The following is a 57,083-nucleotide window of genomic DNA, read 5'->3' as shown; positions in this document are numbered from 1 at the left end:
CATATATGAGCCTGACAGATTTCCAAATTAGACTGCCTAGGCTTTAAGCTCCCAAAAGATGCACTCGAGACCTCATGACATAGGATTTAAATTGTAAGGACCATTGTCTGCCTTAAGGCTTAGAAACCAAAGGGAACTTGGGAAGGGCTTCCAGGCATACACGTCTCCTAGCCTCTCCACATGGCCTTTGGTCTTTGCCTGTTTGTTTGGATAACTCCCCCAAAAGCATACCCCTCTTGAGTTTTTTTTCTTGCTTTGCACCCTCTTACTTGTTTCCACATAGATGTTTTGCTCTGCCTTGGTTTCCCTACTGCAGGGCAGTTTTTGACGGCATTCACATGATGTCATCCTCAATCAAAGTGTCTTTTGACGCCATGTGGATGTGAAGATGCACATTTTTGCAGCTCCTGCCTGCATTGCCACCATTTTCTTACCTCAGCCGCCATGGCTACCCTTCTTCCCCCACTGGAGGGCTTTTTCAAGCTTTTAAAAAAATAATCAGTAATTGACAGATTGCTGTAGCTTGATAACGTTATAACAATGTGGGAACTCATCGATTGTGACAATAGATTGTAATAGTGCTACAGTGCCATTGTGATCTAGCAATTCCTGATCTTTCTCTTAAAAGCCCTCTAGTGGGTGAGGATATGCCTGCAGGGTGCTAAGGCAAGAAAAGATCAGGGAAAACTGCTCTGTAGACTCTAGTTATAGTAACCATTTGCGAAATAAAACAGTAAAGCTATCTCTCTGGGTTCATCCAGAGAGAGCATAGTTCCATAACTTGCTAGGAGCTTTCTGTGAATTTGCACATGCACACTCCATTTTGGTGATGCCATTATTGCTAATTAATTGAGGGCAGTGGAGTGGGGTACCCAGTGACTCCCACAGTCTGTTGCAATGATTAAACAGAATGTATCAGCGACTGAATGATTCAGCCTTGAGGGCTTTCTGGTGATACTGATTCCCCTCAGTTATTTACATGCAATTCATTTTTGCTTCTCCTGTTCCTGGCACCTAGAATTGTCTTGTGTTTTCGGGCATGACACCTGTACTTCTAAAGCTGTAGGGTAGACATTTAACTGGTGATGCTTTTCCCAGTAAGACGTGGAGTGGGCTTAACCTGTTGGACCTCTACCTGTCTTGCAGCAGTTTTAAAGGTATTTGGACCCCACCAGGGGGAAAGGAGCCAATGGCCTTAACTCTCTATGGTTATTCGGTCTGTGGCCAAGTACCCTGAATCATACAGAAATTAATGTGAGAATTGTCTCTTCTTGAACTAAAGCAAATACTTTAAAATATTTAACTGGGAAACATTTTCTCAGCTTCACTGTTCAAGTTTTGAGTGTGAAAGCTTATCTCAATTTTAAAGTGGTTTGTACTTATTGGCGTCACTGAATTGATTTTTGCTCTGACCTGGATGGCCCAGGCTAGCCTGGTCTTGTTAGATGTTAGAAGCTAAACAGGGTTGGCTCTGGTTAGTATTTGGATGGGAGACCACCAAGGAAGTCCAGGGTTGCTACACAGAGGGAGGCAATGGCAAACTACCTCTGAACATCTCTTGCCCATTGGGAATGCCATAGGTCGGCTGCAATGTTATGGTACCTTCCTCTACCACCAGATTGATTTGGGCAGGTGTCCAATCAAAAAACATCAAAAGCTTTTAGCTGTCTAACCCTAAATATCATTGCAACTTTCCTATCAAATATAAATATGTCACATTGCAAGCCAGTTATCAAGAACTGCAAAATTCCATTAGATATCTGATGTCCCTGTTGGATAGCCATGATTAAAATCATATATCATCATTTGTAAGATACCAATGTTATTAATTTGCAGAAATATTCAAGAGTCTCTGGAAAATATTCTGCATGAAAATTTGTCAGGGACATTTTTTAGAATGTTGGAAACAAATTTACTTTGGCTCCAGTTGTAAAAATCTGTAATGGCTTTTGAAAGGGTCATACTGGGAACAAACTGTGACTTGGGTTTGGCAGTGGTGCTAGGCTTGTACACACCAGGCCCAGTAAAAATGTCTAAACACCTTTTCTTTTCAAATGTTTAACCTCCCTCTCTTTTCCTTTCTTCTCAGGGTACATCCTATGCAGAGCAGAGTCTTCATGTCAATGGCAACCATTCCTCTCCATCTCAAGCAGGTTGGCCCTAATCACACACCTTTATCTCTTCACTCCAGAGCTGGAGAACCCGGGGCAACTCTGGACCTCAGTTTGGATGACTTTATCCCTTCACACCTCCAAAAATCTCTGAACAACAGCATGAGCCCAATATCCCCTAGGGCGACATCTACTCCGCAGACTGTGCGGGTCCCCACACATCGCAGAGTGAGTGGTCCCCAGTGACCTTAACATGCTCAGAAATATTGTGTGTGTGTGTGTGAGAGAGAGAGAGAGAGAGGGAGAGAGAGACTGACAACAAAAGTAAAATGGCAGGGATAGGGTTGCCAACTTCCAGATGGGGTCTGGAGATCTCCCGGAATTACAACTGATCTCTCGGCTTCAGACATCTGTTCCCCTGGAGGGGATGGCTGCTTTGGAGGGTGGAGTCTATGCCATTATATGCCACTGTGGCCCCTCTCCTTCCCAAACTCCCTCCCCAGGTTCCACCCTCAAATCTCCAGGAATTTCCCAAACCAGAGTTGGCAATCCTAGGCAAGGGGAAACCGTGTTTGTTTATTCATGTGTCCTGTTCACCTATAAAATAAGTGGCTATGCAGCAGTCTACTTTTCATGTGGAAAGGATCGTGAGAGAGGTAACTGATGGTAACACTTCCCCCTTCCTACTATACCTCAATGGAAACTGACACATTTTTCTTCCAGCCCAGCTCCCATATTGGAAGTGAGTAGGCTTAGGAAGAAAAGTTCTTCAAATAATGTAGAGCAACAAAATAAAGGGAGAGGATTTTGCCTCCCTTGATTCTACTTCCCTTTTCATTTAAAAATAAACCCCCCTCACCTTTCTATATGAATGGGGGCAAACTCATCTAGTAGCCTGGCCCTAGCTGACTTGCACTCTGTAGTGTAGTGGTTAAAAGTGGCGGACTCTAATATGGAGGACCAGGTTTGATTCCCCACTCCTCCACATGAAACCTGCTGGGTGACCTTGGGCCAGTCACAGTTCTCTCAGAACTCCTTCAGCCCCACCTATCTCACAAGGTGCCTGTGGTGGTGGGGGGGAGGGAAGGCAATTGTAAGCCGCTTTGAGACTCCTTACAGTAAAGAAAAGCATGGTATAAAAACCAACTCTTCTTCTTCTTCATCATCATCATCATCACCAGATAATCATCATTATCTGGTTCCTGAACTGGGCAATGGGACTTTAGTCCTCTTCTTTTCCTGATGACTCAGACTAGCCTCTGTTGAGGTAGATCAATGATCCCCAGCGTAGCACCTGTTCATCCCATGGTGCCCATGGATGAGTTTCCTGGTGCCTATTTGTTTATTTGACAAGGCATCTCTTCCCCAAATCAAAGAGTTGGAAATGCTTCAAAAGAAACCAGGAAGCATCGCCTTTGTGTCTACAGGGAGCACCCATTCAAAAACAGCTGTCTCCATTGTAGGAGAATACTTGGCTTGCAACCTTACAATATTTTGTCACTGGTCCCAGCACCCTGGTGTAACCTACTCCCCATTCTCAAAATTCCAAAAGTGCCCCCTGGCTCAACAAAATTGGAGATCGCTAAAGTAGACAATATCCTACAAAAGCTCATGCTCTGTAACTGAAACATTATTTAGTTTTAAAGCTGCTGCTCTATTTTCTTAACACAAGAAACTGAAATCTCAGGTAGCAAAGCAATGAGATAACCAAGGACCAAAGTCTTTCCAAGGAAGAGACTGCAGAGGCGACTGGAAAACAATTACCATACCATATGAAAACAAATAGAAATGTAATAGCATTTTTCAAACACTAGAATAGCCTGTACAAAATAAACATATTGTTTATGTCTTATACAAACATAATACATCTTATGAGATCGGTCATATCAGCTTAAGATCTCTTGCTTCTCTGTAAGAACTGTTGCTCACATACACGTCATAGAAGGAAGGGCAGTGTAGTCAAAATGAGGGGAAACATCTGTGCTTTTTGGAGAAAACATTTAATAAAAATGTATGTATAGATTCATCCCAGTGAGTGTAGCATTTCATGCATCTGAATAAGTAGGTTAGGCTACAGCTCTTGAAAGCTTCTGCCACAATATATTTGTTAGCCTTTAAAGGGCCTCAAGATCTTCGTTATTTTGGCTGCCACAGACTGATATGGCTACCCCTCTGAAATTTGTTGTTGGCTTGATAGAAGAAAACCGCTCTAGCAAGGAATGGGTTGATGTATCTGAGTCTTTTTAAAAATACATAAGCTGAAATAATAGTTTCATCCTGTCCTCCATAAAATGTATACGTTATCTGAATCAACTTATTCGGAGGTATTGCTTAAACAGTCTTGCATACTAGACTGTAACTATAGGGTTAAATCTTTTTTTCCCTTTTCTTTCCTTTTCAAGCAGCAACACCTGTGTTTTTCTTTATCTGATAATTTATAGGAAAACATGACTTTTGACCTGGCTGCCCAGGTTATATGGTTTTCTTCTGAAACACCTCTCAGGTGACTTTATCAAACAACGTGTAAGAGTGTTTAAGCAGTTCTGCTAAAGAAACTAGTTCAGGTAGATTTTCTCTGTCTCTAAGATTTTTTAAAAAAATATGCAATATAAAAATAGCTTTTTAGAGATTATAGTAGTCCATAATCTGTGTTCTATCATGCATTTTTACTATCTATATAATTCTGAACCTGGCCTTGGTCCATGGATCAAACAATCTGTACAACATTTCTACAAATCTAGGAGATCTCCCAGGTTTTAAAACAGAGTTAAGGAGGGGATTAAAGAAAACAGTATTAAAATGGAAAGATCCCGTGGAGATTACCTCGGGTGATCTTGGCAGCCATTTAGGAGCACCAGACTATAGGCCATTTATGCAGGGGCTGTTTCCCTTGCGGTCACCTTCCGACTGCTTTGAGGTTTCCTTTTGATTATGCATGTCTTTCCCTACCGTCGGAGGTCGCCTCGTTCTCCCCACACATTTCCGCGCATTTTGCCCGTGTTTTCCGGATGCTGTTTTAGGCAGGATCTGGAAAACGTGGGCAAAATGCACAGGGAGCGTGAGGCAACCTCTGACGGTTAAAAAAGCCATGCATAATCAAAAGAAAGCCCTGAAGCAGTCGGCGGGGGTGACCACGGGGAAACAGCCCTGCATAAATGGCCATAGTTTGGCTATTCCATCCTTTCTCCTCACACACTCCAGTTCGTCCCCTTTCACAGAAAATCACAGTTTGTGATACTGCTTGCCCTCCAGATCAGAACTGGGAATTGCAGTGATGGAAAGGCAAACAATGATTTGGTGTGAAACAGACCCCTGGTAAGGATGGGGGATCCCCCACCACCAGTGCTTGTTTTTCACTGCTTCTCCAAGCAGCGGCATGAGAAAAATAAAACAATGGCTGTAGGGATGCCATCATTTCTGGAGAATTCGTAAGCGGCTTATCTGCCTTTAACTTGGCTCACGTAACATTTCAATACAATAAAAACAGAATTCATCAGGCCCCATTCCAGATTTAGGTTGCTGTTTTTCCCTAAAACTGTGATCAGATGAAAACAGTTTATTATTTGTTGGCAAGCTATCACAACCATAAATTAGAAAAGTTAAGAATGTGTAGGCTAAAGCATAAAGATGAACTAATTTGATATATTTATATCAGTTTGACTGCAGCTAAGTAAAACATGAATTATTTCCAAATAAATATTTTATTTTAGCTGTTTAGATACAAATCAGCAAGAGAAACCAAAGTTTTAACCCAAATTTTATTGCTTAGTAATGTAAGGGACAAAAAATAGTGGGGGAAATTGTCTAATGTGCCAAGATGAGGGCAAGTTTATCTTATCCATATACGGTATGTGCCACTGAACCTTCTAAATGTAATATTTAAATTGAGGGGCCCCTCATTTTATTAAAAGTTGTTCTGACTCTAAGTATAGAGTTAATCTCAATACACTTTAGTTTTTAAACTGTTGTATACTGAAAAGAAGGGAACAGCAGCACAATGCTAATGGGTTGTGTTGTATACATTCCCTGAAGGTGCCTGTCATTCGTCACTGCGGCTCTAACACCCTGAATTTTGAGTTCCACGACACAAGCCCTCGAACTGTGAACAATGGGATGTCTCAGCCGTGGAAAACAGCCCAATGGAAGTCTGGTAACTCCAACTAAACTTATGAGGGGGGGGGATAAAAGATGCTTTTTGGCAAGGAGATCGAACACATTGTGGCCTTTTGCCTTCTTATCATCCTGTTGTCCATTTGCTTGAGTCTCTCAGTCTAATAGAAAGCAGCTCCAAAATCCCCCAAGCTTAGCTGCCTCTGTGCTCTCATTAGCACAAAAGGTGACAGGTGGCTAGAGAATTTGCGCAACTGCAGGATGAGGGGAAAGTCAGGGCCATTTTTGTCAGCAAACCATATGAATCCCACACCCGTATGACTTCTGTGCAAACTTCTGTTTGTCCCTGTCACCCCATGACGCCTTCAGAGTTCAAGTGGGACAGGATTCCTGATTGCCCATACTGATGAGGGGTGCAAAGAGAATTGGAGCTGATGCTGGCCTTATTTAGACATGAAGTATCCTTAGAAGAATTCAGAGGGGTTATCTATAGCTTTTGTTCTGTCCAGAGTCCATTATTTCCTGCTCTGAATTAATGTACCTAGAATATCCTGCTATATTATTATCTGAGGACTTGTAAGAACATAAAAATTATGTTGTTGAATCAAGCCAAAGAATTCTGACCTAGCTCAATATTTCTTTCAAGAAACAACCTACCACATGCCTCTGGGAAACTTACAACCATGGCATGCTGCTGGCCAAGAAAACAACATGGTTTCCTTACCCCTAGCACAGCTGGCTCCTTGCTGTAAATGCATTCATTCATTTCATTTATTAGACTTCTAAACCACCCTTCCAAAGCTCAGGGTAGTTTACAACCACTTTAAACCTGGGGTCCCCAACCTTTTTGAGCCTGCAGGCATATTTTGAATTCTGACACGGCACGGTGGGCACAGCAACAAAATGGCTGCCGCAAAATGGCTGTCGCAGGAAGCACCGCCAGCCACAAAATTATTGCCACAGCTTAACTTCAGTAACACATTGCAGATCCTTGTGCTCTGGTGGCAGCTGCTGCCAAAGCAACATTAAAAAAAAAAAATCTGCACAGCCAATCAAATCTCCAATAGGCATTCAGGAGCCTTGCTGGGCACAAGCCCTACCTGGCCCTGCCCACTTCCTAAAAACACTTGGCAGGTGCCATAAAAGGTGTCAGCTGGCACCACATTGGGGACCCCTGCTGTAAACCATTGGTATTCCTTTGCAGCAAGCAACTGGTACCAAACCTGGCCTGCTAAAGAAATTAGACCGCTGAAATCTCAAGCAGCAGTACCTGTTCCCCACCTGGCAAATTCCACCATGAGCCCAGTTATCAATGGTGCCGCACAACCCAGCTGGTCAGCCACCTGGACGAAGGACGGCAGGAGAAAGGAAAAACACTGGGTGAAGTATGATGGGATTGGACCAGTGGATGAGTCCGGGATGCCCATTGCCTCACGTTCGGTGAGTCCACAGATTGAATAGATGTAAACCGCATGCGAGAATCTTGGCTCTTTGGCTTTCTCTCCTCCATTCTGTGCCTGTGGCCAAACTGATGGGCTGGGAATTTCTTGGTTCTTCTCTCCAACTCTGCACAGCTGGACCAGGTCTGCAGTTGGATGCAAACCTCTTAAGTTTATCCAAAAAGTTGTATTAATGGAGAATGATGTGGGTGCATGACCTGAAATGGACAATGTGCCCAGTGGCCTACATAAGAATTATTTATACAAAACCATATGCCATGCACATTTTGGTTGTTGTTTTTTTGTGCTAAACGAAGAGTATGAAAGCAGTCCCACAAATAAGAAAATACACTGGTCTGGAGCAAATGTAATGCTGGCTTGCTATACAAATAGTATGTTGCAAACGAGAAGCCAGCACTGAAACTGCATGTTCCCTTGCCCTCCTTCATCCTCTCCCCAATACAAATCCCCCCTCCCGTTCCTTGTCAGCCTTACCTATGAATTAGCTGTACATTTTCACTGATCCTAGCGATGGATGCTGCAAACTAGGATTTCCATCCAAAGGAGGTTTTGAACACTCATCCAGATGTAAGATGAGGAAGCGGGGGGGGGGGGGAGAATTTTCCCTAGAGATGGGGAGGAGGCAGTGAGTGGAAAGGGGCATGCCTTCTGGAGGGTTGGGTTCCAATCAGGCAGGTTGGCTATTTAATGTACAGAGAAATTCCTGATGGGTAGGGTTGCCATCTCCAGGTTGGGGAATACTGGTTGGGGGTAGATCCAAAGGACGGTGGGGTTTGGGTAGGGGAGGGATCTCAGTTGGATATAATGCCTTAGAATCCACCTTCCAAAGCAACCATTTTCTCCAGGTGAACTGATCTCTGTTGCCTGGAGACCAGTTGTAATAGCGGGAGATCTCCAGCCACCACCTAGAGATTGGCAACCCTACTGATGGGCCACTGCCCTGGAGGGCTACTTGCAACCAGGCCCAGCTTTTCCAGAACTGACCTGGTCATGGGGGGTCCATGCTACAGTAATATCGAGGCTAAGTGTTGGAATGCCATCTACATGGGTTTGCCCTTGATGACTTGGAAACTCCAGTGGATACAGAACACTGCAGCTCATTTACTAGACCAAGTATGCACATGATACCTATGCTGCAGTCATTCAATTAGTTACCAATTAGTTTCCGGATTCAGTTCAAGGTGCTGGTTGTTACCTTCAGAGTCCTTCACGGCCTAGGACCCTCACGTCTGCAGGACTGCCTCCCTCAGTATGCACCACTGAGATAGCTTCACTTATCTGAGCAAAGCCTTCTGAAAATGCCGCTCTGAAAAGGGGGTAAGATCAACAATTTTCCCCAAACTGTAGCACTCTCTTTCGTGGCCCCCACCTGAGAGAATGGCCTGCCTGATGAGGTCAAGGAGGTCCCCACGCATTTGCCATCCGGCAGAATGCGTAAAACAGAATTATTCAGAGGGTGTTTTTATAAAGGGAATAGGTAAATAATTTTAATATCTTTAGAAATTATGTATTGTTGTGTTGTTGGAATTTTTGTGGATTGCCTTTATTATATTGTTCTGTGATTTTGTAATCTACTTTTATTGCATTGTTTGTAGTATGTATTACGCTGGCTTTTATTGCATTGTTTTCTAATTCTGTAATCCACCCTGAAGGAGCCTCGTGGTGCAGAGTGGTAAGCTGCAGTACTGCAGTCCAAGCTCTGCTCACGACCTGAGTTCGATCCCGACGGAAGTTGGATTCAGGTAGTCGGCTCAAGGTTGACTCAGCCTTCCATCCTTCCAAGGTCGGTAAAATGAGTACCCAGCTTGCTGGGGGTAAAGGGAAGATGACTGGGGAAGGCATTGGCAAACCACCCCGTAAACAAAGTCTGCCTAGTAAACGTTGGCTTGCACAGGGGACCTTTGCCTTTAATCCACCCTGAATCTCAATAAGAAAGGTGGACTATAAACAAAGCAAATAAATAAGAAGCAGAACTGCTATAGCTGGTGTATGTATAACTGAATGCACAACCTTCTCACGCTAGAAGAAGTCTGTGTTTCTTCCAGTAATAGTCATACTTTCCACTTAGCATTGAAGTGGCAAAGACTGCAGAATTCTTTAGGGATGAGGCAGACTGTCCAGCCAGTCACTGTTGTCCCGACCTCATAGACTTCTTCCTTTAACTTTTCTTCTAGTGATTTCGTATGTTTGGTTTCTCTTACAGAGTGTGGACAGCCCCCGAGACTGGTACCGCAGCATGTTCCAGCAGATCCATAGCAAACTCCCCAGTAAGGAAATGTTACAGTAGCAAATTATTCTAGCCGCTGTGAGGAATAAACCAGTAACACTGGAAGATGTAGTTGTGAATTTCCTGCATTGTGCAGGGGGTTGGACTAGATGACCCTGTTGGTCCCTTCCAATTCTGTGATTCTATGGGCGAAAACGCATGGTCGCTTTAGCCTCCTTTATTCCCTGTTTCAGCCAGGATTCAGCCAGGATCGAATGCACATTCAGCAAAACACACTTGTTCGATCCTGGCTGAATCCTGGCTGAAACAGAGAATAAAGGAGAATAAAGCGATCATGCGTTTTCTCCCATGTTGGCTGCATCTGCCTCAGTAACACATATACTCTGCTGGATGCAGTTATTGAGCACCCTCTAGTGGTAAATATGTGATTGAATTATTTTCCAGGCTGTAGCTTTGCAGTCTGTTAGCTAGCTCAATGCCCTGACCTGGATGGCCCAGGCTAGCCTGATCTTGTCAGATCTTGGAAGCTAAGCAGCGTGAGCCCTGATTTGTATTTGGATGGGATACCACCAACGAAGTCCAGGGTCTCCACTCAAGGGCAGGCAATGGCAAAACCACCTCTGAACATCTCTTGCCTTGAAAACCCTACAGGGTCGTCATAACTCAGCTGTGTCTTGACTGTACACACACCACCAGGCCTTTCCATTGTAGCATTATAAGCTGAAACATACTGGCTGAACAGGCTTCCTTGTAATTCAGCAACAAAAAGAGATAGAGATTTACTTAAAAAAAATGAAATCTGGAATTATGGGCCATTTATGCAGGGTCAATTTTGATGCTCGCTCAAAGCTCTTTTAAAAAATGTGACCTTTAAAATACTTATTCACGGTCCCGATGCAAAAGGAGAAATTCCACCCCACCCCCAACTTGCCTGCTCCTTTGTTCCTTCCATTAGCCAACAGCCGTTTGCATAGCTAATGTGCGGCTGTCATTTTGCATGGTTCCTTCAGGGGATTCTTCGGTGTGGGGGCGCAGCAAACACAAAAAGTTGCGTTAAAGGGGCTCTTAAGAAATGCGAAGTAGGTATGTGTCGGCTTCGCAGTCACTTCCTGAATGATGGTTCAGCATGCAAAACTCAAAAAAATATGTGGGGCACTTCAGCCTGGAATGCGCTGCTAATTACCAAGCATAAATGGCCATGGTGTTGTAATTGCACATGATAACACCACAGCTATCAACTGTTAACAAGTCTTAAAAAATAAATAGCTCTCCCCAAATGCCTTCTGGTGGTAGGGATACAGAGTGGCAGCAACAGAGGAATCAGGCAAGGAAAATGCAGGGGAAAGTCTTAGGGAAAGCACTGCAAATGCCTCTGTATTTGCAGCAGAAACGAGAGCTGCATGGAGCATCGCCTTCCCTCTCCCTGTGGAAGCAGCCATTGCTTCTGTATCTGCCAGTCTCTGCTCAAGCAAGTTTCTCTCTCTTACCTTTCAGAACCAGGGCAGGACTGGGACTTGTGCTACAGCTCCAGAGGTAGGAATTGGTTTCTGCTTGTGAATAAACACCTGGGGGGGGGGGCGCAACTGGGAAGGGCGTGGTCATTTGGTGAAGGCCAAATAAGATTCTCAAATAATGGTTAAGGAACGACCAGTGGGATGTAGATGAATCAGGTATGGGTACTGAGAAAAGCGCTAAGGAAGTTTCCAACATGAGTCAGAAGCTAAAACTAAGGTGTTCATAAATATCAAATGAAAACAAAAGTGGGTGCATCTGCGGATGATACCCATGGATACCAAGTCACTTGCTTAAAGTAGATTGGGGGAGTTGTATGCTAGCCACTGATCTTTGGTATAAGAACAGAGCTACTAATGCAACTAATGCACTTTCCAGGGCAAATGTTACAGAATATAAGATACCGCTATTTTTTGATAAAGGCTTTGAGGTCTGCCTTGGATAGTGACAGTTTTGTATCCTCCAGATACCAGGCCTCCAAGGTCCGTGCAGAAAAGCCAACCTCCGGCCTTGGCGTCAAGCAGCTCTTCCTGCCTTCAGAATGGTTTGGACTGGTGAGTACTGTCATATGAGTCCCTTCTAAGGCAGAGAGCTGCTGCAGCAATTTAAGCTACATGGAGAAGTCAAAAAGACATGAACTATCATGAGTGATAAGGGGTATTTGCAGAGGGGAAGAGAAGGTACATCCTGGTAGGACATATTTACCCTAGCCTTGTTTAATAGTCATTCCCTCTGTACTGGAGAAACATAATGGATAATGGAGAAACATATGGATAAAGTTCTGTGAGGAAAGTTAAGGAGTCCTTCCTCAGTACCCTTTCTAAACTACAAATCTCAGGATACATTGGGGGGAACCATGACAATCAAATTTATATAAGCAGATATATGACTTCTAGTAGCAATCTTTTCATAAAGGTCCAAATCACATATGCATCTTAAAACATAGGAAGGTTAAAATTCAATCCAAAACAACCTTCCTGCAAGGGTTGCCAACTCTAGACTGGGAAATCCCTGGAGGGTTGGGTGTAGTGTCTATGGAAATGGGAATTTGGGGAGAGATTTCACCTAGAATCTATGGTATACCATACAGTCTGGCTGCCATTTTCTCCAGGTGTAACTCTGGGAGAATTCCAGGCTCCACATGGAGGTTGGCAAATTTAGGAATCTGATCCACACAAAGCTAATGCTGGCTTTCTGTTTTTCACAAGTCAGTGCACACCAACCATGGGAGAAGAGCTGGAAAAAAATGCTTAAAGCAGAGATTCACCACCACCTGGGCTTCTTTATATGTGGTCAAAGTCACTGAATGTACTTTGGATGGGGAAGAGGGCACTGTTAGTTTTCTAAAAGCTTTCTTAGCTTAGAAATGCCTCTGAGAATAATAATGGGGGCCATCTCTGTCTGCCTTCACTGAGTTTATCAAAAGAAAATAACCATTTGTTATCAGCTAGGGCAGAACTAAAGATGATGGTGACAGACTCATGCTTTCAAATGCAGACCATCACCTAATGGCTATAAAGTGAGGAGAAGGGATGATTTAATGCGCAGAAATACCAGTAGGGGAGGGGGATGCTGAACTTTCATGTTTAACCCCCCATCAGCCAAGAAGAACATGGCAGAGGGCTGGAGGAAAAGGGTTCGGCATCTTCCTCTCACCTACTGCTTTTCCATATAAAATCACCCCCTGCTGTCCTTTACATTTATTCCCTGGCAAAAATTCTAGCCAGCCACTGGTTTCCTCTTAGTCTACCTGTAATTCTGCAGTGCTTTCAGGGGGTTCTATGGACAAAGTAATATCCTCTGGGGGGTTTTGCTGAGGGAGCAGGGAAACCACTTAAGTGAGTGCCTTTATCGAAGCAGCCAGAGAGGGAAATTACTTTCTGGCTGAATGATTCTGAATGGTTTGAAGAAAAGAACTGTGAGAGTGGATTATGGTAATCGAGAAATAATAATCAGGAGGAAAATAAGAAACGTAGTAGTCGAAACAATGAGGAAAGGGAGAAATGTAGAACGATTACGTAAGGGAGAAGGTCTGGTATTCTCGAGCTGTAGGAGATGCTGACTCCGCTATGATGCGTAGGGAGGGCTGAAAGTTAAGCAAAGGGCAACGTCCATCTGGAGCCATTCTGACTCCAGTGCTGAATGATGACATTAAGGAGTACCGTGGGGCAAAGCAGCTGAAAGGGTCCTCTGCCCCACCCCATGGCTTTCAGGGTTCCAATCCGTAGGAAGCCCTTCTGCATCATTTTGTAAATAATCCTTGTGCATCACAAAGGATGATAAAATGTATACTGAAGGAATCCTGGGAACACTGTTTGGAACAGCCATCCTCTAGGGGCTGCTCTGGCCACATTTTCAGATCTTCACTTAGCAACATCTGTAATTACAATCCTATGCAGAGGTACACCCTTCTAAGTGTATTGAAGTCAATGAGCTTAGGACGATGTAATTCTTCTTAGGACTGTGCTGTGTAAATATACCAGAGGCTAAAGACAATTCCTACATTGGCACCTGCCCACATTTTGTCATGCTTCTACCCATAGCGAGAGCAACAGGACATTAACTGATGAATAGTATTCATTGCAGTGCTTAAGGGCCTGGGACATTATAGAGTCCAGAAAAGAGTTGGTTCTTTTGTTCAACTGGATACTTCACACAGAGGGAACACAGGAGCAGGGTCTCCAACTGGTGGGCAGCTCAAACACAGAGGGAGATGTTCCTTCAGGTACCCTGGCCCCAGGCCCTCAAGAACTTCAATGGTATATCCTAGCACCTTGAAGTGAGCCTGGAAATAAATCAGCAGGCCACGTTCTTAGGATTGGCATGATATGCTACACACACACACACACACAAATTTCATTTGCTGTCAAGTCACATCTGACTTATGGTGACCCCTAGTGGGGTTTTCAAGAGGCATTCAGAGGTGGTTTGCCATTGCCTACTTCCGTGTCACGACCCTGGTATTCCTTGGAGGGCTCCCATCCAAATTCTTGCCTGCTTAGCTTCTGAGATCCTGCTTAGCTTCTGAGACCTGATGAGATCAGGCTAGCTCATGAGTTATAAAATAAAAGTTTCTATTTTATAGATATAAGATTATAGGATGGTATAATCTTATATAAATAGATTATAGGATGGTAACAGGCTTGCAGCTCATGCCCCTGGTTCCCTGTTAAGCCAGTGTTAAACTGTTAAATCAGTTAAAGTGTTCCCATCCCATTCCAGCTCCCCTATGCTTAGACCCTACCTTGACAACCTTAAGGAAGATAGTAACAGCGTCAAGAAATGGAAGTGCTCACAGCCCTATTGAGATCAGGTTTATTTTTTTCTTTGCAGGAGAAATTGGGAAGCAGCTGATGCTATAGCCAAGGAACCCAGGAGTATTTATGATTATGAACCCGGGAAATCGTCCATCCTTGAGCATCCTGATTCAGTAGGCCGCCCACCCTTGATTTTATTATGTAGCTTTCATTGACTTTGTCAGCAATGGGCCCAGTTTGTGCCTGGATTTGACAATATATGATCCAATTAATTTAGTTCATTTATTTGACCCAATCAACCATGGCTGTTGCAAAATTCTTGAAAGAAAAGGACAGCATTTTGAGAACAATACATAAGAGTCAATTGACATACCAAAGGAATGAAATCAGCACAGGGAATGGCAATGTCTTTCAGCAACCTTATTTCGGAATTTCTAAGCTGCTTTAGCAAGTAATGCTCTCTTATAAATCTCATACACAATCCGATCAGTCCAGCCATAATGGGGTGCCAAGACTATAATCTTATGCACATTTCCTGATAAGTGAGCTCCACTTAACTCAGCACAACTTATTTCTATGTAAACACATCTACAATGGCATTACATGGCTCATAATGCCCAAACTACGGTGGAAAAAAAGCACAAATACAGAACAATAGCTGGAGTTCCATCTCAATAATTACTTTTTGTGGTGGGATCCCACCCGTAGACCAAAGGATCTAGCATCAGGATTACTAGCCAGCGTGGTGTAGTGGTTAAGAGCGGTGGTTTGGAGCGGTGGAGTCTGATCTGGAGAACCGGGTTTGATTCCCCACTCCTCCACATGAGCGGCGGAGACTAATCTGGTGAATTGGATTTGTTTCCCCACTCCTACACATGAAGCCAGATAGGTGACCTTGGGCTAGTCACACTCTCTCAGCCCCACCCACTTCACAGGGTGTCTGTTGTGGGGAGGGGAAGGTGATTGTAGGCCAGTTTGAGTCTCCCTTAAGTGGTAGAGAAAGTTGGCATATAGAAACCAACTCCTACTCCTCCCCTTCTTCTTTCAGCCTCTTTACTGATAATTTAATTCGCCTTCTATCGCCCTTTACAGCCTAAGAAACCCCCCACATCGTCGCTAGCGCAACATCGCACGTCGTCCCCACCGATTGAGGTGAGTGCATTTTGCGGTGCCAAGGGAAACACATGCTCCGCCTGTAGTTGCAAAGCCAGGACTGGGATCCAGCCAAGCAGATGCTATAAACTTCTCTGGAAAAAAGGAAAAGCAGCTTAGAGGCTTCGACTGTAAGCAGGAGGGGAGGGCGGCGGGCTGAGGATCCTCCCTGAAGTCTTCTCCCAAGAGGGCTGCAGTACAGCTGTGTTTACTGGCTTCCATGGAGTAGGATTCTTTGTTATTTCCTCTCCCCCCCCCTTCCTCTGCTTTGAGGATTGTTCTATGTGCTGCCAAAAGACCTGCATACTGTAGACAGTAAAGCAGAGTAGTCCAGGATACAGAGCCATGGAATGATGCCCTGGTCCCACAACGCCAACCGCACCATGAATACTTGTGCTTAAAACTAATTCTGCAGCCCAGGCAATCCAGACCCTGTGCCAACAGAAGATGAGGCCTGAATCAATTATGCAAACTGAGTGCAGTGGCATCATTTCTCCCGTTCTATATAATTTATTAAGTATTTTAAAACCTCTGTGTTGTATGATGGATTCTCGTTTGACCTGTGAGAGTTGAGGAGCTATTCAAGGCACTGAAGCCTACTCCGCAGTCGCTTCCTGCCTTTTGACATTTCAGCAGGCATTTCTCACTTTCAAGCCTTCTCCCTGACATGCTAGTTTTCTATGTGTGAGAATGCTTCTTGGAGCAGGAGCAGTCTCTACCTGCAGTGAGAATCAAGACACACACCAGGCCTCTGCCTGTGTCTGTGCTGCACCCTTCACTGTCCATTGAACTGTGAGTCAACACAAATAGTATATGGTGGTTGCACCGCATATTTGAGGTACCTGTCCTTATGGCAACGTCGGCATCTTGTGGCAGCACGTTCCCATCATGCACTGATTTATTTATTTACTTACGTCATTTATATCCTTCCTTTCTCCCCAGAGGGGACCCAAGGCAGCTTTCATAATTCTCCTCTCTTCCATTTTATCCTCACAACAACCCTGTGAGGGAGGTTAGGCTGAGAGAATGAGACTGGCCGAAGGTCACTCAGTGAGCCTCCATGGCACAAATGGGGATTCAAACTCTGGTCTCCCAGATACTAGTTCCACACTCTCTATGAATGCATGAAGGTGCCTTATACTGAGTCAGACTTTTGGACTGGCAGTGGCTCTCCAGGATCTTGGACAGAGGTCTTCTACATCATTTACTAATTGATCTTGTTGTGAAATTCATATACCCAACAGATCTTGGAGATGCTGGGGACTGAACTCAGGGCAGATGCTCTACCACTGAGCTGTGGATCCACCCCTGATCCTTGTTCTCCAGCATCTCTGTAGCAGGCACCTCTCTGCTTCCTCTGTCTTCTCATCTGATTCCTCCTAAGAGCAATATGGTTTACTACGGCCTCCCAAGGCTGGTGTATACTGTAATTGACACGCATGTTTCTATCCTCTGCCAGGAGTTACTGGAAAAGGAGCTACAGCAGCTCAGCGAAGAGCTGGACAAGGACATTAGAGCCATAGAGATTCGCCAGCTTGCCCGCAAGGTAATTGTTGTGTTACCACTCACCGCTATCAGCTACCAGCATAATTGTCTGTGTGTCTTGCAGCTGCACTAGTTATCCTGCTGTTGTGTTAGTATATTTGTTCCGTCTTTGCATGGAACAAAGAGCCCCCCTCCAGGTTTCCCCCCTATTCAGAGGACCGCAAAACCTATATGGAAGATCTACTTTAAGGAGCATCTCCAGTGAGGATTGCTAACTCATTCACTGGTCCAGCTTCTGTACCTTTAACATCAAGCTAATACAAGTTAACAACCTCATTGTATGCAATGTTTGGAGACACAATGAGTGAAGGTAGCCCTGTTGAGTCAGGACTGCATGATTCATTTTGTTCTTTTATGGTTACTCTGCTTGTATTTTATTTTCATTTGAATGTTGGTTAAGTTTTTGATGCTTTAGTGTTTTAAATATGTTTGTTAGTGACCTTGTACAAAAGGCAGGATTAAAAAAAATGTTTCAATAAGAAAGTCCATTTGAAATATGCTGGATTGGGCACATTGAAGTCTACGTGTAAACAGGATATGAGATTTTGGGGGTCATGGAGATAAAGCAGTGGGGAAAGTTTCATTTGCTTAATTTCTGTGTCAGGCAGATGTTCGATCCCGATGGAAGTCTGTTTCAGGTAGCTGGCTCAAAGCTGACTCAGCCTTCCATCCTTCTGAGGTCGGTAGAATGAGAATCCCGCTTGCTGGGGGTAAAGTGTAGACGACTGGGGAAGGCACTGGCAAACCACGCCGTAAACATAGTCTGCCTAGTAAACATCGGGATGTGATGTCACTCCATGGGTCAGTAATGACCCAGTGCTTGCACAGGGGACTACCTTTATGTTTTTACAGCCTGCTGGTAAAGACACAGGACACATGAAGCTGCGTCAGACCGTTGGACTGTTGCTCTACTGGGTTTCACATACATCACCTACTATCTGGTCCTTTTAACTGGAGATACAGTGGATTGAGCCTTGGACCGTCTGCATGCAAGGCAGATGCTCCACCAATGAGTCATGATCCCTTCCAACATCAAGCTCAGTGAAAGCTTAATGGGGCAAGATGGAGCACCTTTCTTGTGGTCTGATTTCCCCTTTCTCAATCCAATAAGCAAAGAAGCAAACCTCAAAACGGGCTAAATAAAATGACTTTATTTATTTGGTAAAGCAAATAACAGTTAGGTCTTACCCAACTGTTTTGAGTATTGCACATATGAACTACCAAGTCAGGCCGCTGGTCTAGGTAGCTCAGTGTTCGCTACTCTAGTTGGCAACCAATCTCCAGGGTCTTAGGTAGAGAAGTATCTTTATTAATACCTTCAGGTGGGTAGCTGTGTTAGGCTGTAGTAGCAGAACTAACGTTGAGTCCAGTAGCACATTAAAGACGAACAGAATTTTCCAGGGTAAAAGTCAAAATTTGCTTCATCAGTTACTAGTTTCTGCCAGTTTTATCTATCCTTACTCCAAGGCAAACTCATTTTTTCCTATTTATAGGTCACTAGATGAAGAGGTCCCTTTACTGCTGTGTTTTCTCATCAGTAAAAGGAACTCAGCAAGAAGATACAAGTGATCAATAAGTATGAAAAAGGGGTTTGCCTCTGATGAAGAGAATATAATACTCCAAACATGTTCTGCAAGACACCTTGGAGTGCTTTTTGGTAAATAAAAAAATTAAAATTTTGTATATTTTTTGTGCTGCCCTTCCCTGTTTTCTGGTTCCTTGTTTTCAGTTTCCTGGCTACGTCTGTATATTATGATAAATGTCAGGAATTTGGTGAATGCTGATATGTAGTACTTCAGTTGTGTGTGTGTGTGTGTGTGTGTGAGAGAGAGAGAGTGAGAGAGTGAGGAATGTTGTAGGGCTTATTTATCACAGTTCCATCCAAGCCATGGAAAATGTATTTTACCAGTAAATGATGGAAATGAATGTCATATTTGGCCATTTACTGAAAACCCTCAAATGATTTTAACAATTATTGGTTAACATTTAGGTTTTATAATTTACCCTTTAAATCTAACTCTAACCTGATTAACTTAGAACTAAGTTACTTTGCTCTTCAGTAGGTATGTACACACTATGGAGAATTAAAATATTTAAGAATTAGACTGATCTAACCTGTTGAATTGAGAAAAGTGCAGGGAGAATTAAGAGCCAGCGTTTTTTGTATCAATGTAAAGAGGCTGGAATGGTTCCCATTCTGTTAGATGTACATTGTTATTTTAGAATGCTTTATAATAAGTGACTACCAAATGGAAACTAATTTTAAAATAATTACATGGGGGTGGGAGAGAATCACCAGTGAGTGTCAACATTCACCAGACTCCTGACATTTACCGTAGCCTAAGACAAAGCTTCTTAAACTGTGGGTCACGAATAGGGTTTCCAACCTCCAGGTACTAGCTGGCGATCTCCTGCTATTACAACTGATCTCCAGTTGATAGAGATCAGTTCACCTGGAGAAAATAGCTGCTTTGCCAATTGGACTTTATGGCATTAAAGTCCCTCCCAGACCCTGCCCTCCTCAGGCTTCGCCCCAAAAACCTCCCACCAGTGGCGAAGAGGGACTTAGCAACCCTAGTAGTATAACTGAATGTGGGGGTCATGAAAAATTTGGCTACAGTAAATGGTAAAATTATATGTATAAAATTACAAATATATAAATTTTAATAAGGTGCACATATAGATTAAAAGCATAAAACTCCTAATAAAGACAAAAACACATTCAATATATACAAACACAAACAACTGCGATGTACAATCTTTCATTGACCAATATGAGATCCAAAATTATATGTATACCAAATAATTGTTTTAAAATACATTTCTTTATGAAGAAGGTCTATTCAATCAATCTTTATTTTACGGTCATTTGACCAAAAATAAAACACCATCTAATCAAGAGTAACATAAATTTGTAATAAAACAGTATCAGTCCATAGAAAAGTCCACAAAATAAAAAAATATCAATAAAATCCCATATCTAAAAAGGTAATAGAAAAGGGCAAGAGTCCAGTAGCACCTTAAAAACTAACAAAAATATTTTCTATTTCTATTGAGAAAATATTTTTGTTAGTCTTTAAGGTGCTACTGGACTCTTGCCCTTTTCTACTACTGCAGACAGACTAACACGGCTACTCACTGAAGATAATTCACAGTGGGTAGCCGTGTTAGTCTGTCTGCAGTAGTAGAAAAGAGCAAGAGTCCAGTAGCACCTTAAAGATTAACAAAAATATTTTCTGGCAGGGTATGAGCTTTCGTGAGCCACAGCTCGCTTCTTCAGATACAGCTAGAATGTGAATCCATCTGTCTTTAAGTAGAGGAGAGTGAATTCAGACAAGCGTTAGTATGTAAATGTTAACAGTATGTAAATGTGAATAGCAGGCGTGATGGGATTAGGTGTGGCATGCAGAAGCGTCTGTGATGTCCAGGGGAGAGGTGGGTGTGGAGAAATCAGCATTGGTAGTGAGCCATGAATGCAAGGTCTTTATTCAGCCCAGGTAAATGCATTGACTTTATTGGTTCTTATAGGTTATCCGGGCAGTGACCGTGGTCTTGGTATTTTCTTTCCTGACGTTTCGCCAGCAGCTGTGGCAGGCATCTTCAGAGGAGTAACACTGAAGGACAGTGTCTCTCAGTGTCAAGTGTGTAGGAAGAGCAAGAGTCCAGTAGCACCTTAAAGACTAACAAAAATATTTTTGTTAGTCTTTAAGGTGCTACTGGACTCTTGCTCTTTTCTACTACTGCAGACAGACTAACACGGCTACCCACTGTGTAGGAAGAGTAATATATAGTCAGAAAGGGGTTGGGTTTGAGCTGAGTCAGTCCTGCAAAAAGTAGGACAATGACTCAGCTCAAACCCAACCCCCTTCTGACTATATATATATATTACTCTTCCAACACACTTTGACACTGAGAGACCCTGTCCTTTAGTGTTACTCCTCTGAAGATGCCTGCCACAGCTGCGGGCGAAACGTCAGGAAAGAAAATACCACGACCACGGTCACACAGCCCGGATCACCTACTGTCAGAATATTGGTTCTTGCAGGTTACCCGGGCTGTGTAACCGTGGTCTTGGTATTTTCTTTCCTGATGTTTCGCCAGTCAGAAAGGGGTTGGGTTGAGCTGAATCATTGTCCTGCAAAAAGTATCAAAGGACAATGATTCAGCTCAACCCAACCCCTTTCTGACTATATATTACTCTTCCTACACACTTGACACTGAGAGTCACTGTCCTTCAGTGTGACTCCTCTGAAGATGCCGGCCACAGCTGCGGGTGAAACGTCAGGAAAGAAAATACCAAGACCGCGGTCACACCGCCCGGATCACCTACTGTCAGAATATTGGTTCTTGCAGGTGATCCGGGCTGTGGGACCGCGGTCCCACAGCCCGGATAACCTCCAAGAACCAATGAACTCTGACCGTGAAAGCCTTCGACCACATCCAGCATTGACTTTAGTTTGAATATCAAAAGGAAAATCTAAAAAGGTGACTCTAAAAAGGTAAGCCAGCTAGCGCCTGACATTCCTTTTTGATTTATGATCAGCAAATGTTGGATGTGTGTAGACCTGTGTTATATACCTGTATGTAAAGGTGTGGCTTAAAAAAATTTCTTTTGGGGGGGAAAGAGGCGGCGAGAGGGAAAAGTTGGAGAAGCCCTTGCCTAAGACACACACACACACACACACACACCCCGGGCGCGGGTGGCCTTTAGGACCCGGGCGGGCCCTCCCGCCTCCGCCGGCTCCTTTGAGCGCCCTGCCCTCCTCCCCTGCTGGCTGGCTGCTTGGTTGCTGCTGGCTGTGGGCTGCGCGGGACGGGAGCGCAGCGCTGTGCAGCCGAGGCGCGCCGCTCAGCAACCGCCTCCCCGTCTCTCTCTCCTCTCCTCTCTTCTCTCCGCAGCGCTCCTCGGCCGCTTCTTCCTCCTCTGCCGCCCGCCGGTGAGTACGGAGCCAGGCACGGCTGCGAGGCGCGGGCACGCACCCGCCCGGTGCCCGAGGAAGTCTCCCCTTCCCGCTGTGCCACACCTTGGCTTTGCAACGGGTGGCGTCACCCTCGAAGCATCTGGGGTGGATCCGGTGCCTGGGGGAAAGTTGGGGCGGAGGAAGAGGGAGGGGAAAGGGGGGGGCAGGGGAGGAATGCAGGAGGTGGGAGATGGGATGGAAGAGGGGGAAAGGGGAGAGGGCTCGCCGGGAAGTGGGAAGTAGGAAAGGGCAAGAGTCCGGGAGCACCTTCAAGACGAACAGAAATGTTTTCTGGTAACGTAATGCAGACCCCCTTCCAAAGCAGATGTTACTAGAAAAGGGCAAGAGTCCAGGAGCACCTTCAAGACTAACAAAAATGTTTCCTGGTAGGGTAGGAGCTTTCGTGAGCCACAGCTCACTTCTTCAGATGCAGGAGTCCAGTAGCACCTTAAAGACTAACAAAAATGTTTTCTGGCAGGGTATGAGCTTTCGTGAGCCACAGCTCACTTCTGCAGTAGTAGAAAAGGGCAAGAGTCCAGTAGCACCTTCAAGACTAACAAAAATGTTTTCTGGTAGGGTATGAGCTTTCGTGAGCCACAGCTCACTTCTTCAGATACCTGAGCTTTCGTGAGCCACAGCTCACTTCTTCAGATACTCACATCTCCAGACACCGGGAACTGGGAACGAAGATAAAACTTTGCATTTGTCAGCGTTCTCAGGATTCCCCCCCCCCCTCCTTTCGCTCTGGGCAGAAGCTGGTTTGGTAGGGTTTGTGTGATGTTTAAGGGAAAGGTGGGTTGGGAGCCCCTGTGTGAAGTGACTGGCAACTTGATTTTGTAAGATTTTTTTTTTTTAGCAACGTTTCAAGGTACTGTCAAATGGAGCTTCCATGCTTGGAGGCAGTATACCTTTTGATTGATAGATGCCGGGAGCAAACAGCAGGGTGAGGATGTGATATCATACCTGCCTGTCAGCTTTCCAGAGGCATTCAGCTGGCCGTTGTTGGGAACAGAATGTTGGACTGGATGCAGAGTTTATTCTAAGCTTCAACTCCCCCCCCCCCAACTGCACAGGGCACCAGCGCAGTGTCCCACCCAAACCACAAGGAAGGAAACATGACGGGGAAAGAAAGACAGTATTCATCTTCGTGATGTTTCTTCCCCCCTCCCCCAAATTTTTAAGAAAAAACCTATCTCCTTATTAAACCCCACATGGCAAACTGCCCAAAAACGTAGGTCTCACTGTACCATTTGGCATCCCGCTACACAAAATTCCCATGTGAAATATTAAAATAAAACACTATGTGGCTCTTTTGATCAGATCCTGCAAGGCAATTCTTATAAACTTCATCTTTTTATACAGATCTTGTCCAAGGTTACTGTAGCTGCATCCACACAATGTTGGATATTTAACTCACGCTAGATCTTTCCTGTGTGACCAAAGTAATCAAGTTGTGGAAGGTTGCTATATACAAAACTTGTGCAATTTCCAGTGATGTGTGGTTGCTGCCTATGAGAAGGCCCTTGGAAAGAGGAGCTGTTTGCTTCCAGGCTTGTCTGGGACTATTGGGGGGGGATGTGCATTGGGCGTGCCGGTTCCTAGTTCTTGATACCTATTTTCAGCATCCTGCTGCTAGAGTTTGGCTTATGGTAGTAATTAGGTTGAAAGGGCAAAGCCCCATACGGCAGAATGCAAGGATGGTGGCCATGTTGGGTTCCATATTGGAAGAGGGATGAGGATACTGTTGCCGAATTGCCACACCCAGGGGTGTCCATTTGACCCTCCACTCCCATTGTATGCTGAGCTCAGCTTTGGGTTGAACTACCGATGATTATTTTTACGTACAAAATTTATACGTTGCTTCTCAGCAGTGTTCTAGCAGCATAAAAGTTAAAAATACAGCAAAGGACAAGCAGTAAGACCAGCGCTGATGCAGAGAATCAGGAGTTACAGCGACTGAATGGCAAAAAAAAAAAAAAAGGAAATGGGAAAGTCTTGATTTGCCTCTCAAATGGTTGCAGGGAGCTCCGTGGGAGGGCATTCCAAGGGTGATACTACACAGTGACGCTGAGTGCTCTTTTCCTTCTTCCGGCCCTCCACTTGGAAGTGGGCACTGTCCCTTTAATATTTTTTTTAAAAGACTGAAGTTAAACTTCAGCAAAATAGCTTCTTGCCTGCCAGTTTTTGTTGCTGCCTCAGTGCTTCCTGTTGAGCTTGGCATCTGCTTGCCAAGACAGCTTCAGGGGCCCTGGTCTGGGATAAGGAATTACAGAGAGGTCCGTTGCTCATAAGAGGGAGCAGAGAGCACAAGAGGGGAAACGGGGTAAGGGCGGCAACCTACAGGAGGTCTCCATCTGCCTCTGTCCTTTTTCTAATCCTCTTATCAGTTGTTCTGTCACAAGGGGAAGGAAGAGCTGGCTTAGAAGGATAGGAGTTAGAGTAGAAGTAGCTGATATGGGAAATGGAGGAGGTAGTAACAAGGAAGTCTGAGCCTGTGGTGGAGGAGGACTTGTAGATCGTAGGGAGGGTTCTCAGGTTAGAACTTGTGGCTGCTTTGCTTGGGCCCTGCTTTCCTAGACGGCATGTTTTTTCCTCCAGTTCTGGCTGTGATGAGATTGCACCAGGGAGCAGTTCTGCCTGTGGAACATGTGGAGTTGGTGGCAACAGTCATGCCTACATGGCTCTGAGAGGTCATAGAACGAGTGCTAGCAATTTGCTTTATTTCTGTACATTGCAGATGTGGAATTTGGCAGATGGTGAGGGAAATATTAGAGTGGGTTACGTCTCCCACCTGAAATCTAGAATTGCCTTTTGAATGCGCAGACAAGCTTTCATTCTATTCTCTCCACCTGTGTATCTCATCACAATTTATTTTTTGCATCTTTCCCCCCTTTCCTCTGCCTCAAAAATGGGTGCAGCGATCGAATCGGGGGTTGGACACAGAACACGAACTCACATTGTGAGCTTGCACACCAAGGAGTCTTATTGTGATCTTTCAGTGTTCAAGGAAGTTGTGATGTTGCAATGGAGTTTTTGAATCTTGGTTGGCCCCTTCACAAATTGGTCTAGGGACTGAACTGGTATTTGAACGTGAAATGCACAGCTTTGAACTTACTTGCATATCAAAATAAGCTTTTAACATGGGGAGAGGAGAAATTGCAAGTCAGGAAATATATTCCTCCCCCAGCTTTTTCATTCTACCTCAACATTCCTTCCCTTCTGGGGCATCTTTAGCCCTCATCATGCCATTTTAAGAGATTTCCCCCCTCCTTTTGGCTCACTCACTGTCATTTTTTGTTGTTGCATATATGGGATTCTCCCCACCCCCGAGTATGTAGAGATCCATACCTTGTTGGCAAATGGCCCAGATTTGCTGCTTTCATCATTCACATGAGGGCCAACCAATTTGCCCTTAGATACAGGGACATTTGTTTACTCTGATCAAGAGTTTTTTGAAAACATCAGCAGGATACCCACTATCATAAGGGAGACCCTCACCTGCCTAACTAATGATTGAAGCTAGGTTGGTACGTCCCAGAACGCAGGGGAAGCTTAGAAGGAAGTTGGAGCTCAAAATGTTAAAGAAATGTGCTGGATCACTGCAGGGTAGTGAACCCCTGGAATCCGTGGTCTTCCAGTTCAGTTCCCTACACTCGATTTGGTAGGCCCTGTTTTTTCTTACTGTGCATCCATTTATTAATTTTTTTCTAACCCAGCAGACCACTGCCTGAGTACCGAGCCTATCCTTCCACGGGACAAAACCCCCCTACAGCCCAGTGCCACGTGTCTGCCAGCCCAAGGATGGAGAAAGGGAGTCCTGGCATTGCTAGGAATAACTGGAACAGCTCTCCACCAAGGAATGGTATAATTCTGCAAGTGTTGTGCTTGTGTGGGAAGCAGTGAAACTTCAAAGGGACAAATGGCAGTCCCGCTCTTAGTGTGTATGGAGGGCAGGAAGTGCCTTGTTCTCTTCGTTTTCTGTAACCCAGGAGGAGGGGGTTGAAATCTTCTGGCACTGCTGTTTCATGCATGCATGCCTGGCAGGAATTGTAAGAAGTGTCCCAACTGTTTCTTATTTGATTAATTTAAACTTGTAGGGACAATGCGAAGGGTCCATTGTTTCACTTTATTGACTTTGCATGATGGAGGAGTGAGTCTCCAAAGACTTTTAAAGGGGAGATAATTTGCCTTTTCTTGATAGGGATATAATTGCCAATTATCAAGCTGTGTCAACTTTACCATTCTTTAGTACATTAATTGAAAGAGTAGGGATGGAGCAACTTTTCCTGGATGGGTTGTCTGCACTTGACCCATTTCAGCCCCACTTCATGCTTAAAGCCTGGTTTAGAGACCAGTGCTCAAGTCATATTGATGGACAGTCTTCAGATACCGCTGCATAAGGGGATCATGATCCTTTTGATTCTGTTGGTTTTTTTCTGCCATGTTTGACACTGTAGACTGAGCAATATTGCTGTAGTGTCTTAAGGATTGAGTAGGGTTGATAGTTAAACTACATGTTACGATTTGTAATGTGCAGTGTCTGGACCTGATCTCTGATATCACATGTGAGGGAATTTATTTCCCAAGTGTGCAATGCCCTGATTTGGATCAGTAACATGGCACGGTGGAAGAATGGGCTTCAGCTTCTCCCTTGTGCCATTTTCTGTCCTAAAATGGCCCCGAGGGGACCTTATTTGTCCGCTGTGAAGCTGCAGTTCCAGTACTTTTGCTCATGCTATTTAATATATATATATATATGACCTGTGAATAAAGATAAAGAACTGGGTGTCATCAGTATACTGATGACACCTGGCTCTGTATCTCTTTCAAGAATCTATCAGCAGCAGTTTCCATGCTCAGCCAATATTTGGAGCCTCTGGTCAGGAGACTGAGAAAGAACAAGCTAAAGCTTGGATCAACCAGCATGCATGAAGCTGAATCAGACCATTGGCCATGAAAGTCAGTGTTGTCTACTCAGATTGGCAGCAGCTGTCCAGAGTCTCAGACTGAGGCCTTTCACATCACCTATGATCTGATCTTTAACTGGAGATGTTGGAGATTGGACCTTCGAACTTCTGCATGCCAGGCAGAGGCTCTGCCACTGAGCCATGGCCCTTCCCCCAGACAAGACGGGGGTAATTCTGGTCAGTAAAGTGCCCTCCCGTTTGATAGGGTAAGGTTAAATTTGCCTACCTTGCTAAAGAGCTTAGAGGTATTACTTATACTTTTGTTAGAAGATCTGGTAAATGCAGTGGCAAATAATGTATTCTGTCAACTGTAATTGATGTAGAAATTATTTCCCTTCTTGAGCTCAGCACTCCTAGCTGCATAAATCCATGGTTTGGTAATCTTCAGGCTAGACTATTGTAAGATGATGTATGTGGAGCTGCCCTTGAAGATGATATGGATGTTACAATTCGTGCAAATTAGGTCTTGGCTATTAGTTAGGGCAGACAGAGGTGTTACTCACATCTTGGAACAGCTACACTAGCTGCTAGTATGCTTCTTGGTTCAATTCAAGGTGCTGGTTTTGATCTTTAGAGCCCTACAGCTTTTTTGGAGGGAGGACATACTTAAAGGACTGCCTCTACTGTTATGAGCCTGTTCCCCTCCAAGTTGTACGGTGACCCTTTGCTCATTCTAAGTGGCAGCTCCACTTTTAAAGAACACCCTCTCTGAGGATGTATGGAGGCCTCTTACACTAGTCTCCCTCTAGAAAAGATGCAAGTCTGCCCTTCACGGATGGGTGGTTTACAGATCATTAATCTGGGTTGCATTTTGTTAAGGAGTAATTTGTTTGTTACCTGCTTGTCAGACCTTTACTAAGCACCCTTGAACCACCGTAGGTAGTAGGAAAGGCAGCACATAAATGCTTAAAGAAATAACCAATAAATTTTTATTTTTATATTTCACGCAGATCCTTTGAGGCACGTGGGGAGGATCCCCTTTCCTGAGGCTTTGGACACGGCCCTGGATAGTCCCACAAAGAAAGAAGAGAAGAAGGTGAGGTGGGAGGTTCTAAGCCCTTACCTGTTTCCTCCATGCAAGAGGTCACAAATAATAGCTAGCAGACTTAAAACTGGTTTATACTCATTTGCACTCCCTGGAAGTAGGGGGGAAGTGATTTAGAGAGGTCCCAACAGAATTATCATCAAACTACAATTCCCAGAATACTTTGGGTACTGCTATTGAACTGCCATTTGTAAACCTCATACGTCTGTACTGTTGCTATGCCTATATTTGTGGTCAGAAGGAAATCTTCCCCCAACTTAGGTGCATAAACACCACTGGGCTATTAAAAAAATTAAAACCTTATTCCATCTTATCTCCTCAGTATTAATAATATCACTTAAATAAATGTTCTTCTTTCCTTGGTAGCACGTTTTGCTAATCTGAGGAAGCTAACTTAGGCCATAGTCATGCAGACATTTGCTGTTAGCTAATAAATCATTAATACACTTTAACTTCTGTTTTGTTCCCATTAAAGAGGAGGTAAATGAAGGAAAATCCAGGAGTGCATATTTTTCTTTAAAGGGCAGAGAGAATATACAACCCTAATCACTTTGAGAGAGATGAAGGAAGCTTTGACTCTTGAAATATACCCCCAAAATCCTGTTGGTCTCTAAGGTGCAACTGGACTCGGATCTGACCTTAATCTCTATGAATTTTTGAGGCAGGATGAATCAAGCCTCTGTCCGAGTGGGAGGGGCTGTAGCTCAGTGAAAAAGCCTCTTTTTTGCATGCAGAAAGTCCCAAGTTCAGTCTCTAGCATTTCCAATTAAAGCGGAACAAGCAGTAGGTAATGTGAAAGACCTCTACCCGAGACCCCGGAGAGCCACTGTCAATCTGAGTAGACAATACCAGCCTCAATGGACCAATGTTCTAATTCAGTATAAGGCAGATTCATGTGTGTTACTCCCTTTCTGGAAGTGGGGGACGGCAGAGGAGAATTCTGGGATATTATTACAGGAATTTGATCAGCACAAATCCTTCTCTCGTTGGCAGTGAATGCTTGTGCATAAAGAATAGACTGATGGCGCAATAGTAAAGCACTTGCTGCCTGAACTAAACCCTTTGGCAAGTCCCTAAAGACGTTTGCTGCTGTTCAGGTGGAACCGAGCCTTGTTTCTCAGCCAACAAGACCCCCTGCGGTCTAGTGGACCATGTTCACTTTGATCTGATCCTGGGGCTTCCAGTTACTTTTTTTTGTTTTGTTTTTGCGGCTGTGCTGGCTGGGCCCCAGGTGTCCTTCTGGAATCCAAAGGCTCTGAATGGGAATTTTAAAAATTTACATCCCCTTTAATCCATTTTCTCCTCTCTCTCCAGATGAAAGCTGCTCGCCTCAAATTTGACTTCCAGGCTGAGTCGCCAAAGTGAGTACAGTGGTACCTGGAGGGTTTCTGGCAGTGGTGCAATGTGTGGGTCTCCTTGCATTATTATTGGCATGTATGCATGACTTGTTTTGTTTTTAATTTTATCTCTTTCTGCTGGTGGATCCTTATGCTGCCCTTTGACTTTTCAGGGAACTGACTCTGCAGAAGGGTGACATCGTCTACATCCACAAGGAAATCGATAGAAACTGGCTGGAAGGAGAACACCACGGCAGGGTGGGCATTTTCCCTGCCAACTATGTGGAGGTAAGCCTTGAGGAACATGACACTGCTTATCACAGGACAGTGCCTTATCTGCACATTTGGATACATTTTTATTTGGTGTATGGCGGAGGAGGGAAATAGCCAAAGTTCTTCAAACTTGCTCAGTCTCAAGGGCAGGGCTAGCAGCACAGAAGTCAGCTTCTGCCGCAAAAAATGGAGTTTGAGGAATATGCTCCTTATTTGTTTTTGTTTTATCTTTATGTACTTCCCTTCTTCTCACTATCCCCGCTAAAGCAGCTACAGGTTTTTCAGGTATGGTATGACACGTAAGGATTATCACATGTTGTGTTTGCTTGACAAGAATGAGGAAGAAGTTGAGTGGGGGGGTTCACTTAAGGGAAGTCCCACATCCTTTGGGAGGATAAAAGATATCCCTGGAGAAGTGAATTGTAAGGCAAAATCCTTTTTTTTTTTGCCGTCAAGTCACATCTGACATGGCGACCCCTGGTGGGGTTTTCAAGGCAAGAGACATTCAGAGATGGTTTGCCATTGCCTGCTTCCATGTCACAATCCTGGTATTCCATGGTCTCCCATCCAAATACTTGTCAGGGTCAACCCTGTGTAGCTTCTGAGATCTGATGAGATCAGGCTAGCCTGGGCTACTCAGGTCAGGGCAAAATCAATTTACACGACTTAAATTTCACTTCAGATGCAGATGCAGGGGCAAAACCAAAGGTTTAACTGAATAATTAAAAACCCTATCAATGTGCGTCTAGATTTACGGACTTGCCCCGAGGAGTTCACAGTCTAAAGTTCTGCACAGGGGAGGGAGGGGAGGGAGGGAAGAAAGTAGGTGACAGGAAATGGGAAGAAGAACACGCTTCCAGTTTGGTTCCACTTGCATATGTTTACTTTCAGTGGGGGATGAAGATTAGTGTGTTGTGCCAGAGACAGCAGTACAAAAAGTGCTTTGGGAGGCAGGTGTAGGCAAAAGTGCCCAAAATATGTTAAAGAGCAAAATATGTTAAAGGCTGCAGAAGATTTTTGGACATCTGAGTGAGGTGGACTTTGAGGGCAGAAGAAAAAGCTAGAAGAGTCCCACAAGAGAGTGCGTTTAAAAAAGCAAGAAGCAGTCTGTTTCAAAACAAAGGGGCAATGTTTTCATGGAGGGCATAGTTAAAGTGTGGAATTTGACTGCCAAATGAGCCATTTCAAGGCCACTGTTGATAAAGTAACAAAATGGTCATCATTGTATGCAGAAAGAGAGTGGGAGGAGGGGCCTGTATGCCCCACAGAGTCCTGTGTGGGGGCGCATATGCAGAGTGGGGTGTTTCTACCAGTGAAGGCTGAGCAAACCAGTGGTGGGGATAGGTGCAGCATTTGCTTCACGCTACAGCTGTGTCTCCAACAGTGCAATCCTAAACAGGGTTACAGCCTTCTCAATCCATTGCATTTAATTGGTATAAAACTAACCCTGTTTAGGATTGCACTGCACATGGGGCACTTTATTTCCCTTCCCTAAATATGAATGGCTGCCTTCCCTCCTATCTGAGATACTAACTGTATACCTTCAGAAGCATAAAGCTGTTTCTGGTAATAAGAAGAGGGTTTTTTGGGGGGTGGACTTGCTGATCGCAACTTTTTAAAAACTTGGTCCTGTAGAATTTAATGGGTGACACTGAGAACCAATATTGCCTTCTGTATCCTGAAATCTGTTTCTTAGCATGATGGGACTCTAGAAAACAGCTAGTTTCAAAGCAGTATCTGCCACAGTTCATGCAGTGTGGGTTTAAATATAACATGGAAAGATGACCTGTTACAAATCATCACAGAGCAGCTCTTCGCTGTTCTGTGGGGAGGTTTCCCCATAGCTGAAATACATTCCTTAAGGGAAGAAGAAGAGTTGGTTTTTATATGCTGACTTTCTCTACCACTTAAGGGAGACTCAAACCATCTTACAATCACCTTTCCTTCCCCTCCCCACAACAGACACCCTGTGAGGTGGGTGGAGCTGAGAGAGTGTGACTAGCCCAAGGTCACCCAGCTGGCTTTGTGTGTAGGAGTACATGTCTGTGCTTGTATTGCCACAAAATCAAGCTTGCCATAGGGGATGGCGAAGCCAAACAGAAGATAGGAGATGGAAGGGATAGACAGCTCATGACTTAAACCAGTGATGGCCAACGTGGGACTCCGAGGTTTGTTGGGCACTTATTGGGTGCTGCTCACTGCAGAGGTCTCTGACCCATTGCTTCAGATCTTCCTCTGAAAAGCACAACTTCAGGAGGGCATTGGGGTGGGTTGTAGACTGCATGCTTCATTCAAGTGGAGCCATAGCCATGGTTAGTGCCCCACATGAACTGTGATGCACCCTAAAACATGCACCAGAATATTCTGCACTGCACTAGTGTTTCTTGGCAGATAAGTTGTTATGGTTCCTTGAAGACAGATAGCTTGCGAAACACTGGCTTTAGGGCAAGCACTATGTGAATAAATCCTTACTCCTTCCCCTGCTCAGCATTGCTTGAACAAGGAAGCCCAAACTAACCCATATTTGTGGGGATAGGCTCTCAGCAGGCGAGAGAGAAAATGACCAGCATGGTACATGATGGTGATTCTCTGACTTCCAGATGGCCCAACAATGCTGGAAGGTTGGAAATCTGACTTTCCCCACAAACTAAGCATGGAATAAAAATGCAAGAATCCTGTGTCCTTGGCAATAAAACCATAACCAGTTGCTGCTTCTCTTTTAAATAGGTTCTTCCTCCAACAGAAATCCCCAAACCCATTAAATCCCCCACCATCCAAGTCCTGGAGTATGGAGAGGCTGTGGCTCAGTACAACTTCAAAGGAGGCCTGCAGGTGGAGCTGTCGTTTCGCAAGGTACCAAAGCAAAATAATGCGGAGAGTTAGAGAGGCCCGACTTTGGTGGGACGATGCATTCCAGCTCCAGATGGGGCCAGCAGGAAAGGGCTTCAAAGTCTGTTACTTGCTGTCTGTCTGATCGTCTGTCTCTGCTTCTCATAAAGTGGGATCTGAGATGGCCAAAGATCTATTGATGCCCAAGGCAGAAAATTCAAATGGCGTCTCCCAAGGTTAAAAAAAGTAATAACTTAAAAATTTACGGCCTTTTAATGATATCCTCCAAAATCTGCTGGCTGGCCCGGATTTCACTCTTCATACTTGACCTTTCCCACTCCCTGCCCCCTTGGGAAATGCTGCACCAAAGAACTTCACTATGCAAAAGATAAATTCAGCAGACATTTTGTGCAGTTTTGCTTAGCTGAGCATAAACCTAATAATTTGTGTGTTTTGACCTAAGCATTTACTGAACGCTTTGTACCAGAAAAGCTAGATTCAAGTTCAGTAGCACCTTAGAGACCAACAGGATTTTTGGGGTATAAACTTTCTAGAGTCAAAGCTCCCTTTGTCTAGTATCTGATGAAGGGATCTGTGACTCTTGAAAGCTTCTACTCTAAAAATCTTGTTAGTCTCTAAGGTGCTACTGGACTCGAATCTATCTGTTCTACTGCAGACCAGCACGGCTACCCTCTGAAACTTTGTACTGGAGTTTTTGCTTTGCCGGGTGGTTATTTTGCAAACAGCATTGGGGTAAGCGGGGATGTATGGGGGCTTATGAGAAGAGGACACTATGTTGAAGCTAGGAGCAAAGGACATATAGCGAAGTTATGCCTTTAACTATGTTGAAACTAGGAGTGAAGGACATATAGCGAAGTTATGCCTCTGAACGTGGGTTTGTTTCACAGATGCAGAACATTTTCTAGTTCTCTAGCTGTTGTAAAACTTTTGAAACTTTGTCCCACCACCACCACAAACAAAAAACAAGAAAGTAAAAAAAAGAATACTGAAAGGCATGATAGAGGTCTATAAAACTATGCATGGTATGGAGTGGACAGGGAGAAGCTTTTCTCCCCATCTCGTAATACTAAAACACGGGGTCATATGCTGAAGCTGGGGGGGTAAGAGATTCAAAACAGATAAAAGGAAGTATTTCTTCACACACGCGTAGTTAAATTGTGGAACTCCCTGCCCCAGGATGTGGTAATGGCTGCCAACTTGGAAGGCTTTAAGAGGAGAGTGGACATGTTCATGGAGAATGGGGCTATCCATGGCTACTAGTCAAAATGAATACTAGTCATGATGCATACCCATTCTCTCCAGTATCAGAGGAGCATGCCTATTATATTAGGTGCTGTGGAACACAGACAGGGCAATGCTGCTGCAGTTGTCTTGTTTGGGGGCTTCCTAGAGGCACCACTGTGGGAACAGACTGCTGGACTTGATGGACCTTGTTCTGATCCAGCATGGCCTTTCTTATGTTCTCATGTACAATTTGATCATTTTTCTTTTTGTTGGTGTGAAAGTGTATTCCTTCTCACATGTGCACCAATCTCCTTAAATATGAAATTCTAAAGGAGGATGTTTACTGACGTGCCTATTTTTTTTTTTACACTGGAAGTGGCTGCTGGGACAAGCACCATTACAGCCCACTTTCTTTTTTAAGGTGGAGGAGGTGATGGTGAGCCAAGACTCACTCTGGGCCCAGGAGCACCTCTGATATATAGGGGGCTGGAGGAGATTCGGTATGCAGTCTGAGCATGCCTCCCCAGTTCCCAATAAACTACAGCTGTTGTCCCTGTTCGTGCTGATCATTGCTTTGCTCCGAGATTGTAGCATTCTTGTCTGTTGTCTGACTGCGCAGTCGTGGTCCGTTTTTAATTTAAAGGAAAATGCAGGAGCCCAAGTAAGGGTTGTTTCACACGCGACAGAACTGCTATGTAGAAAGTGTTCCCAACTATAAATTTAGTGTAGAAGATGGGTTATTATACCACATGTACGGCATTTGTTGCATACGTGCCGGAGGGCTATTATCACTGATGGCTTATCAGCAAACGGACATACCAAAAAACCACATGTGGGTATTCATCATATTTGCGTTTCACATCAATCCCTGTGCTACCTTGCTGTTGACTGAAACCTACTCAGAGTCCTTTTTTTTTCCAGCAAAAAAACAAACAAAAAACCCACTTGCCAAAAGCAGCTCTTCCTGTGGTTAAAATGAGCTGTGTTGTATTTCAGGAGACTGATCTCCTCCATAGGGAGCCTATAAGGCAGGATTAGCTGGGGTTGCTGCTGCTAAGTAAGAACCAGACAGACCAGTGGGGCAGGACAAGCTCTGGAAGAACTAGCAGGTGTATCAAGATGGATCCACTATGTCAGGGAGGTGGGCTTTAGTTTTCAGCTACAAAGGGCTGGAAGCTTCATGCTGGCCCTGCTTTAGGGGCTCCCTGGGGATGTGCTAACCCTTCCTCTCCCCTTCTCTTGTTGCTAGGGGGAGCGCATCTGCCTAGTTCGCAGAGTGGACGAGAACTGGTATGAAGGCCGTATTTCTGGCACCAGCCGGCAAGGCATTTTCCCAGCCAACTATGTGCAGGTGTTGAAGGAGCCGCGAGTGAAGAACTCAGAGGAGTTTCCTCCCTCCCCAAGTCTCCAGGCAGCCCGTTCCGGCTCACCATCCCAGCTGCATTCACCCAGCCCGGGCAGCAGGTGGCAGTCCGACACTTCGCCTTCAACCCTGCGAGGTTCCCTGACCACAGATGTGCCTTCGTCCTCCTCTAGCCATTCTGGATTCACTTTCCCCGTGTCCCCCAAGCTAGAACACTCTCAGGCCATCCCCCACAGACCCCAGAGTACTCCCCGACTTGCCTTATTCTCTCCCCAAAGCCAGAGTCCAGCAACAGCATCTACCACCCCACAGCCTGTCTCGCCTTTCCAGAGGCAGGAGACACCACGGCCTGCCGTCTCTACCTTGGCTTCGCAACCAGGAGTGCTGTTCCCACTGCAGGTGAGAAGTCTGGCTGTGCTCTAGTTAGGTGTTTCCTTTCCCCACTTCTGCAGCATTAGGGAGAGCCTCCATCCTGGCTCTGTGGGGATCCTGAAGATCTCCCCACCTCCAGATGACTTAATGGAGAGATCAACTCTTCATAGTTTCAAAGGCAGTGGGATTAAATAACCCAGCAAGCTCAAAGTGCTAGTTCTGTAACTAGAAACATAAAGCAAGCTGAAAGAGGTAATACATATTAGCATTTGTACAATGTTTTTTGGCGTGTTCTTAATGCTTCCTGTACTTTCTCTCAACATTCCTTTCAACAATTCTATGATAGGTGAGTTATTTTTAACCTAACATCGTGTGTGTGTGTGTGTGTGTGGCTACAGTAGAAGCTCAGATTAGGTGTCATGGTGACCGGCCTGAGTGTTTAAACTCTGCTGTGCCCCACTGATATATAAAGTGGGGGCTGGATCATAGATGCACGAGAGAAAGAAGCTGTGTCCTCCCTCTTCCTACAATCCTCTTCCAAATTCATCTAAGCCAATGGTCTTTGCCACATTCTTGTGGCAATGATTTTCTTAAGGTAACTAACTACTCATTATGTAAAGTACTATTTCCGTTTGTCTGTCTTTAATCTACTGCCAGTCAGTTTCATAAGAAAACCCTTAGTATTATGGGAGAGGGAGAAATGTTTTCCTCTATCTGCTTGTTTCCTCTATCTGTTTTCCTCTAACTCTATACCACGTGTAGCTCTGTAGTCCTCTGTCATGCCACTACTCAGTTGCATTTTTTTTCTAGTCCCAGATAGCCATTCGTGGCAAACAAAATGCATGATGATTCCTAACATTTATTCTGGAAGAGAATCTGCATTTCTTGGTGAGGTCATAGAATGAGCAAGGATTTCTAGATCCTTCCCCCCCTCTCCCCTCCCCTTACACCAAATGCAACACTTTAAACATTCTTTTAGGTTGATAGTCCTCTGTGTCCCACAGGCTCAGGCTGCGTTGCCCTCCTTGAGCATTCCCTTGTCCATTTCTGCTCTGGAACCTCTGCCAATGTTGAGAAACATTTCCCTTGTAATCAGGCCTCTTGACCCTGCATCTCTGTCCAACTCCCTGGCTCAGGTGGTCACTCTCCTTTCTCTGCAGAACTCAGCCCTTGAAGCAGCTGCTCCTCGAGCTTCCCAGCCGGGCAGCACCAAGCGCCCCTCCGAAGCCGCCCCAGCCGACATACAGTGGACTCCGTAAGCCTGGCTGCTTACCCGTGGTGGGGAGGGGAAACCACGCTTTGGCTGGCAGCTGGCCAGGCCATGCATCCCTGTGAAGTGACCCGTGGGGAGGGCTGGCTGCAGACGGCCTCCTGGGGTGCCAGACGGGGACAGTGTCTGGATTGTGCTGTGAACAAGGGCCCTTTTTCTCTGAGCGGCTCGCACGGTGCCTAAGGAAACGGAAGCTGCTGGCTGCCGTACCTGCGCCTTGACCAGCCTTTGCCAGGCGGTTGCAGACTCAGACTCCTTGTTTGAAAGGACGAGACAACTCAGCACTTCCAAGCTGACATGCCTTCCCCAGCCCCCCGGGGAGGGGAGGATAAGATGGGGAGGAGGACAGCAGCCAGAGCGTTTGCCTCGGCACATTCCATTTCCATGTGTAAAGCGCAGTTCGGTTCATCTCAGCCCGCACAGCCTGCGGAGAAGAACTCTTGAACAAAAGTGCATGCACTCATAATTTTGAATGCCTTAAAAAAAACAACCAGAAAACTGGCTTCAGCTCTTGCCCATAAATCAAGGGGACATGTGCTCACCAAATGCTTATGCTTTGCAGATACAAGGCTCTGTACCAATACAGACCCCAAAACGAGGATGAGCTGGAGCTCCAAGAAGGAGATCGGGTGGACGTCATGCAGCAGTGTGACGACGGCTGGTTTGTGGGTACGTCTCTGCGTTTGTGAAGAAGGGAGGGATCGCCGCAAAGCCTGATGTCACAATGATGTCAGGAAGGAGGTCCTAGGATCAGAAGGAGGAAAGATTGCCTCCCTGGGGCCACTTGCAAAGGTTCTCCTTGCAAAGGTTCTTGAGAAAAGGCTACAGTGGCTCATTGCACGATCTTAAAAGGAAAACTCCTGGACTTTGGGTACCAAATTGAAAGCTGCCTTTTGGGTGGCAGGGCCATGATACAAATCAGAGGACCTCCTGCACCTCGGCAGCTCTGTTGGCCTGGCATTTGTTACCAGCCCAAATATCTGCATTAAATAAGAACCCAGAAGTGACAGTCAAACACCATTGGGATTCAGGCCCCTTTGTTCATAAGGTGCATATGAAGGTGTCCTATACTGAATCAGACTATCAGTCCATCAAGGCTGGTGTTATGTACTCAGACTGGCAGCAGCTTTCCAGGGTCTCAGGTGGAGGTATTCCACAGCAACTCCTATCTGATCCTTTTAACTGGACACGCAGGGGGTTGAACTTGGGACGTTCTGAGTGCAAAGCAGAGGCTCTTCCCAGGAGCCGCAGCCTCCACCCTTTGAGTTTTCCCTTTCACTGCAGGCTGTGCAGTTTAGCAGCATGTGGGTAGAGCAGCAATCCTGCTTACTGGGTCATGCACAGCCAGAGCAGTAGAAGGGCCCACAGAAGCACAGAGAGTTGGGATGCTTTGGAGCTGAACCTCTGGCTGGTGCCAATAACATACCTCTGGCAGCAAGATATGTTATTGGCTTCCTTCTTGCCAGTATTTATGTATTTCAGTGGGCTGGCTGAGGACCCTCCAGAGGAGAGTTTTTGCCGTAGCCTGGGCAATCTTGAACCCTTTTCTCTTGTACTTCTGTTTCTACTACAGGTGTATCCAGAAGAACACAAAAATTTGGCACTTTCCCCGGGAATTATGTCGCTCCTGTGTGACTGTCCACCCTGCATCCCACAAGTGCCAAGAGGAAACTGAACCTCCTGCTCTTGTGTCCAGCTTCCTTGGAGAGGCAGCCCACGATTTGTAAGCATGGGAGGGAGAGGGGATGGTTTGTGAGAACCAGCCTGGATCCCAATATCTGCTCATCAAGGCCTTGCGGTTTGTCATTCGGATCTGGGGCTTTTGCCCTACTGTTCCTTTTGCCCTGTCGTCTTCCAGTTTTGTGCCTACAGTACTTTGAATGTGGGGTGGTTGCAGCTTTATCCCTTTCCCCCAGAATTCAGGAAACATCACTCTTTCCAGTCTTGCCGCTGAGAAGTGAATAGGCTGGGCCTGAACATGCACTGCAGAGATCTCCTGGACCTTTGTGGTTCCGCCAGCTGAAATATTTCCTCCATGAACAGAGCTGGAGTCTCATCCCTTCTATAGGCTCTCCTGGCAGTAGCTGAAGGGTGAAAGCAGACTGTGCTGTTGTGACTGTCCCACATCAAGTCTCCCAGCTAAGCAAGATCCAGTCCCTGGAACATACCAGACACGGCTCACATGTTGTTTGGAAGCTCTGCAGGCAGCCAGCATTCTGGCTGCAATTGATCAACAGACTGGCCTCACCAAAACCACCTCCTTCTGCTTCCTGGGCAGCGTTGGACTCGGACAATGAGCCTGTACCACTAACCGTATTGGGCACTTTATGCAGAGTGACACTGCATGGCCACCAGTATTAACTTTTCTGGACTTTTTCTTTGGCTTCACTCAAAGGCTTAGCTTGCTGAACTTTAATCTAAACTCTCCCCCTCCCAGTCTTAGAGACTGATTCTGAACTTTGATCTCAATGACTTGCTGTCATTCCCCTTTTATTCCAGATCCTCCGTGTAAATGCACTTTTTGTTGTTGATTTTTAACTCAAGTGAAGTATGATCTGCATAAGAGGGAGCTTGGAACACTTAGGGGTAGTGTGTAGTTTGTGGTAGAGTTTGCGTACTGTGTCTGCTGAAGTGCTGGGTCGTAGGTGACGCCCCCTCTCTCCTTGTCTGGCCTGTTCTAATCGCCAGGGTTTTGAAGGGAGCCTGTTCTTTGCCAGCGGGCTACTCCTGGTTTGAAGGCTGTGCTAATAGCCCCAAGCAAGCAGAGGTCCCTGCTGCTGCTTTTGTGTATCCCCCCAAATTGCCATTTCGTTTGTCTCTTATTCCCAGCGGGGTGGGGAGCAAGGGATGTGGGCTCCGCAAGACTTGGCTGTCTGTCTCCCAGCTCTTTCAAGCCCTTCATCTTCCCATTCCTGTGGTCTCCTTTCACCCCGAAGTCAGGGGTCGAGACCAGACAGAGGTTTCTAGTGACAGATTATCCTCTAACCACAGCAGGCCTTGTTCTCAAGCGATCGGGGCTTGCAGCTGCGATGGGGAAAGGGAAGAGAAAAAGGAATATTGTGCTGGGCCAGGAACACTGAGATATCTGTGCCTGCTGCGACTTCCGGCGCAGTGCTAACAATGCCCCCTTCCATGCTGTAGCAAGTCAGCTGCGCGTTGACATAGTCCCGGCTACTGGGAAGGGAATGTGCAGGTTGAAACTGGCCCTGGTGGAGCGGATTTTCTCCTCTATGTAAACAACAGGAGCTGCTCTTTTTTCCCCTCCCCTTTTCTTTCTGGTGATGGTTTAGTTAGTGGCTTCTGGCAGATCCAGACTCAGCTGCCTACCTCAGTTGTTTTCAGACTTTTGCCATTCGGGGAGCTCTTTCCTGCCCGTACATCCTTCCATGTCCACTTGGGAATCCTGTGAATTGCAGAGGATTCTGGTGTGTGCTTGATGGTGCATTTAGAGTTATGGCTTCATAGGCCTCACTTTTGGACCTGTGCAAACTGAAAGTAAAGACGGAGCATACCCCTGTAGGTGTACACTCACGAGATGGATGGTGCTGGGGTGATTGAAAACTCCTGAGAAGCTTCTGAGGGACCCTGCCTTCCATGGTCCCTGGACACGTAATTTGAAAACCACTGGTTGCAAACTGTGGCTTGGAAAATTCCTAATGATTTGGGGGGTATTGCCTAGGGAGGGTGGAGTTTGGGAGGTAAGGGAGCTCAGCAGGGGTGAGATGCAGTAGAGACCACCCTTCTAAGCTCCCGTTTCCTCCAGAGGAACTGATCTTTGCAGTCTGGAGATCAGTTGTATTTCTGGGGAAATTCCAGTCCCCAGGTTGAGGCTGGTGACCCTAAAATACTGGTGGATATAATCTGGAGCTGGTTGGACCTATGTGCATATTAGAGGACATGTTCTCCCCATAGTTTTGAAGCCCCGTTGGAATAAATCACTCTGTACAAGGACGAAGTCTGTCCACTCTGGGAAAGGAGAGCTGCTTCTGTTATTGCCTATACAGCTAGTCCTGCCAATAAAAAAAATGTCACTGAGCTAAAGTTGCAATTTAATGTATGCCACTTGCCTTTCTCCCCCAGGGGAACACACAGTCTAAAATCCAGCAAAGGAAGAGAACAAAGAAAGGCAGCTGTCTTGGGTGGGAGTCAGATTGATGTCACCTATGAAGCAGAAAACCTATGTGCCTGTTGTGTTTTTGGGCAGCTCCCATAAGGGAAGGGGTCATGGCTCAGTGACGGAGCATCTGTTTTGCATGCAGAAGGTCCCAGGTTCAATCCCTGGCATCTCCAGCTAAAAGGATCAGGTAGTAGGTGATGTGAAAGACCTCGACCTGAGACCCCAGAGCGCCTGCTGCCAATCAGGACAAACAATACTGACCTTGATAGAGCAGTGCTCAGACTAAAGCAGTTTCATGGGTGTTCCCGGTCATTTAAATAATAACTTGCATAGAAACATTTCCAGGGGGGATAGAGCCAGATGTTAACAAGTGAAGCGTGCCATTTGGATTTTGTGCCTCGGGCACCAGCAAGAAGATCTACTTTACCAGCCAAGTTTGCTATGCCGGGAGGGGAGAGAGCAGGAGTCACCTCTAGCAATGACTACACCCTGATCTCCACCCCCCTTGTGTGTGTGTGTGTGTGTGTGTGTGTGTGTGTGTATGTGTGTGCCGTCAAGTCACAGTTGACTTATGACGACCCCGTAGGATTTTCAAGGCAAGAGATGTTCGGAGGTGATTTGCCATTGCCTGCCTCCACTGGGAAATCATGAAAAGCAACTCAGCATATGCAGCAGCAAGCCCTTGAGGTTGCTTCCAGCTTAAAGATCAAACTGTTGCACTTATCTTTCTGGGATGATCAGGCAAGTGCTTTCCGTGCTGGTGATGAAATAAAACAAGCTCTACTGTTCCATCTCCAGGGCTGTTAAAGATGAAAAGTTTAGAAATCTCTGTCTGAATTCTGCAATGAAAAATCAAAGTTAAATTTGAATATTATATATGCATTTGTTTTTTTAATGTTTCCTTTGCAAGCATTTTAAAATTTGGATTTTTTGGGGTGGGTCAGAGTGCAAAATAGTGGTGGAAAGAATAATATGATGGGAATTTTATTTATTTGTTTCATGTATGCCCCCACCTTTTTCTCCAATGGGATTCTAAGCTGGTCTACATAACTGAGCAGGGCCCATTGGGGGAGTTACAAACTCCCATCCTGGTCTTCTTTAACATCTGATTTCTGTACCTTTAGTTAACAGGCTGATATGCAAAAAGTAAGCTTTCCCCATCATGTTATATCTGGGACAGAGAAAGGTTCACCAACTACAGATCAGAATGTAATCTGTTAAAGGCAAAGGAGCAGGGCTTGTTTAAAAACAAACAAACTGGCAACTCTAGTCTCTTGAGCTTCGCTCAAATGCTGCTCCTCCTTTTAAAGATTCTTCTCTGTAACTTTTCAGCCTGGAATCTTGCTGTGTTATGAGCCTATGGATTCTTCCCTTCTCTCCCCAGCTTGTTTTTCAGTAACAAAGTGTGCACATGGATTAGCATGGCAGCAGCTTGGGCAACACACCTGTCCTTGTCTGGATTTCTTTGCAAGCTGTCTCAGACCCAGTCATTTTAGGGTTTTACTGTAGTTTATAGACAACCTGAGGACACAGACGGAATTACGCTCCGACTGAAAACAAAGGGCCGCTGTCCAGCTGCAGGCATGAGCCCCCATCTGCAAAGATGCTTTCAGCTTCTTTGTTTAAGTGTACATCCTCAGCAGAGAGGCTGTGATCTTTCTAGAGTGCCATTCAGAGGGGGCAGTGTCCCCCTCCCCTGCCCCATATTTCACATCCCTTTTTGTTCAGTTCATGGAGTAAGGCTGCCAAATGCCTGGAGGAAAATGCCCTGCCTCTTTAATGGAGGATTAATGGGATGTTACTGACCTCCATGCCATGAAAAGCTTCAGCTGCCCATTTCTGTGTGCATCAAGACAGGACTTTTTTCCTCCAAATCTGTTGGCAACCTTATCGTGGAAGTACCTTTATCTCTGGTCACCTCGTTGGGGGGATGGAGAACTGAGTCCAAAGGCTTGAAGATCTTTAATGGGATCATTGGAGCATTTTTAATAGCCAAGAAGCAGCAACAGGAGCTCCAGATTCAGAGAGGGGCCACTGCTTAGGAGGGCTTAAACTGTACCCTTCACCCTGTTTTCCAAACCACACACACAGCTTGTCGCATTCAGGAAATACACAGATGGCCAGTATATTTAAAGGTTTTTTTTAAAAATCCACTCACAGACCTCCCAGCATCTCCAAAGATGCATCATGTTACTTAAAAGAAACAAGGTGTGTATATCCTGTGTTGATAATATCACTGCTGTGATCTTTCTGATGTGAAAGCTGTACATCTTTTACAAACAGAAGGTCCCCGGTTTGACCATCTGTATCTCCACTCAGAAAGGATTTTGGGCAGGAGGGAAGGGAAAAACCATTGCGTGAGGCACTAGAGAGTGAATCATGCTGGTTTACATAGACTGCTAGCTCAGGAAGATTGTTTCATATGTAAGTATTTAAAAAATTGCGGCAAATTATTTTTCTTAAAATATTCTTTGAGGGGGAGGGTGGATTTGAACGTGTCAAAAAACCTTTCACACCAAGATAAGTATAGCCCACCCTCCTCTTTCTGTTTTCCTCCTTCTCCGGAAATCATGAGAAGAAGGCTAAAAACATGAAAACACAGGTCCAGTCCTGGGATTTGGCAAGCCCTAGAACCTTATGAGCCTAAGGGAGAGCCTCAGGATCCTTTATTATATAGCACAATGCACTGGGATACATGCAGCGTTGTGCTTCAGCATCCCCTAGAACATTTGGAATAATCCCAGGACACACCCTTTGTATCCCATACAGTTTCATGGGCACATCTCCCAAAAGTGCTGCCATCAGCAACAATCTGGGCCCGCTAGCAGGCAAGCCCCACTTTGCATATTTCTTTCCAAAACTATTTGGTTATGTAGCCTGGTTTCCCACAGAGCAAATGCTGCTGGAGATTTTCCATTTCAGGGTCTTATCTTGCCTTTGATTGCAGTCTGGTTAAACTGTAGCCCAGTTGTCAGAAGGACTCCGGAGTCCCCAAGAACTTCAGTGCTGCAGTCCTTTGTATCTGTCTAATGGAGAATTCAGCGTGAGGATGAGCTTTTCGTACAGTTCTTTAGGCAATATTTTGTGCCTCAAAGTGTTTTACATTTTTATCCTGCCCTTTCTCTAAGAAGCTTCTGGTAGAATGCATGGTTCTCTCCATTTTATCCTCACAACAGCCCTTTGAGGTAGGCTAGGCTGAGAGAGAACAACTGGCCCAAGGACATCCAATGAGCTTCCTAGAGTTTAAGACTGAAGTCTCCCCTATCCTAGTCCAACACTTTAATCCAGTGATACTGACCCAGTGGTTCAAGAGCCATGTGACTCTTTCATATGTGTCTATGTGGCTCTTCTGAGTACCATTCTCCAATGTGGCACCCACCTTATGTTTCAGAAAAGTGGGCATGGCCATTGCCTGGTGCGGACTGTGGCTGGCAATTGGTTCCCACTATGAAACAACTATGCCGGAGGAACAGAAAAGCTCTGGGCCTCCCTGAGGTGCTGCTGGCCTCATGCTAGGAATGGAAGTAGATGTGGCTCTTTTGGTTGATAGTGATGGCAAATGTGGCTCTCCGTGACCTACGGAGTGAGTACCACTATTTAACCATAACGCTACATTGGTCTTTCAGCAAGGTCAGGTCTCTGTGGCTTACAAACTGTGGGGTGCCAAGATTAATGTTGCTAATCCCAATAAAGTCCAATTATTGGGCACCCCATACTACAGAAGGGCATACATGTACCTGTCTACTACTACTTATTATGAAGCACAATCTGCTGTTGGATTAATAGATAAAAAACTATCCTGCTTATCCACCAGGCTTTCCAAAGGACAAGCAAATACATTATTTTTCTTGTAATGCTCAGGAAAGCCTTTGCCACATGACTGATGTGCTCCTTGATCTGAGGGACATTCCTGAGGCATGGCTCCATGTCAGGTTTTAAATTCTGCACAGGTCTCTTCCCCCCCACCCCGCAAGTTTTTAACAGCTTAAACAGGTGCCCAGTAACTTCAAGCTTTGCCGACAGCCCTGCCTTTACTTTGTGGAGTTCTTAGTAGCACCCACCATCCCAGTACCATATCCAGTATTGTCACCTGTTTTGGGGCTCCATTGTGCCTTTAACAGTCTGACATGCAGAAATTAAACCAGGGAAGCTTTCCCAGGATTTGGACTTCACAATGGGAAAAGCTGCAGATTTAGGTTCCCCACTACTGCAGAAGGTTGGGGTGGGGAGGGCTCCTGCACAGCGTCTTTATACAGTAATCCACCTTTGGGGGTTTCCTGGGCCTCACTGTTTTTTAACCCCCAGCCTGCTTTGGTGTGTAATCTTTACAGAAAGATCATCCTCGAAATGGATCTGGGATCCATGTAGATAGGGAGATATTGAGCATATCATCATGCAGAAGCTCACTGAGAGCAGAACAGGGAATCAGCCCTATGTAGAAGCAGCCTCAATTTCAGTGCCTCTGGTGGTCATTACAGGTGGGGTTGGGAGAGGGAACTGTCAGCCCCATACCCATGATTTCAGTGAATTTGGCCTTTGGTCTGCATACAGCAGCATTGTGTCAACCAGAGGAGCATTGTTCCAGAAACACCCACAAGAGAGGAACATGGCAAGAAGGGAAAAACCTGGGTGCTAAAACTGGTGGGTGGGCGGGCCAGCTTGCCAAAGGAATGCCGAGATGGAAGAAAGAGAGGAGGCTTATATAAACCTGGTCAGGTCTCGTCCTCTTGGACATAAGGAAGGCAGTCTTCTCCTCTGCCTCACTCTACTGTTGCCTGCAGAAGGGGATATGGTGCATGTGGACTGAAAAAATGTCCGACTCCTTCGAGCAGCGTGGCCCTGCAAAAACGCTACTGAAAAATTCTTCCCTTTGGTGCTACTACTGATGGAAGCAGAGATGTCTCAGCTCTTCTGCATATTTGTGAGATGCTGCATCAGTCTGGGTGGAGGAACACAACCAGAAGGTTTGCTGTGAGCTCAAACTAGGTATTTGGGTAGAACAGATGTGATTAAATCCCCTGCATTAAAAAAAATGCTTTTAATAATAAACATGTTGACTGGAAATTCTTGGATGTTATGAACTATTCTATTATTTGCTGTGACCAGTAACGTGGTTTTTTAAAAGCTTTGTTAGGTTTCTTTCTCTTCTTAGTTTTTTGACATCTTGTTTACTGGACTTTTGTATTGTTAATCCGAAAATGATTAAGGAAAGAAAAGCTAATAGCAGCCTAGGTAGGGGAAATCAGATCCGGGCTGTGGTACTAGGAAACGGAGTTTCCTCTCCCCTACACCTAACCATTTTCCTGATTTTAATTGCCCAACCCAACTGCTATTTATACTGAAGATCACAAGCAGGTACCTGTACGCTACTCCTTTGGAGTTAATGTTATCAGGGGAAACACAGTTACACACACACACACAGAGTTCTTGTATGAGGTAGCAATATTTGAACTGAGTGCTGATACAATGTAGCGGGAAAAGGTACGAACTGAATCTAGGAAGTCGGCAGTACAAATGTCACCCAACCTATGAACTCACTAGATGGCAAAGAAGCCACTATTCTTCCAGGGTCGCATACACACTAGTATGGGCATAATAATACTGATCCACTTTATTGTAAAGATAATGAAGTAGTGTAGAAGAAAGGCTATTATGATCATTATTTGCACCCAGTCTCCATATCTACTAGGGTTGCCACCAGGTCTCTCTTTGCCACCGACAGGAGGTTTTTGGGGCAGAGCCTGAAAAGGGCAGGGTTTGGGGAGGGGAGGGATTTCAATGCCATAGAGTCCAATGGCCAAAGTGGCCATTTTCTCCAGGTGAACTGATCTCTATCGGCTGGAGATCAGTTGTGATAGTGGGAGATCTCCATCTAGTACCTGGAGGTTGGCAACCCTAAAATCTACCAATTAACATAGTGAACACCTATTTATAAACAAAGGTTGAAATACTGTGCACAATTGAACACAGAAAGGGTTACTTAAAACTAAATCTGTAGGATTGCACTGTAAAAATACAATCCTATGGAGTAAACCCCATTGAATTCAGTGGGGTTTATTTATGCATAAGCATGGCTGGGATCAGGGTGTAACCAACCTACCCTCCCTCCCACTTCCTGTTTACTAGTGTCTGTCTACAGCACTGGTTCCCAACCAGGGGTCCATGGACCCCCAGGGGTCCGCGAGAACTAAATTAAGGTCCGCGAAACAAAGTTATAAACCATTAATAAATTAATATTTTCAATTAAAAGTTCTCTATTATAAAATATATATATTCAAATATAATTCTAAGTTTAATGTTTAACTAATAGTTATGATTAAAGTTTATTTTCAAATTCCCGGAATTTTTATTTTGAACCTTGGGGTCCCTGCACCGAACAAAAAAGTCCTAGGGGTCCCTGGTCAAAAAAAGGTTGGGAACCACTGGTCTACAGTACTGCAAAATATTTACAAACTGAATGAAGAAATAGTGTTTTTGGTAGTTTACGTCTGTTTTGCAAAGGACATCTATAAGGTTAATTAAAATGCAAGATGTACACCTTAGATAAGGAAAATAGACAACAGTAGGCATTAAAATCTTATTAATCTGAACACCATTTCTGGAGGGAAGGGGGATCTTCGGCTGCATGTTTTTCTTAATTCACCTTTGTAATCCTCTTTCTCAGGCTTAATGGATTTTGAAGTGTGGTACCAAAGACCCCCTAATGAGATTTCATTTTAATGTGAGGCACAGATATTCTATCATTTGATTAAGTGATTAAATTTGGGGGGGATGGGCAAGAACCTCCACCATTGTTTCAGTTCTTATGCTTACGTGGGACTGCTGACTTCTCAGCCAACACATGCAACGGATCCGGCCACAGATTTTATCTAAATTGATTTGCAGAGCGTGAGAAGTCTCTTAAGGAGCTTGAAAGTCTGGATGGAAGATTTAATTCCAAGTCCTGTGCAGTGCAAGCATATGCATTTCATTCCTAAGTAAACCCCTCAGAGTTCAATGGGATTTACTCCTAAGTAAGCATGCATAGCATCACTGTCTCGGAATCTGCTCCTATCCAGGATAAACTCCGCTGTGTTCAAGTCCCACTTCTGAGTCAATGTGCTTAAGACAGCAACCTAAATTTATCTGCCAAGGTGCTGTGCAGGGCATGCCTTAAAAGCAGATGCACGCCTGAACAAGTCAGGGACGCGGCACATTTCTTTCCTATATGGAAAGTATAAGGTTGCAAAAAAGGCTGGCACCTCCAAGCCAATGTCTTGGAGCATGTGCAGAAGAACGGCTTTGCTTTGGAAATAAAAAGAGCGTCTGTTTTTTTTTTATTGACCTGCTTATGAGCAGATGCTGAGTGTCTCCATCTGTTAACAATTTATATATTATGAAAGAATTAAAATTAGGGAAGCATCTATAAAAAATACTGAATGCACACTCTCTCCTCCCCATCCCGTTTCTTCTAGCAAATGGCAACATCGTCAATGCCAGAAAAATTCAGGCCCCGATGTGGCAAACAGGACAGGAGGGGGATGTCCCTGCCTGGATGTAGAAGGCAAGAACAGGGTCCAAACCCAATCACAAAGTTCTGAATTTCCTTCATTGTGCAGGGGATTGGGCTAGATGACCCTGGTGGTCCCTTCCAACTCTGATTCTATATTGAACTCACTGCCTGATTTTTTTTCTTTTTAAGGTGCTTTTGGTCAGAGGTAGGATGGGTCTGAGGTAGGATGGATTTTCTTCTCCTCTTCCTCCCCCCCCCCACCGCTCTCCATAATTTTCGTGATGATTGCCTCAGATCTAGATAACTTTAAAGGGGGGGGATGGACAAATTAATGTTTTACGGCTATTAGATACCATGATGCGCAAATGAAGCCTCCAGATTCAAAAGCAGTGCACTGCTAAATCCCAGATGCTGTTAAAATACGGGTGTGGGGGGTGTTTCTCATAAATCTGTCTGGCCCCTTTGGGAAACAGGATGCTCGCTTGGACGGACCCTGGGTAACCGGGAAGAGCACGAGAGCTTTTCCGACCTGCCGGAGAACGCCATGCCCATCTGCTCGGCCTCCTCCCGGCCAGGCAGGCACAGGCTCCTTGGGGCGTGACGCAAACAAACCGAGGGAAGTCCATCTCAACCATTGCAATTCAAAGAAGACTCCCTGGAGCTGCAGGGACGCGCCGGCGTCTGGAGGCGGCGCTCGTCCGCCGCTTCTACCCCCCCCCCCCAAACTTGCCCATGCAGTTCAATCGCCTAATTAACAAGCCTCCATCCCCTTCCGAGGAGGTGGCGGAGGAAAAGCCGCTGAGGACGCACCGCGGTAAGCTGCTGCGGAACTGCTGGCAGTTTCTCCTGCTCCCTTTCTGCTCGCGAAAGTCCAGCTCGCGAAAGTCCAGCCTCTCCTCTGCGCCTCTTCTCAGATCTGCCTGGTTTCCCCCCCCCCTCCTTGCAAAGAGCTAGCAGCTTCGGAGTGACGCGTAGCAGTGCAAAGCTCTTGGGTCGAGGTAAGTACTCTCCCTGCCAACCTTTTTTTTTTTTTTTAGTCTGTCTGCAGTAGTAGAAAAGAGCCAGAGTCCAGTAGCACCTTCAAGACTAACAAGAATATTTTTTCTGGTAGGGTATGAGCTTTCGTGAGCCACAGCTCACTTCTTCAGATACAGCTAGCTAACAAAATATTTTTGTTAGTCTTGAAGGTGCTACTGGACTCTTGCCCTTTTTTTGTTTTGTTTTGCAGGTTGGAAAGCAGTTAGCATAGTGTGCAGGGGTGCTGAAGGACACTCGCCCGTCTTGCCTCTTTTGGTATGAAAAGCCGAGAGATGGGGGGGGGGGGAGTCAGTCCTAGGGGTCTCTCTCTCTCCACCCCCCGCTTCCTTCCCTATAATAAAGAAGAAGAAAGCCCTTCTCTCCTGGTTGTGTGCGGCGAGATCGCGGCGAGGGCTAGCCGGAGCGCTCCCGGCCTCGCTCATACTTTGCAACAGACTTGGGCCATTTCTGCACGGGAGGTTTTGTCTTGGATTTGCCGCGCTCTCGATGCACGTTTTCCCCAATTCTGAAAACTCAACAAGAAGCCCCCGTGCAGAGGTTTGAGAATTCGGAAGGGGAAAATGTGCATCTATAGAGAGGCAAATTCAAAGCAAACCCTTCCGTGCATAAATGGCCTTAGTCTAAGGTGCATGCGAGGAGGGGGCCGCTTGCAGTGCCCCCCGGTTCAAACTGTGCTCGGCGAGTCTGGGAGCCAGCGAGGGGGGCTCTTTTTGCGCAGATCGCGACACGCTCCTGTTCGCAGCTGCTGAGCGCCTCATTTATATTATTCCGTTTTACAATCCCGCTTTCCTTCCTTATCGCGGTATCCTAAGCGGGGTTCCCGAAAGATCTCCTAGCCATCCAAATACCTGCTTAGATTCGGTAAGAGTTTTGCATGATGTATCTGGACGTAGAGTTTGGGGGACTTGCGAGAAGATTCTGGTGATGAAAGGAGGAGGGTTGGATTGGGAAAGGGATAGAGAGAAGTCACTGGTTTACCTTTGGCTCTGTTGGATGGCCAAGAAACAGGGGTTTCTCCTCTTGAGAGACTTGTCTCCTGCTAAGTTTTTGCCTTAGAACATGAACACATGAAGCTGCCTTATACTGAATCAGACCCTCGGTCCATCAAAGTCGGTATTGTCTACTCAGACTGGCAGCGGCTCTCCAGGGTCTCAGGCAGGGGTCTTTCACATCACCTACTGCCTGGTCCTTTTAACTGGAGATGCCAGGAATCGAGCCTGGGACCTTCTGCATGCCAAGCAGAGGCTCTTCCACTGAGCCACAGCCTAGCAAAGTGTTCCTGAACATGTGCAAGAGCATTTTCTCTCTCCCTCCCCATTGAGTAACCACGCAGCTAGCAGACTCCTCCTATGCGTTTTAGGTAGACTACAAGTTTCTAGGGGCAGCGGACAGATCAGCAGAGCAAGCTGAAGCCCCTGCACCTATTTTTTTTAAAGCTTTGAAGCATGATACACTCCCCTCTTCCTGTACCGTGACTGGTGTGTCTGCGGTGGTTGTGTACTTGGGTTCCTCACACAACTCTTTATGGTGGTGAGGTAATGGCAGGGGTCCACGCCTTGGTTGAATGCCAGAGTAGCTGTAGGGATGAGACTGGTGCTGAACTGAAGCCATCCTGAGGAGCTGTTCCCAGTTGTCTCTGGAGAACTGGATGAGGAGGCCAGGTGGCAGCCTCCTGTTCCCTTTTCTCCTCAGTGTGCGCCCTTGTGGGGTGACGTTTTTGCCCCAGAATGTTTCAGGCTCTCCTAGTCAGGTGATGCTCCTCACCCTACAGGAGGCCTCCTGGCATCTCTCACATGTTCAAAGCTTTTAGATACTTGTATGTTTATATTTTGTTCCCGCCCTCTCCCAAAGGCTCAGCGCAGGTTCAGATAAGAACGTAAGTGCTGCCTGGATGGATCAGGCCAAAGGTCTGTCTAGTCCAGGGTTCTCTTTCTGATAGCAGATTTGTGAATTCTTCTGGGAAGCTCCCAAACACCATGTGCTAGGTGGTGCCGCTTCTGGTTGGCCTCCCAAGTGATATGCTGCCTTTAAATCTGGAGGCTTCATGTCCTGGATGTAACACTAATTTTTAAGCCTGCAAAGATAGGTGGGGACGCTGCAAGTGATTCATGATGAAAGCTCAGAGGGAAGAGATGGGGCTGTACATAATATCCAATAGAGGGAAAAGGTTGGGGTTTCAGTCTTCTGCTGAGTTCCTTGTCCTTCATCGTGTCTAGTCAGAACAAATAAATCACGCAAATGTATATAAGCCGAGGATGCTGCTTCTCTTGGCACACTTGTGATTTTACTGAGTGGAAGGCATACATGTGGGCCTTACCTACACCTGTGCAAAAACGCAGCCTCTTCCCCTCTCTCTGTTCAGTTTCCCCCTTCGTGCTTTGGAGGAAGTTGTTCCGTGGGGAGGACAGAGAGAAATGTACTTTGGAGCCACTGCCAAGGGCTGTGCTGAATCCACACAAGCTTTCAATCCAGCATAACCGGGGAAGCAGTGAACTCTTCATCCTGCCGCAATTATGCATCAAGCCAGCGTTTGTGGTTGGGCTGCTGTAAACTCAGTCTCGCTCCTCTTTCCTTTCCCCTACTTCCAACCAGATGAGGTGTTAACTGTTTGCTCATAGCTAGTTGGAGAAATTTCTGGAGAGGTTTATGCTCCATAAAGGGAGTATAATGCTCCATGTGTAATCTCTGCTTTCATTTTTAAGAAAAGACCAAAGTTTCTAGCCCTCTTGGTTACTAAAAGAGTGCTTTTCCTGAGCCCTGTGCCTTCCTTGGGGACAAACAGGATAAATTTGGTACATTCAGCAATCTACCTTTAATTGCTTAGTTGGAGAATTTCATGGTATAAAACTTGGGTTGCACTGGAGAATGTTATCTTATTTAGTGCAAGAATGTGCGTATTCAGAAATTTGGCAGTGTGGGGTCCTAAGGGATCCGAGGAAGGGGAAGGACAGACACTATGATTCAATATGGAAAAGACAAGGATATTTAATGGGGTGGTGGAAAGTGCTCTCAAACTGCAGCTGACTTATGGCAACCCCATAGAGTTTTCAAGGCAAGACCGTTCAGAAGTGGTTTGCCATTGCCTGCCTCTGCGTAGCAACTCCGGACTTCGTTGGTGGTCTCCTATCTAAATACTAACCAGGATCAATCCTGCTTAGCTCCCAAGGTCTGACAAGATCAGGCTAGCCTGGGCTATCTAGGTAGTCTTAATTAAATACATCTTTGGGTGGGGATAAAATAAAAGTTTATCAGTATCGGTGCCTTTGTGGTCATTAGCTAGGACATATGAAGGCAGGAACAGGGTCACTTCTTACTCAACAATTACATGGAATACTGCCTGCGTGTTTTCAGTCATATGTCAAAGAACTAGTAACTTTTTAAAACGAGAAATGGAACAGTCAGAAAAAGATTCTAGAATATCTGCTGGGGAGAGGTTATAGGTCCATACCTACAACCCCCATACATATCTAATGTCTGTAGCCCTCTTGTGCTGGTCATTGACTGTAATAAAATTTCTATTCTATTCTGTAGCCCTGAATTGCAAACTTGAACTTACTGTTGAGGTGTATTAATCTTTTCGTCTGTGTTTAGAGTGCATGGCATGGATCCTGTTGAGTCCTCAATCCACAGTTCCTCCTTCTATCTCATATCTCAAGATTTTGTGATTAACTTTTTTGAGGAAGTATCTATTTCCTATTCCCTTCTCTTCCCCCCCTCCAAAAATACCACACTTGGGGTTTTGAAACAGAGAATATATCACAATTTCACCAGTCTGTTCCTTTAAGCATAGATTTTCCTTCTTCAGTGCATGTTCTGTCTCTTCTTGTGTTCCATCTCGGGTTGTTCGGTGACTATATTTTTAGTGCCGGGGTGGTTCAAGCTTCTAAGCTGCACTTCAGTAGATGTTTCCATTTTGCAGGTGAAAAGCAACTGCTTTTATTGTAATAAAGGCAGTAGCATTCATATATGTTTGACGCACCTAATATACGTTACCCTGAGATCCTTGTAATACCCTTACGAAGTAGGCTGGTATTGTAATTTCTAAACTGCAAATGGGGGCTGAAATTGCGATCTGGTGACTTGCTTAAGGCCACTGAGTGAGTTTGTGGCTGAGATGAGAGTTGAATTTGTAATCTCCTGGAATGTAGCTCAGGCTTCTACAGTATAGTCCTAAACAGAGTTTCACCTTTCTAAGCCCATGTACATAAGCGGGCTTAAGAAGGTAGCTCTATTTAGGATCACCCTGTCAGCCACAATGCATTAATGAAAGAAAAATAGGGCTAACCTAGCAACATGCCAGCAAATCAAAATAAAGGAAAAAAGGTGCCGGGTGACAGCTTTGTTGTTTTGTAAAGCCCCTATGCGTTTCGCTGTACGGGCTTCGACAGGGGGATCAGAGTTCGTTTGTGCGGTTGACCCTCTCCATAGCAGTTGAGTCGTATTGTAGCATTGCCAGCATTCTCTGAGCAGGGTGTCTTGAACTAAATGGGGAGGTCATGTTGGAAGAGCCTCCTGGGGGGTCAGAGTACAGATGCACGGCTTTTGAATATTTTTAAAATGTTGTCATCCTTAGGATGTCAAACCCCGTGACCTATTGAAACTGCCTAGCGAGATTCGTACACAGTTCCCAGGGGCCGACTGGGAAGTTGCCCAGGAGCAACCTGGGGCTGCAGCATTACAGGCTGGTGTTGTGGGGACTGCTCAGCTCAGACCTGGCCAGTGGCACCAACCATGGGTGTCAGCTCATCTACTACCACCTGCAGCACTAGCCAGGTGTGAGTTCTGCAATGCTGCAGCTTTTTTATTTGAAAGAGGAAGGATTGGCTGCAGAAGACTCACAGAACAGGTGAAGAACCGCCAGCAGCCATCTGAGCACTCTTCTGGTCCACACCCTCAACACCAGCAGTGCTCCAGCGCTGGGTTTCCCCCTGGACTTTTACTGGGCCCCCATATGTCTTAAAGTGCTACCTAACAACTAAGCAGGGGAGAATCTAGGGATAGTCTCTTATTGGGAAGACGAAGATGCTATCTAGGGAACAAAGGCAACACCTATAGCACCTTGCCCCTCTTCCCCTCCCAGCCTGTCTCCCCTCCAACGTACAATGTAGAAGGTTCATGGTTGACGTAGGTCTTTTAGATTTTGCCAAGAAGGGTATTCTCTCCCTCCCAGTATACTCTGCGAGCAGGCGAGGACATGCTCGCCAAGGTGTCAGCATCCTCTCCCCTGGGAGGGTTTGCTGAGCTGCAGACCTTCCAGCCCAACCACAAAATGTATGAATAAGGCTTGTGGTAATGAACTTCCTGCGCTGTTCTCCTCCCAAGCATGACCCCCCACCCTCAGTGCTTCCTGGTGGTGTGAGGAAAGCATGTGGCCTGCAGCACCAAATGCCTTGCACTGACAGTTACTAAGGTTTCTGGGGTTCTGCCTTCCCTCTTGCAGCAAGGAACCCCTCCCCATAAGCCTGTTCTTTTACTGCTCAGGGCATGGACACGGCTGGGTATCTGCCTTTAAATTCTTGCTCCTGCCTTCCTGCTCAGTGCCATGAAATGCCCTTCCCTTTTGCAAGCCTTCTCTGTCTGGGCCCTACTTCTTCATCCAAAGCCAACCTGCTGCTACTAACATGTTCCCATCCTGTCACCTGTTAACCTTGCATCTTTTCCTTTTTTTTTTTTTTTTTTTTTGGCTTGTTGGTTCCTTTCTTGGTGTAGTCCTATTTTTCTTTGTCTCTTGGATTACCCATCGTTAACCTTCAGTCTTGACTTGACTGGGGTGAGTCATGCCAAAAGTGGCCGCGCTTAACCATCTTTTGGAGAGAGTCAAAGAGGCCAACTTGGGGAGGGGGTGTAAATCTAGGTAGGTCTGTAGTAAATATGACCAGTAGTGTTATGTGTCAGATAAACAATGAAACGTGTGTCCTGAGTTGCTAATTAGGGGTAATAGCAATTTTCTGAGGGTTGCCAGCTCCAGCCTGGGAAATTCCTGGATATTTGGGAGCAGTGCCTATGGAGGGGAGAATTTGGGGAGGGGTTTCACCTAAAATCTATGGTACACCATGCAGCTTGCCCTCCGAAGCAGCTGTTTTCTCCGGGGGAACTGATCTCTGTAGTCCGGAGATCAGATGCAATTCTGGGAGACCTTCAGGCCCTACCTGGAGGTTGGCAACCCTATGATATAGCCAGTGACAATCACATTTGCCACAGATATGCTGGTCATTCCTGCGGCAGATCATGTCAAGGGTGAATGAAGGCGGTGTATCCTCAAGAATCAGTCTACGTGTGTTGGGAAATCGTGGCCTACCTGGGATTCCTGGGTGCAAGTACCTGAGCGTTTGTGTGTGTTATAGCACACACATGATGTGATTCACTGCAAGAAATGCTGGAGCACCCATGGAATAAATAATTGCCCCAGAATTGCTGTAATATTTGTCTGTTTGTATAAACCCTGCTTTTCACCCCATGGTGGCTTAAAACATTCTACCCACCTCCATGTCATCCTTACAACAACCCTGTAAGGTAGGTTAGACTGAGAGTGACTGACTGACCCTAGGTCACCCAAGGGCTTCCATGGCAGAGTAGCCACTCGAAACCATGTCCCCTACATCGTAGTCTGACACTCTAACTGCTACACCATGCTGGCTCTAAACCCTACACCTGGCAACAGAGTTTTCCTTTAACCTGTCTTTGTGCAATTATCACCCCACCCCCGGGATTTTGCTCCTCCCGCACTCCAGGCATAGGAAACACCAGGGGAAACCTTTTATAGGTGCAGTTTCCCTGTATGGAGCAAGTCTGGGGTTTTCCTGGTGTCTTGCAATACCTGATGGTTTATGAATATGAAATTACTACTGGGGGCGAGGGGGAGAACAGGCAGGTAAGAAGCATGTAAAGGTCCCCTGTGCAAACACCATGTCATTCCTGACCCATGGGGTGATGTCACATCCCGACGTTTCCTAGGCAGACTTTGTTTATGGGGTGGTTTGCCAGTGCCTTCCCCAGCCATCTTCCCTTTACCCCCAGCAAGCTGCGTCCTCATTTTACCGACCTCGGAAGGATGGAAGGCTGAGTCAACCTTGAGCCGGCTACCCGAAACCGACTTCCGTCGAGATCGAACTCAGGCCTTGAGCAGAGCTTAGACTGCAGCACTGCAGCTTACCACTCTGTGCCACGGCCTTTAAAACAGCACCACTTTTCCCAAAAGCAACAGCATATCAGTTCCTAACTTTGAGGCTTCTATTTGCTTCTCAGCAGCAAAAATGGACTTCTGTCTCCTTTGCTGACTACACTCAAACTGTTTCCTTCAGTTACCACCCAAGCAAGGAGGATGTATCAAGTAGTCACCAACCATAAAAGGCCATTGAACTATACAACAGCACAGAAATGTGCATCTTTTCACACAATAT

General features: G+C 45.5%; 1 protein-coding gene across 1 annotated transcript; it reads left to right on the top strand.

The window, feature by feature from the left end:
• The first annotated feature begins 7,517 nt into the window (after positions 1-7,517).
• SORBS3 (sorbin and SH3 domain containing 3) lies at positions 7,518-38,677 on the top strand. The gene is made up of 18 exons (XM_056860913.1): positions 7,518-7,661; positions 9,885-9,948; positions 11,403-11,441; positions 11,887-11,974; positions 14,754-14,850; positions 15,770-15,829; positions 17,289-17,381; positions 20,665-20,679; positions 22,274-22,311; positions 26,052-26,197; positions 28,253-28,338; positions 29,662-29,708; positions 29,858-29,972; positions 32,685-32,810; positions 35,281-35,793; positions 36,927-37,021; positions 37,599-37,705; positions 38,610-38,677. The coding sequence occupies exons 1-18, from the start codon at positions 7,518-7,520 to the stop codon at positions 38,669-38,671; spliced, it is 1,935 nt and encodes a 644-aa protein (XP_056716891.1). The 3' UTR covers positions 38,672-38,677.
• Positions 38,678-57,083: the final 18,406 nt, after the last annotated feature.

Source organism: Euleptes europaea, chromosome 14 (assembly GCF_029931775.1).
Source record: "Euleptes europaea isolate rEulEur1 chromosome 14, rEulEur1.hap1, whole genome shotgun sequence".
Classification (NCBI taxonomy): domain Eukaryota; kingdom Metazoa; phylum Chordata; class Lepidosauria; order Squamata; family Sphaerodactylidae; genus Euleptes; species Euleptes europaea.
Note: the sequence above shows the minus strand (reverse complement) of the source record. Positions and strands in the feature narration are given on the sequence as shown.

Coding starts and splice junctions, on each gene's coding strand:
- SORBS3 (XM_056860913.1), top strand. CDS start 7,518: ATGAGCCCAGTTATCAATGGTGCCGCACAACCCAGCTGGTCAGCCACC. Junction 9,949..11,402: donor GATCCATAGCAAACTCCCCA/GTAAGGAAATGT, acceptor CTTACCTTTCAG/AACCAGGGCAGGACTGGGAC. Junction 32,811..35,280: donor TGGAGCTGTCGTTTCGCAAG/GTACCAAAGCAA, acceptor TCTTGTTGCTAG/GGGGAGCGCATCTGCCTAGT.